This window comes from Malania oleifera, chromosome 5, assembly GCF_029873635.1.
Source record: "Malania oleifera isolate guangnan ecotype guangnan chromosome 5, ASM2987363v1, whole genome shotgun sequence".
Classification (NCBI taxonomy): Eukaryota; Viridiplantae; Streptophyta; class Magnoliopsida; order Santalales; family Ximeniaceae; genus Malania; species Malania oleifera.
The window spans coordinates 84632728-84704816 of record NC_080421.1 but is presented as its reverse complement, the minus strand read 5'-3'; the positions used below and the strand labels follow the sequence as shown (position 1 = coordinate 84704816).

The following is a 72089-nucleotide window of genomic DNA, read 5'->3' as shown; positions in this document are numbered from 1 at the left end:
GTGACCTATAATTTTTAAAATTCCAATTCACCCCCCTCTTAGGAATACACCATAACTCACATGAGGTGTTAATGAATTATGTTACTTTACAGTTTATCACGTGAATTTTGTCTACTTGCATACTTGTTTACTGCTTTTTCTTAACTTTGTATTTGGTGGTTAAGAATTTGTTCACATGGTGAAATCGCAGTATACTTTTGGCTAACTAGTGAAGTAAGTACTATAACTACTATTGCACGACCCTTCACAATGCATGAAGTGTTTGATTTTTGGCACTTGGAGTTAAAGCTCTTATTTGAATGTAGAGATGCTATAACTCTAAAGTTGTTCTAGTACATATGCTTCAAAAATATTCGTATAAGTCATTTGGATTCATGCTCATAAATTAAGGGGTAAAAGTGTTTGGGTTGTTCATCTTTCCTTAAACAAGACATGAGCTTGGAGAAAAATTATTAATGCTAGATAATAAGCTTACCCATTTCAAAGTTAAATTTGGGAATGTCAATACCTTTTTATTTTGCGATAATTAGCTTCCTATATCTCCTTTGTTTAACACTTATAACCCTCGTCTTCTTGCTTAGTTAGGGATTAAGATTAACGTTAATGATGATGACTTCATTATTAACAATTCTTGGAATTGGCCTTTGTTGTTTAAAGTGTGGCTCTTATACTTAGAGTTTTATAAACAAAGGAAGGAAAAGGGGATGCACAGTAGGGACTCATCGACGAGTGCCCTGTGCTCATTGACGAGTAGATCGAGCAACAAAAAGAAAACTCGGAGATCCTGAGATATCGAAAGTAGAAAATGGGCTCGTCGACGAATGCCATGTTCTCGTCGATGAATCCCCTGTTCTCGTCAACAAGTCTTTCTGGGCTGCGAGCAGATTTTTAAATTTTGAATTTGAACGTTGGGGTGGTTGGGTAATTGGAGGGAAACCTCTGAGGGACTGTTATATATGTCATTCTGGGCATCTATTGAAAGTGTATTGTGCATTTTGAGATTTCCTTAATGAAATTCTCATGCCATTGTTTTTGTGGATGTAGGCTTTGTCGAACCACGTAAATCTTGTTGGTGTTCTTGTTGTTTATCATTTTCTAGTTGTGTTTCATTTACTTGTTGTATTTATTCCGTTGTGTTTCGTATTTATCCAAACCATATCACAACAAATTAGTATCAGAGCGATTGTTGTTATGGCATCGAGATTGTCTTTAACAAGATTTGACATCGTCAAATTTAATGGAACCGGGAACTTTGGTTTATGGTAGAGGAGAGTGAAGGACATTCTTATGCAACAAGGAATGAGAAAAGTATTACTTGGTGTTCAACCGGATTGAATGGATGAGGCAACATGGGGAGAATTGCAAGCAAAGACCGCTTCTACAATATGCTTGTGTTTGGCCGATGAAGTACTCCATCGAGTGATGGAGAAGGATTCTTCAGCAGCTATATGGTGAAAGTTAAAGAGCTGGTACATGTCCAAATCTCTCAATAATAAACTTTCTCTTCAATCAAATTATTAGTGATTTGATAAGAGTTGATCTTAAGTTTGATGAGGATGACAAAACTTTGATGTTGTTAAACTCTTTGCCTTCGACTCATACCAATGAAAATCTTGTGACCACTCTTACGTGGGGAAAAGAAACTCTTGATCTTAAAGAGGTAACAAGTGTTTTGCTAAATTTTCATCAAAGAATGAAAATATGTGATGAAGGAGAAGAGCTTGTGGTAAAGGGTAATAATGAGTGAGGCAAAGGAAAATTCAAACATGGATTAAGTTAGAAATCCAGCAATCAATCCAAGAATAAGAAAGAAATCCGGTGTTATAAATGTGATAAAAAAGGGCATGTGAAACCGAAGTGTCCGGATTGGAAAGAGAAATTCCGAAAAACATGAGGGTACTTCAAAATCTATGAATGTTGTTCAAGAATAAGGTTCAACGTTTAGTGATGGCGATATTATATCAGTTTCAACAAGGTCGAATAATCTAACGAACTCTTGGATACTTGACTCGGCATGTTCTTATCACATGACTCCGAACAAGGAGTGGTTCAGCACTTACAGGTTAGTGAATTTTGGATCAGTTCTTATGGGTAATGATGCTTCTTGCAAGATATAGGAAATGTAAAGATAAAAATGTTTGATGGTGGTGTGAGAACGTTGTGTAATGTAAGACATATACCGGAGTTGAGGAAGAGTTTGATATCACTTGGAACTTTGGATTGTAATGGTTTTAAATACAAGTCCGAAGGTGGAGTTATGAGAGTATGGAAAGGAAATTTGACTGTAAGGAAAGGGCAGAAACTGGATGGGAATATCTACACATTGTAGGGAACTATCATTGTAAGTGGAATTGCAACCATAATGCTGAATCAGATGAGATTGTCTTGTGCCATATGCACCTTAAGCATATGGGGGAACACGACATGAAGGAACTACACAAGAGGAAACTTTTGAAGTGCTTGAAATCATGTCAGCTGAAATTTTTCAAGATTTGTGTTCTTGGAAAATAGAATAGGGCAAGGTTTAGATAAGCTATACAAAAGACAAAGGGTATTCTTGATTATGTGTATTCGATTGTTTGGGCCCCGATTAGAGTTGCATCAAAGGGTGGACATGTGTATTATGTGAGTTTTATTTATAATTATTCACGGAAGGTCTAGGTTTACTTCATGCATAACAAATCAGCTACATTTGCCAGGTTTAAGATTGGGAAGGTTGAAGTGGAAACCTGACAGGGAGGAGAATCAAATACTTAAGGTCGGATAATGGGACCGAGTACAGTGATTCTAGGTTTATGGAATTTGTATGGAGCAGGGCATCAAAAGACACTTTACAGTTCGCTAAACACCTTAACAAAATGATGTGGCAGAACGGATGAACTAGACTCTTTTTGAAAGAGTTCAGTATCTCAGGCTTAATGCAGGGCTACCAAAGAACTTATGAGCCAAGGCAATGAGTATGACTTGTCTTCTGATAAACCAATCACCAAGGGCATCACTAGAGGGTAGAGTGGCAGAAGAGGTTTGGACAAGAAATGCAGTAGACTACTCTAGATTGAAGGTATTTGGATGTCCAGTCTATGTTCACGTACCTAGTGAGGAGAGGTCTAAGTTTGACCCAAAGTCTCATCGTTGCATTTTTTTTGGGATATCCAGAGGGTGTAAATGTAGTGACCCGAAGAATAATAGTATTTTAATAATAAAGAGGGAGGAAAATGGAAATAGGAACCGAAGGAGGCAGTAAACTTCGTCGACGAATACATGAGTTCGTTGATGAGGGTTCTTCAGGACCTCGTCGACGAGGTCCCGTCTCGTCGATGAGAAAATACTGAGAAAATAGTTTGGGCTACTTTGAATTTCGTCGATAAAAGTAAGGTTCATCGATGAAATTACTTAAGGACTCGTCGACAAGATGACGTGGCTCGTCGACGAATCCTGCAGTATAAATAGCCCTAAACTGATTTTAATCATAGAAATTCGGTCGCCAACCCTCTTCTCTCTCTCTCCTACAACCCTTCCCCCTTCTCTCTTCGATTTTGGCCCTGTCAGTCACCGGATAGACAATCTGAGGCCACCACGACGCTCCCGGCGGAGTTCTCTACAAGTCTGCTGGAGCGGATCGTCGGTGGAACAAAGTTGGAATTCATCCCAAATCTAGGGTAAGGTATTTTATTTAGAATTTGACTTTTTAGTAGTTGTAAGAAATTATGCAGGCAAAGAAATATTGATATTTTGTTCTGGGATTTATGGTTTTCAGGGTATTGAGTAGAGAACCCTGCAGGTGTAGGACCTGTCTCAGTAGGGGGATTTTAGTAGGAATCAGGTAAGGGAAATATGCTATGCTAGGAAATTTTACTAAGTTTAGTATAAATTATACATTTTTATCAGATGATTATTCACGGTAGAAATTTGTACAGTTTATCATTTATGTATAATATATTTAAAATTACTGTGTGGCTTGAGAATATGGGTATAGTAAAGAAACATGTTTTATAGTATTTTCAGGATATGTTTTACAGAATAAACAGCCAATGGTTATGTTTTATAGTAATTACAAAATATCATGATTATACAGTTTTCAGTACCATGATTATATAGTTTTCAGTACCCTGATTATACAATTTCAGTACCATGACTTACAGATTATAGTTCAGTTCAGAAGTACAATTGACACAGTTACAGTTTTTCATTGTCATGGTTAATACAGTTATTTCAGAATCATGGTAAAATAGTTAGTTGTATATAAAAATATATTATATAGTATCAGACTCTGTTTGACCATACAGTTACAGAGCACGGTACCATAGCTACATACAATTTACAGAGTGCAACCACCTATTCAGATAGTACGTGGCAGTAGGTTGATCGTATAGTGCCCTGACGTGGACAGACTCCCCATCAGATATGGGTTAAGGAGGGCAGATCAGACCGAAGGAGTATAATGGTTTACCCTGGTCGGCCAGTTAGGGTAGATCCCGTCTATGGGCCGCACAACCCTATCATGAGGGTTAAATCATGACACACAGTTATTCACAGAGAAATTTTCAGTTAATATTATGTATATACAGATTTGCAGAGACAGAGAATATACTTATGTACATTAGAAGTATTTTGACTAGTAACCTAAAATTACAGATATGTTAAGCAATATGGAATTGGTAGTGGTTTTTGTTATTTGTATATTATTCATAGATCTAAGATCTAGTTATACATGATTATATAGAAACAGATTTTCATAGTATTGTAACTCATTTGCTACACACTAACAATAGCATATTTTGGCTTACTGTGCATTGGCTCATCCCAATTATTTTAATATTTTTCAGGTGATCCAGGTAGGCGAGCATATCAGGCTCGCGATAGAGGGGCCTCAGTATTGCCCTGATATTGGAGTGAGTATTTTTGGGAGTATTTTTGTATAGCCTTAGCCAATTGAGGATATTTCCAGGGAACAGTTATATATGTATATTTTGGGAAACAATTTAGCACTCTGGTATTGTATATAATTACATATGGTTATATTTATTTGATTTCTGCTTCTCGCTGCTTAGGTTGATGATTGGGTTTAATCCAGTATGGTATCAGAGCATGTTAAATGTCATAGTATAAAAAATAAAAAATAAAAACCCAGTTAAATAGCAAGTCGCGACAGTAAAGGGGTATAAGCTATGGGATCTAGTGGCAAACAAGGTGGTAGTCAGTAGGGATGTAGTCTTTGATGAGAAGGCTATGGTGAAGCATACTCAAGAGTGTGATGAATGGAAACAGGAGCCAAAAAGCTGGGGCAGTGATGAACATGTTGTGCAAGTGGAGTTGGAAGTTCAGGGCAATGACAATGATCATGGTCCTATGGTTGTAGGGTGTTCTAGCTTGGGAAACCAGCAAGTCGATGATATTCCTATACGTAGATCTAGACACATTATCATACCTCAACCAAGGTATAAATTTTAAGAGTTAGTATCTTATGCTTTCCTTACTAGTTGCAATGATCCAACTACATTTCAAGAGGCAGTGCATGGCCAGGAGAAAGATAGGTGGATGGGTGCAATGATTGAGGAGATGGAACCACTACATAAGAACCAAACTTGGGATTTGGTGGAGCTTTCAGATGGGAAGAGACTGATAGGTTGCAAATGGGTATATAGGAAGAAGGAGGCAATTTCAGAAAAGAAAGGAGAGAAATTCAAGGCACGATTGGTGGCAAAGGGATACTCACAAAAGAAGGGAATGGATTATGATGAGATCTTTTCACCTGTGGTCCCACACACTTCGATCAGGATTGTGTTGGGGTTGGTCTCCCATTATGATCTTCATTTGGAACAAATAGATGTGAAGATAGCGTTCCTTCATGGTGACTTGGAGGAACAAATCTACATGGTACAGCCGGAGGGATTCATTGAACCAGGAAAAGAAAATTTAGTTTGTAGATTGAAGAAATCTTTTTATGGGCTAAAACAGTCTCCAAGGCAATGGTATAAACGGTTTGATTCTTACATGATCAAGATTGGCTACAAAAGGTGTGAGTATAACTATTGCATATATGTGAATAAGCTCGAAGATGGTTCTCTTATTTTCTTATTATTATACGTCGATGCCATGTTGATAGTTGTAAAAGATTTAACTGAGGTGAATCAGTTAAAGGATATGTTGTATAAGGAATTTGACATGATGGATATTTGCTCGACTAAGAAAATACTTGGGATGGAGATTTGCTGTGACAAAACTACAGGGAGATTATGACTATCTCAGGGTGGTTATGTGCATAAGGTATTGGAGAGGTTTAGCATAGCTGATGCAAAACCGGTGTGTACACCTCTAGCGAGTCATTTTAAGTTGTCTACTGTAAATTGCCCAAGTACGGATGAGGATATTTGGGACATGTCAAAGGTCCCCTATGCTAGTGTTGTGGGGAGTTTAATGTATGTCATGGTGTGTACGAGGCCAGATTTGGCTTATACTGTGAGCGTGGTAAGTAAGTTTCTCTCTAATCTAGGAAGGCGGCATTAGGAGGTCATCAAATGGATACTCAGATACTTATGGGGTACATCGGGATATGACACCATGTTTGGCAAGCAACAGGGTTGTCCTTCAATTATAGGGTTTGTAAATGCTGATTATGTTGGAGATATGGATGACAGAAGGTCTACAACGGGATATGTATTTACTCTTGTGGTAGGACCGGTATGTTGGAGATCCATGGTATAATCTCTAGTAGCATTATCCACGACTGAGGCGGAAGCCTTATGACTTTTTGGTTTAGTCATAAAGCTGGGTTTACAACAAGATGGAGTGGTGCTGCATTGTGGTAGTGAGAGTGTCATTTACTTGGAGAAGAATCAGATATACCATGCTAGAACCAAGCACATTGATGTGAGGTTCCACAAGGTTAGGGAATTGAATTCTTCGAGTGAGCTTGTGTTGGAGAAAGTTCACACTTCTGAAAATGCAGTGGATATGGTGACGAAATTGGTTACTTCTAAAAAATTTAAGCATTGCTTAGACTTACTTCATGTCTCCAATTGATAGAAGTGATACAAACCCGACTGAGCATTTTTCAAATTCAACGCGAAGTAGTTAAACATGTTTTTGGGTTCTCCTAAAGGGTGTATAATCATCAAGGTGGAGATTGTTGTTTAAAGTATGACTCTTATACTTAAAGTTTTATAAACAAAGGAAGGAAAAGGGGATGCACAGTAGGGACTTGTCAACGAGTGCCCTGTGCTCATCGACGAGTAGATCCTAAGAGCAACAAAAAAAAAACTAAGAGATCTTGAGATTCCGAGAGCAGAAAATGGGCTCGTCGACAAATGCCCTATTCTCGTGGACGAGTGTCCTTCTCTAGATCATTGACGAATCCCTTGTTCTCGTTTGACGAGTCTTTTTGGGCTGCAGATTTTTGAATTTTGAATTTGAACGTTGGGGTAGTTGGGTAAATGGAAGGAAACTTCCGAGGGACTATTATATATGTCGTTCTAGGCATGTATTGAAAGTGAGAGTGATCATTTGAGAAGTGTGTTGACTTTTGTGTAATCCTAAGAGGGGGGTGAATTGGAAATTTAAAAGATTTCTAGGTCAATATGCCAGCAAACAGTATTTTCACAACCCAGGGTCAGTCTAAACAATTATTAAATTTTCAGATAACAATTAAGTAGACAATCACCACACGTATCTCAGTTCCAGTATTCTCCCAATTATCACAATCCAGTATCTAATAAATTAAACAGTGCATTCAACAGATTAAAATAAACAAGCAAGCACAATAAAATAAAGCAGGAAAGTAAATGTGATACCAGATGTGTTATCGAGGTTCGGCAACAGTGCCTACATGTCCGCCTCGAGCTAACAAGTAGGAGGATTTCCACTAGAACCTTTTGCTCACTTGCGGGTGGACCAACACCAATTACAATACCCTTTCCTTACTAGGCAAGGAAAACCCTAGGTCAAATTAATAGGGCTAACCCCAACCTTTACAACCTCTCCTTAAAGGGGCGGAGACCCACCTCAGCCCATGCATGTATTACAACGGATAATCAATATGATTTTTGTGTACAGTATATGTGCTTCTCCAATAAGCAAATATGTACCAATACAACCAATCAATACAACTAATTGCACTTCAGTATGATAGGAATTTATAAGCTCAATGAAGTCTCTATGCCAACTCTCAATTATGTGCAACTATAATAGTTAATATGTGAGAGTGATGTGAATGAATCTTTGAGTCTATATATATATCAATCACAAGAGCAATTTCAAAGATCTTAAGAGCACAATCAAATATCTCAAAAACAATTTTCAATTATCAAGTATAAGAGATATTTGTATTCTAGCTTTAAAAAAAATTATTGTCCAATAGCACAATACAAGCTCTTGAGTCTTGCAACAAATATGCAAAGACTCACAAGCCCAAGAGTCTTCCCAATGGAAATTTATGAATTAAATAACAAGGGAAAACTCTAGCTTACTCTCTTAAAAATCAATTTCAAATGTAAATATGCAAAGAGAGTATAAGCCTTAACAAATGAAATGGATGATCTTAAAACGCTCTTACTAGAATGATTTTGCAAGAAAGAATCAGTAAGAGTAAAAAATATATGCTTTTATGAATAAGTGTATGAAAAAATTTCTCAAAGAATTTCAGAGGATTTTTGTTAATCAAGTTTTTTTTTCTAATTAGGTGCTAATCACACCAAATGAACAGGTTTATATAGTTTTTCAACAAATTATAGTCGTTGGGGATATATGAGGTATTTTAGAAAAAGTTAAATTATGTTTAGTTAAAAATAACCTCGTTTAATCGCTGTAAAAATATATCAACTCAAGAGTTTCAGTCAAGCAAGGTCAGGGATCGGTCGACCAACCAAGAAAAAGAATTGAGATTTTAGGCAAGGCTCGGTTGACCAATCATGAGGCGATTTGAACCCTTTGTGGGTTTGGTCGACCAGGGAAAAAGGTCGGTTGACCAATCTTGAGGTTTGGTCGACCAAGGTGAATCTTAACAAATCATTCAGTCGACCAGGGCAGGTGAACACCGTCCATAACAGGGTTCGGTCGACCAAGGGTGTTCAGTTCAAAATTGAATTGCTCAACCAACACAAGTCAAACTTTTGACTTGCACCCTGTTCGAACGACCAAGGCTTTTACAAGGCCAACAGGTTAGTCGACCGAGGCCCTTTGGATATTAAAGATGATGCCTCTTTTGACCTTACAAGTTTTATCCCTGAATATATAAGTATCACATTTTAGCTTAAGGGATTCCTATGGTCATTCTATGGTCTCTTGAGCTTACGCATCCTATCATGCTTGTAGTGCAATTATTATAGACCATATAATAACAAACCAACAAATTTAAATTAAAATTACAAGAATGAAAAATGGTCTTCATTTCCTTTGCTTCTCCAAAATCCATCTTGTGGTGTGAGCATCAAGATCTTTTTGGTTTCAACTGAATCTTTGTCATTGTGTGCTAAAAACAATCCTGTTCAAAACTCAAGGCACTGGTAAGATACAAAGATATTTGTCATTATCAAAACAAGATATGACCTATAAGGTCAACAAAGTGTATTATGTATTTTGAGATTTCCTTAGTGAAATTCTTGTGTCATTGCTTCCGTGGATGTAGGCTTTGCCGAATCACGTAAATCTTATTGTTGTTCTTGTTGTTTATCATTTTCTGATTATGTTTCATTTACTTGTTGTATTTAATCTACTGTGTTTCATATTTATCCAATCCATATCACAACAGCCTTAAAGATCCTCTACTAATGTCAAAACTTTAAAATAAAACAGTGCCAAAATTCCCATTATAGCTATTGAGGACCAAATCAAAAAATTCCAAATTTTGACGAATTTATTTCAGTTTTCCTTGGGAGTGGGGGTGTACAAACATTATCAAAAAAATAAAAAAAATTGGTCCAAAATTGAACTATCTCATATTTTTGTTTGGTTTTCAATTTTGATTTTAAATTTTTGGAAAAACCAATTTTTGGTTTGGTTTAGGTATTCTAATAAAATCCAATTGAAAAACCAAAATATTAATATTAATGTTTATTTTTATCTACATATTTACTTATATTTGTTAACTTCCTTATTTTTTTATTACTATTATTGATTTTAGTTTTAGTTTTAAATCTTTAGAGTTCTAATATAAATATAATAACATCAAAGAATTGTAGGGCATTAAAATAGCAAGAGAAAGACGGAAGAGGTTTCTCTTTTTATAAAAGTTGGGAGACTTCCTTACCTTAACGTCTTGTGGCGTGGGACAAGGGGATGTTCTCCCCACTTAGCACTTGCTCCATGTCGGACAAAGAAGACAACTCTCTGCCTTCCTCCTTTTATAAATTAGCTCTAGTAGCATCACCCCACCCCCCCCCCCCCCCCAAAAAAATCTTGGGCAATGACTAGGCTTAAATTATTGGTCTCAAAAGGGCATTATTGTTCCATTCCTAGCACCCCAAATTCTAGGGCTTAATGAAGGTCATATTTACTTATATTCAAATGTAACAAAAAAATCAAAAAAAAAAAAAAAAAACAACCAGCCATTCACTATATTTTGTAACTAACTTTTCTCAATTCAGTTTTGGTCTAAAGATTTTGAAAAAAGATATTTTTAGTTTAGTTTTAGCTTTTAAGTAAAATTGAACTATGTAGAATTGATTACAATCCTACTTGGGAGCATATAGGGCCAAAAAGGCATCTATTCCTTGGAGTTGTATTGTATGGCTTAAAAAGTGCATTCTAAGCACTCCTTTATAGTTGGGCTTGCTATTTCGAATAGGCTATTTGTGACGCCTCGATTTTTATATCATTTAAAAAATAATAATAAACCAACATCAGATCGGTCACGTCAGAAACTCTGATACCATTTACACATAACCCGACCTGAAGTGAGTACCAAGCAATTAGTTCATCATATAAATACATACCTAACAGCGGAAGACCATATACACATATCATCCAGAATACAAACAACCAGAGTACCATATTCATATATATATATATATATATATACATTCTAACACATCCCCAAAAATTAATCAAAAACACTTCGGGAATTACACATACCTAGGTAAAAACATTCACCCTATTTATCAAGGTACCAGCTCCCCTCTATCTCGGAGCTCTATCTCTTGGTCTGACACAGTTTCCTGAAATATTTAGGTAATTGGATGAGACACATCTCAGTTAGATGGAATAAATTATTTACAGTGTGTGGTAGTATGAGTTTCATTATATCATAACATATATTCGTTTTGGTGATAATACCATCTGAGCAAAACATACCATTTAAACTCATAATCATATAGATATAAAACACAAGCTTTTAAAATCCATTTTTCAACCTATTCACATGCAACCTAAGTTTATCAACAATAGTTCTCGAGGATAGGGGAGATTACACGCCCACACATGTAGCTCCCCTCTGCTCTGATATAGTTTGTAACCTTACCCGATTAACTCGGGTACGGCTACAACTGATACTTATAAAAACACTCACCTTACTCAGTAAGTCCTCGGGTGGAAATTTTTACTTTGCCTTATATATCTATGTTATTAAACTCACGCTCTTTCTTTTCACTTTCAATTTCATTTCATCATCTAGCACATGAGTGTCCTCGGTAACCAATACACCAGCGTCTGTAACTCATTGTTGCCCTGAGGATATTCTTTCCACGCCATGCTTCACCACATGGTCAAGGTTAATTCTCTCCACACCATGCTTCACCCCTTGGTCGAGGTTGCGCTGCCTTGAAGATATTCTTCACGCCATGCTTCCCCCCATGGTCAAGGTTGTGCAGCCCGAAGGCTGGATCTAATCGTGGTTGGCTTACCCAGTTAGATCAAAATAGGAAATCCATCCATACGTATGTAGTACGATTGACCTGCCATAACCCTGGTCTGGACCCAGGGGGCAAAACTACCATTCTCAATGCCTCAATCGATTGCCCACACCACACTCATCATGAAACTGTGTGGTTGCACTAACACCTCACTAGCAACGGTACCATGCTCAATATTAACAGTCGTCCATCAGGGTTTTTATTTCCACATTTCATCATTTACATTTCACATTCACATTTCAGTATTCATATTGCAACATTCACATTGCAATATTCACATTTTCATATTCTCATTTCAATATTCACATTGTAGTATTCTCATTACAATATTCACATTCCTAGTATTCACATTTTAGTATTCACAATGCAGAATTCTCATTGCAATTTTTACATTTCCAGCATTCACATTTCAACTTTCACATTACAGTATTCACATTTTCATATTCATATTCTAGTATTCACATTTCAGCATTCATATTCCCATATTCACATTCTCATGTTCATATTCCAATATTCACATTTTAACATTCTCATTACAGTAATTACTTTGCAATATTCACAATTTCATATTCACTTTTCAATATTCATATCTCATCTCGTAATGGTATATATCACTTTTAATGTATTTCAACATTTCTCAATAAAACAGTTATGCATTCCACTTTTCAACATTTTCCATATTTCCAATCTCATATTATCCCAATTTAGTTTATAAAACATAATTGGTTTCTGTTATCGACATTTCTGCATAAAGCTTTTCAGTAAATATATATCATAGGCTTATCATTTTCGATGCAAAACACACACCCAATTTCAAACACATTTCCAAAACAAATCATATGCCACACAATTTTATCTGATATTCATATCATAATAATTTCAGGCAAAATACCATACCCACATTTTCATGTGTTAATTCAACAATTAATTCTCAAAATAACTGTTATAATTTATTCCTCTTACCTGGCTTACTAAGAGGTCTGTTAACACCCTAAACCCTACACTCCATGGTGTTTGTAGTTCAAAAGCTTAAAAATCACATTTCCCCAAATTAGTCATCTCAATTCCCAGAACAATTTTCTTAGGTTTCGAATACTCCAAATAGCTTATAAAAAATTAAAATACTTCACTTGCCCTGATTTTGGGATGGTGTCTCAGAACTCCAAATTGAAAATCTAGTCCGACTAAGTTGTAGAGAATCTCCCCACGAACCTCGTAGCGGTTCCCAATCGTCAATTTGGGTTATAACAAAGCTGGAATCGAAGAGAGAGAGAGAGAGGGAAAACTGTAGGTTTAGAGAGAGAGAGCGAGAGGAGAGAGAAAATGACGTTGAAAATGAGGGTTTCACTATTTATAAGCCGGCGTTCTTTGACGAGTTCAAGTGATTCGTCAACGAATCCATGAAAACACTTCATCGACGAAGAGGCTAGTTCATTGACGAACCTGAAATTCCTTGAAATTTCCTGATTCTTGGTATCTTCTCGTCGACGAGACACGTGTACTTCGTCGATGAGACTTATAGGGACATTTGTCGACAAAGACCCTGAGTTCGTCGACGAATCCTTACTGTTTCCCCCTTCTAAGATTTCTTTTCCTTTCTCTCTCTATTATTATTATTATTATTATTATTATTATTATTCATGAATAAATTTTTCGAGTCTCTACACTATCTACTTTGAAAAAGCTTCACTTTTGGGGAACTATTATTGATCATTTCCTCCATGTTAACTAGGATCCAATTTTTTTTTTTTTTTTTCATTGTCTTGTCGTAAAAGGAAATTTATGAGAAGGCTCCTATTTCACTCTATATGTTGAGACTATCTCACCTCCATGGGTATTGGTGAGAAAGATTGTGTTTATAATGGTTCTCCATAGTATATCATGTTTGCAAGGCGTATTAGGAAAATGATAGTGCATGGTTCCACAACCTCTCATTTACTCTCATAAGCTGCTACATGGGCTCCTAGCATTACTCATGGTATTAGCAATACAGAGAGTTATTTGAATTTTTGAAGGTCTAATGGGTATCATTTCTATTTTCTATTTTCTATTTTTTTTATATATATAGTGAAAAAATATATTGTAATTGTGTTTGTTAGTTTTTTTTTTTTTTGTTTTTTGTGTTTTGACTTATTTTTTAGTTGTTTTTGAAAAAATTGAAAATTAGAAATTTTAATTTTCAATTATTTTGCCAATTTGCTATCAGAATATTTTAGTATGCAGAATTATTATTTTTGAATTAAATCATTCAATTTATAGATAAATTTTAATTACATTTAAAATAAAATAATATGTCAATTTTAAATATAATTAAAATAAAAATATCCATAAAATTTTTAAAAATTATAGAGAAATAATGACCTATTTAAAAAATATTTTTACTATTTTTCAATTTTCATGTACAATAAGATTACTTCTGTAACACTAAAAAAGCGAGTTTCGGCATATAATAATGAAGTAAAATAATTATAATTATAATAATTATAATTTATATATTTTAAATATTTTATTATTAAAATCATATGTATATATATATATTAATTGTTATTTGATTTAATGACAAAAATTATTAACTAAACAGTTTTATTTTATAATTTTTAATAAATTACAAAGTTTTCGAATTTAAATTTATATTGAATTTGAATAAAATATAATATAATTTTAAATTTAAATTTAAAATTTGAAATTCATGCCCCCCAAACCCAAATAGCCGTTTTCAGACCGTGGCGTGGATTTCCAGTGTTTTCAAAATGGTCTCACGCAGTTTACATTTTGGAGTTTTTTCCCGTTTTAACTTTTTTTTAAAAAAATATATTAAATAATACCTCATTCTGGGAAGTGTTTCCCAAAATGACCCTGATGTAATCTCGCTACTCCAAGTAGCGATATTTAACCAAATCTCGCTACTTGGAGTAGCGAGATTTACTACGTGTCAACTGGAAAATTATTTTTCTAAAAACAAATCTCGCTACTTAGAGTAGCGATTTTTTACCAAATCTCGCTACTTGGAGTAGGGAGATTTTCCACGTGTCAATTTAAGAATTAGTTTTACAAAAAAATATTATTTAATATCTATATTTTAAAAAATGATAAATAGGGAAAAAACTCGGTTCCTTGTGCTGTGGTGTTTTTTGGTTCGTTGGATGGATCGTCTCGGCTGGACAGCCCCAAAAATGATAAATAAAGATGCAGTCATTGATTCTCCCGAGAGGCCGCAATTATTGCGAGCAAGCATATTAATGACGAAGGACACATTTTTTATACTAATACTTGTACTTGCTCCGCTATTCAGCCCCAGCCTGGCTGAGGAAGAGTTATGAGGCGTAAAACAAAGGCCCATGTATACTATATTGAATATAATGATTCCATGATTCACGATAAGATCAATAATAAGATAAATAAGAAATCAAAAGAAAAAAAGTAAGGCCATTCCATTTCCCATTTCGACAAAAGACCCATACCCAAGTTCCATAGCTTCGGGTCCGCTATCCCGATCATGATTTTCCTACCCCCAGAGGGAAAGGTCCTTCCCCTTTAAGCTGGTTGTGGGTGAGGAGGGATTCAAACCCCCGACACCGTGGTTCGTAGCCACCGTGGAGTAGCGAGATTTTCTACGTGTCAATTTAAGAATTAGTTTTGTAAAAAAATATTATTTAATATCTATATTTTAAAAAATGATAAATAAGGAAAAAACTCGGTTCCTTGTGCTGTGGTGTTTTTTGGTTCGTTGGATGAATCGTCTCGGGTGGACAGCCCCAAAATGTGCAGAGTTGAATGGCTCACGTCAGCCCAAATTTGTCAGTATCTAATTGGACAATATCAAATGGTTGACAGAGAGCTTAGTCTCTTTGGACGGCAGCAAATCCGAAGATGGGATTTAAAATTTTTTATAGAAATAATTACTAAATATGTTTATATACATTATATTATTTTTATTGCTTATTAGTATTTGTAGTTGATGGATGCTAGCAAAAATAGGATGGTAGGAAATAATGGCTATATGCAGGCTACTGTGCATGCTCTGCAGCAACTGTTCAGAATTCTGACCTGCAGATCACATCCATTATACTGACATGCACAATAAAAATGTAATTCACCTTTTTAGTAATTCATTTCTTAAAAAAAAAAAAAGTTTCTTTAATAGGGATGCCTAAGGGTGGTTATCGCTTGAGAATAATTAAGAAAGAGGAGGTCATCTGTAACACAATTCCTTAGTCCCAATTTTAAGTCTTAGTTACTTTTAAAAATAAAAATAAAAAAATTAAATCTAATGTTGTTGATTTTAGCCTATTTTTTAAAAATATCTTTAGTCATATTAATATTTAAATTAGAAGGATCCGACAGTTTCATTTATTAAGTCAAATAACAAAAATACTTATCATAGATAGTGCTGGATCTTGGGGATAATAATAATAATAATAATAATAATAATAATAATAATAATAATAATAATAATGCAATTATAATTTTACAAAAAATTCATTAATATTGCTGCCCCCTTATGTTTTTGGATCCATTTAAATGTTTATTAAGATCAGGTAAGACAACAAAATTAAGAAGTGTATCCTCATTTCAAAATTGTTTCATATACTATTCAAAATTTTGAATTTAATATTTTTCATATCAAATTTGTATGATATCCCCCCCATAGTACAAGCATGAAGTTATCTTTTACTTTACAAGCATGAAGTTAGACTTGAGTTCATGGACATATTAAACTATATAGAATGTTGAATTCAAGACCATTCAGTGTCAACCTGAAATCTTTAAGAGTTCAGACTTTAGACTAGACCAATGACTTAATAAAAAGGATAAATGGCATGAAGTCTTGCATGCATGCCTTTCAGAGATAGCCCCATCACATATCATGATAAAATCAAGAATAAGCCTGCAACCTATAATCCCCAAGACTTCCAGCTTCTAAGCACCAGTCCCATGCATGATGATTAATGGCGCTAAATTATTGAGATTGATCTGCTCTTACCTTCCACATTTAAATTTACCAACAAATGTTGTAAACTTCAATTATAATTTCAGAATGGAGGAAATTTCCCCAACAAATGAGAACCAAGAAGCTCCCCAAACCCCCAGTGAAAAGATAATATATCCATTGTTAGATTACCACTTATAGGAAATACAATAGTTTTAAAAACCACACAATAAACGCAAGCAACAAGACTAGACCCCAAGACCTCCTGGTAACCAGCTCGAATATCATGTTACATTATCACTTTACCTAAAAGCTTAAGCTATTATGTTTTGGGACAACAATGTATATCAAGCTTTAACATCCATATCCCTCAATATAAGAGCCATTAAATTATAAACATTCCATATGTACTTATGGTTTGCTTGTAATATTGTGAATGACTAGTGAGAAGCTTCAAAATATAATGAGATGAAACACGAAGAGAAGTTGTATAAACAGATGAAAAAAAAAACATGATCTAAAAAAAGCAAGAAGATTGGGGAAACATATGTCTCTAAGGCCCCATGTATTTACACTACCTTGGCTCTTACTCGTTTTAAGATAAATGGATTGTGTTTCCTCCAACCAGCAACTTGGGTCAAGGCACTCTAGCTTAATCATTAAACAATATTCATAACAAAAAATGCCAAATCTAATCTATCTTACTAACAGTTCTTACCCCAAAATTTCTCACCTATACTTCTTTCCGTCAATTCAAGAAAGCTAGTTAGGTCCTTCTTGACGGCATATGGACACGGAATATGTTTCCGACCTTCCCGAGCATCCATCTCGTTATGTATACGTGAGCTCCTAGGCCGACCTTTATGTCTAGTGTATGCAGGATTTGCCTGCAAGTTTGGCAACGAGCAAGTTGGCCAATATGCCTCATGCATGATTGGATAAAATTCTACAGCATATGTTGCATAGTGCTCGGCAGTGCTCCAATATGGCTCAACAAACTGGCTCGCATTTAGCCGTATCTCGGCACAGGCTGCAAGAAGGTGCGAGCAGGGATAGTGTAAAGATTGCCACTTCCCGTAGGAGCATTCGCGCCTCTAGATGCTCAAAGTTTGGACATTGTTTCCTTTATGGGGTCCCCGCTGCGCGGTCATGATGCTAAAAGTACCCCTAGACTGGTTGAACGTCGTGACTCATTGTTCGATCGCCTTCAGCTTCCTTCTTTCCATCGCTAGCAATATATGCGGAGTTAACGTATTTCCTCCAGATATTGCGTTACGAGCAGACTCTCGTCGGCTATTAAAGTAATGTGCAATACGATAAAATGTTAGTTGCACGAGAGCAGTTATGGGAAGGCTACGTGTGCCTTTTAGGACGGTGTTGAAACATTCGACCAGGTTGGTGGTCATGTTTCCATATCTCTTTCCACTATCGTGGCACTGAGTCCACATATGAGGAGGGATCTGATCGAAGAACGACTTGGCTGGCTCTCGACCCTCGTCGAATATCCTCTCCATCCAGGTGTCAAATTTTCTCACCTGATGCTCCCTTCCGGATTGCTCAGCCATTCACTTCATATTGACACTCCGCACTTTCGTATTAAAGTCGCTGACGACATGTCGAAGGCAAAATCGGTGGTGTGCACGTGGTGGTTGCCAATCAGGATTGTGTTGCACTGCAGCGATAATCCCTGGATGTCGATCTGATATGAGGCAAATGTCGTCCCTGTCGGTAATCAAACGCAGAGAACACAGAAACCAATTCCATGTGTCGAGGCTTTCCTCTTGCACAATTGCGAATACAAGGGGAAATATTTGCCTATTTGCATCGGGGCACGTCGCAATAAGGAGTTTGCCCTTGTACTTACCAAACAAGTGTGTCCCGTCCACACATATAACGGGAGGGCAGTGACGAAAACCCTGAATAGATGCTGCAAATGATCAAAATACAGATACAAAGGTTGCACTGTTAGTGCTACCTGGAACCGGAGTTGACCTCCACCTGACTGTAGTCCCAGGATTGTACGCGCGCATCGCTTCCATCCACTTCGGTAACGTTTCATACGATTTCTCCCAATCACCGAAGACTTGGGCTATTGCCTTCTGTTTGCCTAACCAAACCTTCTTATAAGATATTGAATACTCGAATCGAAAATCAATGAACTCCTTCAATGTAGCGATCGACGTCAATGCATCTCCCTTGATCATATTCACTATCTCCCCAGCAATGAGGGACGACGTGATTTGGTTATGGTCCTGCGATATAAGTTCATTCAGACACGTATGCGGACCACTATATTGGGTGATTTCGAAAAAACGGTGTATCATCCGATACATGACATGCAATCTCCGCGCGCAATCGTGGTCCTTACACCTAGCAACCCACAACTCAGGAGTAGATCGCACCACATGGAAGTCATGGTGGGTGCGAGCGTGATATATTCACACTGCGGCGATCAGCTGATCCTTCGAACCGAAGAGCATCCCCTTACTCAACTCAGAGGATTCTTCCCAATGAGTGACGCATATAGGAAGCTCATCGACCGCAGTTAAATCTGCAGCAGCTAGGTCAATATGACCGTACATCGGAAGCTCGCCGATGAATTGCGCGTCAAACATTGCGTCGTTCGTGCCATGGTGAGGTAAGTTCACATCATCGGGGACATCATTTAACCCTTCACCCATTTCCTGCTCGTGCATGTGTTCGTCTTCAATATGAACATCATTCGTAATGTTCATGCCCTTGTCCAATGCGTCGTTCGCAATGGCAAACAATGATGCTGGTACCGCACTCGGGACGTCTTCGCAACCTCCCTGCGGAAACATGTGAGGAACAGGTGCTTCGTACTCCGACGGCTGGAATGACGATCCCGGATATTCATTAAAATCGACCGTGGACATAGCACGAACCTCCCCACCAACATCGACCTGATGTGTTTGTTCGGTGTCTTCACCGACTTCACCCAACTGCTCCGCGGGCTCATCTGGTTGCCTAACTGCAATTACACCCACTTGAGGAATAGTCTCGACATACAATTGCATCGTTAAATATGTCTCACCGACACAGTGTGCGTCCAATACAATGCGCAACCCATAATCATCTGATATCGGAACAGCCTCGTAGAACGCTGTATTATTTAACTCTCGCGCAGGGTATCTTGCGGTCACCCGCAATGCATATTGATCTAGATTAATATGCAAATATTTATATATCTTCGTATATAATTTACTTAATTTACACCTACGGCCAATTCGAATAAGTCGAACTGGCCTACTACTATACCTAACACCATCTAATGCGGTTATTATGTTCCCCCCTATATATAAAAATATCGTGACTGGATCACTGCTTGAGCTTCCTGCCATTTAGATTGGCGATCGGGAAATAAAACAAACCTACGCAAGACAAAATTGTATGTATAAGTGGTGTGTAAATGAGACGAAATAACTAATAACTATAAACCAAATATATGTATACAAATTCTAATGAATGAATGAACTTAGAGTTTCGACCTAACTTTCCCACCAAGAAAATAAATAGATGAATTCAGCGTTTATGAATAAACAACATGAATATGTATTGATTTTCCCCATATGACATATACTTCGGATTTTCCCAAAATTGTAATTCAACTTAGAATCCAAAGAACTATGAAATGGTGCTCTTAAGAGTAATTTTTCCAAAATGGTACTTCGTACTTTGTCTCATTATGGGTTGGGTTGCCACTTAATTTGAAGTTCAATTTTGTTAAGTAGCCTTTTGAGGATTCATTGCTAATCCAAACAGCCATACTCAAAGGAGTTGAAGGGATCTTTTGGAAAAATGTTACTTAGGACGCATAACATCCCGATTCATGAAATGGGAATGGGATTGTCTTATGGCAAGTGCTTTAAAATGTGAACACTACATTTATATCGATATATTGGTGAAAAATACATAAATTCGGGGAGGAAAAAACTCATTACTACTCTCCTCTAATAATGTGACCTTTTAACTATCATCTCTACAGTGTTCCCAGTTAGCGTCATCGACAGTGACTAGTCGAGGCCGGCTTCGCCCTCGTACCGTTGGATCTTTAATGGTGCTCTGTCGACTGTGGCCTCCTCAGGCACCCCCCACCCTAGGATCTTATACATATGAGGCTTTTTTCATGGAATTTTTTATTTTAATTTGATTCCTAAGGAACCACATTTTTTAGAACTGCTGCACCTACCAAATAACTCGGGTAATCCAACTAATTGTCTTCTGCTACTTTAGGATTCTAATGATGGTCAGTTGTTCAAGCACCTTTCTTTTTTGGTAGTTTCTGTGCAGTGTAGCAGTTGCCTCTATTTATATATTGGTTAAAGCCATTGTTCTATTACATAGGATGGACTAATGATAGAGGATGGGTGAGATAACCTTTCGTAGCTAAAGCTGTGATTCTGTGAACATTACCTCTGTGTATGTGATTTTGGGTGAATTAGAATTGAGTAGATTGTTGGAAACCAAGTAGTAGGCTTGTGAGTATTGGTGAACAAAATACAAAAGAAATTTAGGCTATGAGCTTGGAGAACTAAGAAAACTCTTCACTCAAAGAGAACTTGTCAAACCTTGCCCACATGATCATCTAAGTCTAGGAGAGGGAGAACTCATTGATGTCCAGACAGCAAGTCACATTATAGCTGGATTCTTGAGTAGGCAGACAAAGAGGTAATAAATTTTATTTTATTTTCATAGCCTACACACACACATTCCCAAAGCAACATTTTTTTCATAGCCTACACACACACATACATATATATAAGTATGGAAAAAATCCCACCCCAAATACTAGTGTCAAAAACATGTTTTAACATTCTTCTCGAGATGGGTTAAAATTGGAGTCTCATATATGAGAGAGAGATTATTGGAATTATTGTGAAAGGTACTAATAATCAATTATTAAGTATTTGGAAAGATTTATCCTATGAGTTAGCTTTTGAAATTGAGAAGGTGTAGCATCCAACAATATATATATATGAATCATTGTGCTGTGCTGGCCCTAATTTTTTTTTTTATTAGTTTTTTGAAGAACCAATTCATAAATCTAAAAATAAAATAAAACTATTTAGTTAAAGATTAGAAAAGTGAAAAAGAAAACATATTATATAAATATGTTTCTTTATGTGGTCATTTTTTCAGTTTTTATTTTCAATTTTTAACTGTTTATGAAAAAAATTGAAATAGAATTCAAATTAAGATATATATATATATATATGTATATAATTATAAAAGCAATAATATAATATTTTTCACAATTTTTCAATTGTCATGTAAAAAAAAGATTTTATTATAAAATAAATTTGGATAGTACAACAATTAATTAAAATAATTATAATAAATTGTATTTTTATTTTTATAATATTTTTATTATATATTATTTGTAAATTTATTTTTTAATTATACATTTTAAAATATCAATTGATTTCAAAATAATACATAAATATTTTTTAATTAAAAAATTTAAGTTATATTAATTTTCATAAATATTAACCAAACATATTGTCAAATTTTAATTTTTCAAATAGCCCTAAATTAACTGGAGAAAAGAAAAAAATAAAGGGAAGAGAAAAGCTTAAGGATGTGTTCAGTGTTTAGAAAATAATTCTCAATTTTCAGATTCTTCTTTTGTAGATTATAAAAATATCACATTTTTTTTTTTTTATAGTTCTTTAGCATTAATATAAGAGTCAGAATTTTTTATTTTAAAATTTTCAATATAATTATTAATAACTCGGAAAATAAGGTATAAGATCCTAGGATCTTATACATACGACAAAACAATTTATAATTACAATGTGCACTCACATTAACTCAAAGCATCAATTAAAACCATACAATTTACATGTTATGTTCACAACTTTAGTGGATGTGCCCAATTATATTAAAAACAGTACAAGAAAATTCAAGAATTGAATAACAAAATTTCCCATTTTGAAAGTAAACCATATGATCTAATTATAATTGCACAATTATATTCAAAAAGAGTAGAAGGAAATTCAACAAATTTAGTGAGTGGAGGAAACTTCAACAATTTCTAGGGCAGGAAAGATAATGTATTTTACAATGAAACAACAATCCAAAAAAAATAAATAAATATTGAACAACAGTTTGAATGGAAAAAATAAAATATTATCAGCAAAAAATTAAATTCAAATACCCAAACAATGAAATACAAATAAAATATTATCAGCAAAAAATTAAATTTAAATACCAAAACAATGAAATACAAACCTTAAGAGTAATGTTTATCCACGAATCTTTTAACATAAATCACAAACTCTCTATCGGATTATCAAAACTTTCGATGAAATAAAAATAATGTAAAAATCTAAGCACTGAACACGGAAAACATAAGTTACCCCATCTCCTTATATAACTTTCGATTTGATGAAGCCCGCAACGGTCACCTGCTCCGGAGTCTTCCTTCAACGGTCACCTGCTCGGCTCTGCAACAGGTACTCTGTTAGCGCAAGAAAGGAGGAAGAACGGGCGAGGTTATTCTGAAGCAAATCTCGCTACTTGGAGTAGCGAGATTTGCCACGCGTCGAAAGCCGGGTGGAGGTAATTCAAAAGGCGGTTGGCAGAACATTAATTATTCTAACAAAATCTCGCTACTTGGAGTAGCGAGATTTACCACGTGTCAAATGGTGGTCGACAAAGATTCACCACGCATCGAAAGGCGGCTGGCCGAGCATTAATTCTCCCAATTAAATCTCGCTACTTGGAGTAGCAAGATTTGCCACGCGTTAGCACGAGCCCTTCAGGAAAAAGTAAATCTCGCTACTCTAAGTAGCGAGATTTGGTTAAATATCGTTACTTGGAGTAGTGAGATTATGTCAGGGTCATTCTGGGAAATACTTCCCAGAATGAGATATTATTTAATATATATTTAAAAAAAAAAGGTTAAAACGGGAAAAAAACTCTTACATTTTGTATTGACATACGCGTTTTTCTTGCCTTCTCCAAAAAGGGGAGCAAAAAAAGACACGCAAATTCTTCTCTAAAATTAAAGAATAGGAATAGCGGCTTTTATCGACGCTTCGCGGTACAGAATTGAAATACTGAAATAGAGCAGACTGGTAAAACTGGAATGGCAAGCAGCGGGGGCGGTGGCAACAGCCAGGCGCCGTCGCAGTACCGCCCCTACAGACACCACCGAACCCTAACCGGCCACCAGCGAGCGGTGTCGTGCGTCAAGTTCTCCAACGACGGTACTCTTCTAGCCTCTGCCTCCCTCGACAAAACCCTAATCATCTGGTCCTCACAAACCCTAGCTCTCCTCTCCCGCCTCGTTGGCCACTCCGAGGGCGTCTCCGACCTCGCCTGGTCCTCCGACTCCCATTACATCTGCTCCGCCTCCGATGATCGTACCCTCCGCATCTGGGACGCACGCGCCGCCGACTGCGTCAAGACCCTCCGCGGCCACACCTCCTTCGTCTTCTGCGTCAACTTCAACCCCCAGTCCAACCTCATCGTCTCCGGCTCCTTCGACGAGACCGTCCGCGTCTGGGACGTCAAGACTGGCCGCTGTGTTCACGTTATTTCCGCCCATTCGATGCCCGTCACCTGCGTTCACTTCAACCGCGACGGCTCCCTCATTGTCTCCGGCAGCCACGACGGTTCCTGCAAGATTTGGGACGCCGCCACCGGCGCCTGCTTGAAGACCCTTATAGATGATAAGGAGCCCGCCGTCTCCTTTGCCAAGTTCTCACCCAATGGCAAGTTCATTCTCGTTGCAACTCTGGACGACACTCTCGTGAGTTTTTATTCTGCCATTATGTCAATCGAAATTTTGAGTTTTTATTCTCCCTTTTCATCTTATTTGTGCCTGATTTTATCAATTAACTGTTTTGAATCTAAGATTTTAGTTTGGAAATTTATATACGAATTCACTTTTCAAAATAGAGCATTAAGAGAGGGATTAATTTTTTTAAAAAAAAAAAATTCTGATAATGGATAATTCAGTCTTAAGGGTTTATTTCTGCTATTTCTTTGGTGGTGGCAGAAGCTTTGGAATTACTCGGCTGGGAAGTTCTTGAAAATATACACAGGGCATAAGAACAGAGTATACTGCATAACATCTACATTTTCGGTGACAAATGGGAAATACATTGTTAGTGGGTCAGAGGATAGCTGTGTGTACCTTTGGGATCTACAGGGGAAGGCTATGGTTCAGAAACTTGAGGGTCATTCTGATACTGTCATCTCAGTAACATGCCACCCTGCTGAGAATAAAATTGCTTCTGCAGGCCTTGATAGAGACAGAAGTGTGAGAATCTGGGTTCAAGATAAATGAATTTTTATGCATTGAGGCCTGGGTAATTCTTTTCCCTTTAATTTATGTTTATGTTGCATCTTCTTATTGTTGAGTTTCAATTTAGGAACGCATGAACACTATCATATTGTTGCCTTTTAAATTTCTGCTAGTTCAGTGAAATAATTCTGTGAATCAACAGTTGCATGTGGTTATGAGGTGTTTGCATCTGTGTGTGTTTGAGAGAGAGAGAGAGAGAGAGAGAGAGGATATCTCCCGTACGTGGTGTTCGAAAATACTGATTCAAATTGGTTAATAGGTGCAGTATATATTCTCAACCCATTTAAATTACATAGCCCATTTTTGGATCCTTTTTGGGGGTTGGGGTCTGGGGCAGTCAAACTTAGTATTTGTTCAATGGTCTTTATCCCCTATTCATCAAGCCCCATCATTTTATAAATTACAGTGATGGTCAATCATGTTGATAGAAAGATCAAAGAGTCAAGGTGAGGCCATGCTTCAAATTCCCTAAAAAAGTCCATCTAATCTCTCATTTGATGCCTTAATTGAGCTGAATTCAGGTTTAGTGATAAGATTATTGTTCCCCAGCTGTGTGATCCTATCCACCTCGGATATACTTTGTGGCTGGTATGGAATTCTTTAGACACCCATTCTTTATGCGTTCCAACTTTCGTGTTTGCTCTGGCTGACATTGTGACTTCATTAGAAGCTTCAGCAGGGAAGTTTTTTCTATTTAACACTATTGAAACTGTCAAGTTGCTCTTCCTAGGGATGTAGTGCCTCTTGTGGGAAATTGGTATCTAATTCGGTTTTGAGTAGACATTTGGGCGGGGGATTCTTTGCTTTGCTCCTTTCCCTGTTTGTAGAGATTGTCTTCTTTGTCTAATGAATCTATTTCTTCTTCATTCTTTATTTCAAATGTGGCTGGTTTCTTTTGGAATTTCCATTTTCATAGGGCTTTTAATGATGGGGAGGCATTAGAGCTCGCTTCTGTATTAAATTAGTTGGACAGTAGGCTTCTTTCTGAAAGGAGAGATGATCTTTTCTGGATTTTAGGGAATATTCTTATAATTTTTTTTGAGCATTTAACCAGTAAACATTTGTCTTTCCTGCTTCATGGATCTATCTGGAAGGCTAAAGTCCCATATGACATTAAGGCTTTTATTTGGTTGGTTGTTCTTAATAGAGTTAATACTAACAATTTGTTGCAAACAAGGATGCCTTTCAAGGCTTTATCTCCGGATGTATGTTCTCTTTGTTTTTAAAATTTAAAAAATGTGCTCCTCAGTTGATCCCTCGTTGCGCCTTTTCTTGGAGGGTGTGGGATAATCTTTTTGGATTCTCTGGGGAGAGTTGTTGTCCAAAATCGGTGGATGATTTATTGGCTATGTATTTCAGGTTTTGGTAGGGGCAAAGATGCTTTGGCCATAAGTTCCACAAAATAGAAGCCGCAATAAGCAGCAGGGAAATTTTAAAAAAATAAAAAAATGAAAAATAAAATGCAAAAGCAGCAGCGATGCGGCACTGACTGAAGCCGGAAACTCCAGATCGCTGAAGCGGAAATGCTGAGAAAAAGAAATGCTTCCAGGAAAAAAAACAGCTCATTTTTCAAATAAAACTGAAAAAAAAAGGGAAAAAAAGGAACATTATTGAGGTGGCCCAGAGCAGCAAAGCAGTTCAGAAGAAGAGAGAGATGAAGAAAACTGAGGAGAAACAGAGCCAAAATTTCCAGAAAAGAAACAGAGATTTCAAATAAAAAAGGACATAAAAAGAAGAAAATTTTAAAAATGGGGGTCTGCAGCTTTGACTGAGAACAGTGCAGCAGGCCAAAAGAAGAAGAAGAGAAGAAGACAGAAGTCTGAGAGCAACTGAGAATGTATGTCAGGGAAAAATGGCAGAATTTCCATAAAAAGGGCAAACAATAAAGAAAAAGGAATAGAACAGCTGGGTGAGATTAAAAGATAAGAAAAGAAACAAAGTATAATCTGAACACTTGCGAGGCATGCCTCACTGCGCCTCTTAAAGGTGGCTTGCCTCAATTCCTGTGAGGCGCAAGCCTCATTGCTTCATTGTGCCTCACGCCTAGGTACGTATTTGACAACTATGATGCGTACAAAGGTAAACCAGTGTTTTTGGTGTAACTCTTACTCCTGGAACCTTCTCCTTTAGATTTTTTATGTTGATGGCATTTACATGGTTTGTTGAAGCAGACAAGGAAATCTTTATTTTCAAGATGGTCGATCTGTCGAGTGTGCTACAAACAAGGGAGAATACTGGAAGGTGTAAACCAAGTAGAAATGGGTCTCTGACCAACTCCCAACTGTTTTGGTCAGCAAAATCAATTTATTCTTGGGTTAAGACATTCAGAATTTTGAACAGGTTTATCCTTATGTGATTGTTGGAAATAGATTGGGCCATTGGGGTGATTAATATTCACAAAGAAAATCTTGGATTTTGGAAGAAAATCATCATTGAGAATTCAGGATGGAAAAGAAGCCTTGGATTGGTCATTGGTGGCTCTTTGTTAGAGCTTTGGAAGAAATCATGAATGGTCTCAATCTTGTTAATCGACAGACAACATGGGGAATCAAAGCTGAAATGCAAATGTCGTGGTTCCTTTAGTATTTGGAAAGATGATGAGAGGATGTCAGTTTTCCATAGGCTTACCCAAACCAAATTAGGGAGACATGTGAAATCTGGTTGTCATTTGGAGGGGCATGAGTGATTTTCTGTATCATTAGCTGGACTGTACAGGCTGGAGCAAAGCACTTTGTTGAAAATTACAGATTGTGCAAGAGTGACTCAATGCAAAAATAACTGTTGCAATCCCCTTTGAGTTTTGAAGGAGTGGACTGCGAGAGAGGAAGCAAAATACATGTTGATAATGGGCCAGGAAAATAGCTTGTGGTTCCTCCTTTGGGCTGGGAGGGTCTTTTATAAGGCTTGGGTCCCCAGTCACTGGGCCTTGTATTAAAAGTAATGCTTGGGTTGGCAAAGCTTGTGTTATAAAACTTAACTCCAGCTCCCTTTTGGGAAAGGGAGAGACCTGAGCGAGAGCGAAGGAGAGGCAGGCCTTGTATATGAACCTGCGAATAAGCGGCACGAGGAAGCTGTTGTTGAGAAGCTTAGAAGAGCATTGGAAATTTGGAAGTGTAGGAGTTAGGACATCATCAATGGGCAAGCATTTGCTGAAACGTTATTTTGAATGATGAGGTGGCGTGTACCCTGCAGCAGTTTGACTTTCCAGTGGCCACTGTGGCAAAATGGAAAGAATTTGCTGTTACTAAACAGAAGATTGTAAACATGCCCTTGTTAACTGTTTTATCTTTTTATTCTTTTAAATATTAAAAGGAAATATTTTAGGAAAAGAAAAGGAAGATAATACAAGCCAAGGAGGACAAGTGGTCCTCAAAAAATAAAGTAAAAACATAGATTGAAAAGCGACCCCAAAACATAACTGCCCACCAATCCAAAGACCTAACTAGCACTGTCAAAGAAAACCCCTTTCTAGACCTTTTCCGTCATTTCATTGTTAATAGAGCATTGCAAATTTGCCAGTTCCCTCTAAACCTTCTAAACCTATCCTTAGAATAGAGAATTGTTGCATGGGTTTGGTCCTGTCATGAAAGTCTTGGGGGAAGAACAAGAAGATATTATGCTAGACATTATATGTACGAAATCTGATATGACAAGGGTTGGGGGGGGGGGGATTCAGGCTTTGGTTTCACTTATAGTCAACTTTGAGGTCTTTGTAACGTCTTCTTGTTTGTAGCAAGGTATTTGTATTAGTTTGAGTTCATAACAACAAAGCCCAAATCTTGAAAAAGGAGCTTTTGCTTGCCAAACACTTTATTTGAATTGAAGGGGCTAGGATTGGAAGATTATAAGGTGATTAAGGGAAGATTTTGTAGATAGACCTTGGAGAATCCCCAGTTCAAAGCCTTGCATGCCCCATCGACGTAGGGAGGAAAGGAATCCAACACACTCAATAAAGATGTAAGTTCTCATCGATCTTTCTTTCATTGAGACTCCTGATGAATGAAAATCTTAAGAAAGAGAGCCCCCCTTTGAAAAGAAAAAAGTTGAAATTGGTGCATTATGAACTAGATGGTCTAAACAAGCTTTAATGAAGTCTGTCCTATCCAAATATCCTCCCAAAACCCAATTCTATTACTATTACCCATTTTAAGAAGAAAGGAAATAAAAGAGAAGCTACCTTCCATGGGCTTGCATGGGTAACATTGCCACTTCCTATATTACCCACCTATTATGATGATTTCTGTACTTGCTCTTAATAACTTTTTAGTAAGGGAAATGCTTTTAAAGGGTGTAGCTTTTAGTCTTATAAGGATTTTAATTGGAGTATGAGGGGTCTAGAGAATGAGAATAAGCGTTGGTTTGCCTGAAAGATTATTTTCCATTTTTGTTTGTCATGATGTTATTTTGTTGGGAGAAACTAAACATGGTTGATAGGTGCCCTGTTAGGTGGATTTGGGAGCTGACTAGGTGAGGTTTAAGCGTTGGGAGTGTCTTCCTTTGGAGCTTTTGCAGGCCAAATTGTTTTGTGGGATGGCAAATGCGTTTTTATGGGGTTGATAATCTTCTTAGTTCCTTAATTTCTCTCTTAGTTTGCAGTTCCATGGGGACAATTAGTGGTGGATTTCTTTATTGTATGTGCCTGTTATGGTTGTAGGTTCTGTTTTGGGAAGAGCTTTTATTACAACAATAACAATTAATCCAATCCTTAAGTCCCATTACATGGGGTTGGCTGCGTGAATCCTTTTCTATCAATTTATATGATCATAGGCAATTTCCTTTGACAAATTAAGGGCTATGAAATTCTTACTTGTTTCAGGGCTACCCCACCCCTTCTATTGCCACTCATAGTAACGAACCACTGGTGCACTGTTTGGCCTACATTCTAGATGCACAATCCATCTAAGACACCCTTCCATTATTTGATCTTTAACAGGTGCTATGCTTAACTTATCACGAATATTTGGATTTCTTATCTTTTAATGTTATACCACTCATCCACGTTAGTATTCTCATTTCGGAAACTTTTACTTTTTGGACATGTTGTTTCTTAGTTGCTGAACATTTTGATCGATGTAGCATAGCTATTATAGCCAATGGCAGGTCTAAAAATCATGGTCAAGGGCAGCCAAACTATATATGTATAAAAAATTTACTGAGATTGTTTAAACATGTTTATAATTATTATGAATATTATTGATTTTAAAGTAAATCATATACTCTATTGACATAAAAGAATTATTTAAGTTTTATTAATTAGAATCACGCATAAATACATCTCAACAATAGTAAAAGTACTAGAAAATATAAGCCACCATGAGCATGGCATACACAAAAAAATTATTATAAAAGTTCAAATATGAACCAATAATTTAACTTGAGTAATGACACTATAATTGTGCTCACCACTGCTTTTATAACATAAAAATTATCAATTATTGAATGCATTATCAAACTTGTAAGCAATTTATTTCTCAATGTATATAATAAAGTAATTCACAAGATACTCATCTTCCATCTTCTTGCAAGCATGGGTTTAACAAGATTTATAGCTGAACAAAAAAGCACGAATTTTAGAAATAGGAACAGTTAAAATGAGTTGAATCAATATACCAACAAGATGATGGATTACTAATTTTATTGTTTTCACCAACTATCGACATAATTTTAAAATGATTTATATTTCTTTAAAATTCTAAGCACTGATAGATATCAAGCTTATAACGTTGTGTAACTAATAACTCAAAACTTCCCTTTTTAGTAGTCCTCGATATAAAATTAATATTTTTTATGATAAATATTTACTGTTTAAGATTTTTTTTTTAGGATCAACTATTTGTTATATGAATATATATATATATTCTATATACTAGGATTAGTAATTCTTAACTTTTAACCCTTTTGATTTGGATTTTTACACCACTTGACGCTAAATTTTACCTTTTATATTTGTTTTTAGCTTGAGTTTTTAATACTTTAAATATGTTCCTGCTGTAACCTATCTTTTTATCCATACAGTTTTGTAAAATATGAGAATACAAATAAATGTAGCTATTAATTTTTAAATTATGATATAATATATTTAGGCTTATGCCATTTACCCTTTACAATAAAAATAAACATTTTTTTTGGTATAAAATAAAAGAAAAAAATATTTGTCATATCTTCATTATCTATTAGATTTAATTTTCCATATAACTTAAGTAAGTTCCTTTTTTTTTTTTTTTTTTCTTTTGGAAAAGAAATGATGGAAGCTATATATATATATATATATATTTATGTATGTATGTAGTACGTGGTGGACTTATTTAATGAAGAGGGCTTTTTGCAATGGGAGTGGATTTCTCAGAACTCATCTAGGGGCAGGAGGAATTGGAATGGGGAGCAGACTCAAAGGCCAAAGTGAGGGGAAAAAAAATGCAGAGCTTAGTGGGGCGGCTGGCCCCTCCAGGCCCCCTGATCCTCCATTGATTATAGCTGTGTCCCATAAAACTTTTCTTATTAATTCTAAGGGTAGTCTATGATCACAAAACATGACCGAAGCACTCTCCATTTTATGTGCCTTGCTTTAACTGTATATATAACATCTTCATCAATCTCTTAGCTTGCATAAAGGTCCGAGGTATCAAAATCTAATAGTGCTATTAATTTCTTAACTATCAAGTTTAATCTTTTCTCCATATCAAAATATAATAGTACTATTACTTTCTTGACTATCAAGTTTAATATTTTCTCCAATATTCCTCCTATCATGACTAAAATTACATTTCATATTTTCTGTCTTATTTCTACTTATCCTAAAATCTTTAGATTCTAAAACTTCTCTCAATAGTTTCATCAATGAAAGATAACATCATATGAAACCTCATTTTGGATGCTCCTAATAAGTTCTGTCTTCTATATTTATTGCTAAAAATAAGGGCTTAAAGCAAATCCTTGATATATGCTTATTGTGATTGGAAATTACCTACTCTCTACTTTTTACGCTAATCATTACTCTATCGTACATGTCCTTAATGGCATCATTATACCTACTACATACTCTTTTTTTCTTAAATGCCTCATCCCCACCCCCCCCGCCCCCGCGGCCCCAAAACCCAAAAAAAAAAGAACTCAGCTTTCTCCAAGTCAAAAACCATATGCTAATTTTTCCTTTAACTTTTCTGTTAACCTACTTGAAAGATGTATAGCTTTTGTAGTTGATCTCCCAAAGCATAAAACCAAATTTATTTTTTGAGACTCTTGTTTCTGACCTTAGTCTTTGTTCAGTTACCTTTTCCAATAGTTTCATTGTATGACTTACAAGTTTAATTCCACAATAGTTATTACAATTTGAAATATCTCCTTTATTTTTGTATACAAGTATTAAAGTGTTTTTCCTCCATTTCTCTAGCATTTTCTTAGTTTTTATAATTTTGTTAAATAAATTAGTTAACCATATAATTTTGTCACTACCTAGGTAGTTCCAAACTTCGATGGGAATGTCATCTAGTCCTATAGAACTTCATTAACTCTAATTTTGAGAATTTTTAGCCTTTTCCTCATTTGTCAATTCTAAGTTTATGCCTTCTATTTGGTTTTCATTAAATAGCTTATTAAAGTAACTTCACCATCTTTCTTTTATGTCTTATTCTTTAGCCAATACATTATTATCCTCATTTTTTATATATTTTTCATTATCTAAGTCCTTGCTCTATCTTTCTCTAGCTTAGAAAGTTTTAATGTCTTTTTTACAATAAGACATGTCCCATCAAAATTTTGGAAACAAAGATAGAAAAGAATCAAAAAAAAAAAAAAACTTTACAATATCATAGCAAAAAATGTCTCCACTCTCACTGAATTTCTGAAAAGCTCACTCCCTTAAAGCAACTAGAGCCAACACACCATAAAGAAGCCAAATAATAAATCTTCTCCTAAACCAGCTGCCTGCTTAATTTTATCCTTAAAAGAAATCTATGCATTCCACTCCAACCATAAACCCCTCAGCACTGCAAACATTCCACACTTCCACAGAGTAGTCCTATCCTTTCCTCTTCCGAAGCCCTGAAAAGAAATAGCCAACATTCCATCCACCTTTGCTGAACAAACCCAAGCTTCTCCCAACATGCCAAATAAATTATTCAAGATGCTCCAAGCAAAATCACAATATGAGAATAAATGAGGAACCGACTTAGAGTTCAAATAACAAAGTACACAAATATGGAGATAAGGCCTTCATATGCCTCCTAATTTGCAATTGATTATTAGTACTGATTCTCTTAAGCACAGTCAACCAAATGAAAGCCTTAATCTTTGGGGGCAGCTATGGCCTTCCAAATACATGGAAATAGAGGAAAACAAGAGTTGGAATAGGTCAAATACTCGATGAAAGATTTACAAGAATAAACTTTTGAATGGACCAAAGCCCAAGATGGAGTATATCTATCTGAAGAAAGATGACAATTATTCAATAACAGCAACAAGGAGGAAAATTCCATCATCTCTCTATCATTTATAGCTCTTCTAAAATGAAAGTTCCAAGAAACTAGAGGACTACACAAATTGTCCACAAAAACAGAAATCATACTATCTTTCCTTGAGCTCAATCAAAAGTGGCGAGGAAAAGATGTGGATAGAACATCCTTCCCCAACCATGGTGTTGGAATTGGTGTATTCCCAAGTTGGGGGGGGGGGGGGGTGAATTGGAAATTTAAAACTTTTTCCTTGGTTAAACTAGATAATAGTAGTATCTCATAACCTATGGTCTTTCTATGCAATTCCAATCACACTGATAATTAACTGAGCAAATATTTAAACAATTAAAGCAATCTCAGTATTTCCCAAGCATTCATAGAAATTGAAATATAAACAAATAAATATTGAAAATTAAATAGTGTAGGGAAATAGAATGACACAGGATATGTTATCGGGGTTCGGCCAACTGTGCCTACGTCCCCGCCTTAAGCAGCAGTTTAAGGATTCCACTAGTTGCTCACTTCATGGGTGGAGCGACATCGTTTACAACACGTTACAGGCTGGTGCACCTAGTTCTCTTAACCGGGTTTGAACCAATTCGGTGCTCTCCTAACTGGGTCTAAGCAAGTCTGAGACTTTTCATAGGGCAAGTCTCCCTCTTCCGACCACACACCGGGAATACAACAAATAATCAAATGAAATATTTTGTACAACCAGAATATGCTTCTAAGCAAGCAGATGTGTACAACAATATGCTCGAAATGCACTCCCGTATGATAGGATTTTAAGCTCAAGTGAGATCTACAGTATATTAACTCACAATAGAATGTGTATCTATATGTTTTTGTGTAAGTGAGATTTTTGATTCAAGATAATATATTCAAAATATGAACAATCAAAGAATCTTAATAACCCTAATGAAATGCCTCAACAATATTTGTCAAAAGCAAAGCACAGCAGATATTCGGGGTTTTGTTTGCCAAATTTTTTTTTTCAAATAATGCACAATACAAGCCTTTGAATCTTGCAATTGAGTGTGCAAGATTCACAAGCTAATAAGAGTTCCCCAACAAATATATATATCAAGGAAATAACTTGGGAAGGACTCAAGATTCACTCTCAAAATAATTTGTAAAAATGAACAAAGGAGTAAGTGATTTTTGATTTTGAAGATAAATGCCCAAAATGTATGCTCTCTTAAAAGAATTTTCAAAATAATAAAGATAAGAGAGTAAGATAATGAATAAAACACAAAATCTAATTGGGAGGATTTTTCTTCCTAATCTCTTGTTTAAAAATGAGTAATGGAGGGGTATATATAGAGTCTAACCAAAAATAACCATTGGGGGACAAATTAGGGATTTTAAAAATGTTTAATTGAGTTTTTAACCCTAATTACCACTGTTAAATTAAGCTACCTGAGAGGTTCGGTTGCCTGGTCCTTTGGGCTGGTCGCCCGAACAGACACAGGTCTGTTCTTGAGTTTGGGTGGCTGAGGAGAGTTCGGTTGGCTGAATGTCAGGGCGATTTCCCAAACGCTCGAGGTTCGGTCGCCCCGTTATTGGTTCGGTCTATTGAACTACATACTTTGGTCGCCCGAGGCTATTTTGAACTTAGAGTTCGGGCTCCCGGGGAAGGTAAAAAGTGACCGTTCTTATGTTCGGTCGACCGTGGACATTCAGTTCAATTTAAGTTCGGTCGCCCGGAGCTTGTTCAATTGTTGACCCTTTACACATTCGGTTGCCCGAACCATTTTTAACACTCTAGGTTCAGTCGCCCAAACCCCTATTTTTGTCTTATTTGAGATTAAAAAATTTACCCCTATTTTCATAAATATGACTTGTAAGATAGAGGGGATTTTTCAAGTGATGTGTGAGGACCTAGGGTCAGTCTACGGCCTAGGCTATTTAATTAAGCCTAAAAACTTGGCGTCTGACCGAAGTCTTTTCTGTAGTCTTGATTTCCCTATGGTCAGACGATGGCCTTTGAGCATAAACCTATCATGCATGCAGATGCATTATTATAGACTCAAGAATAATAAATGCATTTACAAATAAAGATGAACACGTTTTTTTTCTTTGCTCTTCATATTTCCATGGAATATGCTAGGAGTATGTGCTCGTTTAAGGTCTTTCTGGCTTCCACTTCACTTTCATGTGTGTGATCTGAATGATTAACCTGTTCAAGTACTTAGGCACACACATTAGTAACTTGCGGTTTGTCATTATCAAAACCGGGGATCGGACTCAAAAAGTCAACACATGGACTTGTCTAAAAACGAGTACGAGAAACCCTCCCCACAACTAAATTAATATGAGTGAATAAGGGATGAATTTGAGGACTCTCCGAAGAACATCGCAAACTAATAGTGGTATCCACCCATTCGCATCCAACCCATGCTTACTTTTGATCACCTCATGTCAAAGGGAATGATATTCTAAGGGAAAACACCACACCCATTTAGCAAGGAGAGCAATGCTTTTAGACACCAAATTTTCAAGACTCAGTCCTCCCTCCTTCTAGACTTGTAGACCTCCTCCCACCTAACTAAATGATCTTGTACACCCCTAACTTTTGACTATAAGAAATCTCTCATTATTTTCTCAATCTTATTAGCAATCCCCATTGAAATTTTAAAATTGACAAATAATATAAGGAAATGCTAGATAAACAAATTTGAATAAGGGTAATTCTACCCCTAAGGGAAAAAAGTGCCCCCTTCCAACCATCCAACCTCTTTGCCACTCTTTCCACAATTGGATTCCATAAAATCCATGGATATAGGATTGCCCCCTAAAGATACTCCTAAATATGTTAAAGGCCACTATCCCACCTTTGAAGTCTGCTTCCTAACACTCAAAAGGCCTATTAATATTGGTTAGGCCACTTTTGCCCAAATTAATTTTCATCTCCAACGCTATCTCAAAAACATGGAGGATACCCAAAATACATCTGAAAGAAGGCCTATGATCCTCTAGAAAGAAAATAGTATCATCTGTAAATAAAGATGACAAACCACCACATTCTCTCTCCCCACTTTCAAACCTTTCACCAACCCTTGATTTGTAGCTCTATCCACCATTCTATTCAACATATTAGCTACTATAACCAAGGTCTTAAATATTGATTTCGACTCAAATTTCAGAACTCCAAAAGTACAGAAATTTCAACAAAAATTTTGATTTCGATGTCAATTTTGATTTCGATTTGAAAAAATAACAGAAATGAGTAGTAAAGCATGAAATTTTTTGTGAAACTTTTGAAATGGTTCACAAACATAATAATGTAAGTTTTAGGACTAATATGTTACAAGTTAAACACATCTATGTTGTGTACGAGGTGGAAAAGTTGTAAAATTGTATGTGTGTCAAAAGTATTTGTAAGATAATGTGCATTAAACTCCGCCTGTGATGCACTTAATGTCCTAATTTTTTCACACACAGTCGATCCCAAGCTTGGGTTAAGGAGGAGGGTTGCGTTAGGTAGCTGACAGCCAGCGTAAAATTTGTCAGATCACTATGATATTGAATCCTTACCGAATATTTGCTGGGGCGTCCCCTATGAGCGACGCGTTGCACTTGAACCACCCGAGTGTAGCGAAAAGTGAGTGAGGGTGGGCTAGGTTGTCGCCTCGAAGCGACGCACCGTGTCGGCGCCCGGGTACGGTGTCGAATATGCGAGAGTTCCTGCATCATTCTGGACGTGGGCAGGTAAAGACGTTAGTTCAGGAAACTAGGATTAGATTAGCAACTTGGAATATAGGGACACTTACGGGTAAAAGCATGGAAATTGTGGATACAATGATTAGAAGAAGAATTAATATAATTTGCCTTCAAGAAACTAAGTGGGTGGGGGAGAAAGCTAGAGAAATCGATAAATCAGGATTTAAACTTTGGTACACTGGAAAAGAAAAACATAAGAATGGAGTAGGCATTATTATAGACAAAAACTTAAAAGATAGCGTTGTGGATGTAACTAGAGTAAGGGATAGAATTATAAAAATCAAAATGGTATTAGGACAAGAGATAATAAATATCATTAGTGCTTATGCTCCTCAAGTTGGCTTAGCAGAAAATCTTAAAAGACAATTTTGGGAAGATATGGATAGTATTACACAAGGCATACCAGGGACTGAGAAAATATTTATAGGAGGAGATCTGAATGGACACGTTGGAAGAGATAATAAAAATTATGAAAGGATACATAGAGGATATGGATATGGAGACAAAAATGAGTCTGGGGAGATGATCTTAGATTTTGCTATGTCATATGATTTTAGTATAAAGAATACTTGCTTTAAGAAGAGAGAAGAACACTTAATAACCTTTAAAAGTGGACAAAATAGAAGTCAAATAAATTTTTTTTTAACTAGGAGGGTAGATCGTTTATCATGCAAGGATTGTAAAGTTATTCCAGGTGAAAGTCTAACCACACAACATAGAGTCTTAGTGTTAGATATATGCATTAAAAAATGGAAGAAAAAGGATAAAATAAACCAGTGTAGGAGAACTAGATGGTGGAACCTAAAAGGAGAAAATATAATAAAATTTAAAGATAAAATGATCAAAGATGGGGATTGGACCTTAGAGGATGGGATAGATTCAAATACTCTTTGGAATAGATTAGCTAGCTCTATTAAAAAGATAGAAAAAGAGATTTTAGGCGAATCAAGGGTTCTCAAAAAGCAAAGAAAGTTGGTGGTGGGATAAAGATGTACAAAAAATCATAAAGACAAAAAGAATTTGGTATAAAACGTGGTAAAAATGTAGAAACAGAGATAACTTTGAAAAATATAAGGAGGCAAGAAAAGATGCAAAAAAGGCCGTTAGTGAAGCTAAACATAGATCATTTAATAGTCTGTATGATAGATTAGGTACAAAAGAAGGGGAAAGAGATATATTTAAACTTGCTAAAGCTAGAGAAAGGAAGAACAAGGACTTAGGAAATGTAAAATGTATAAAAAGTGAGGATGATATTGTCTTGGTTAAGGACGAAGATATTAAAGAAAGATGGGGAAGTTACTTTAGTAAGTTGTTTAATGAAAACCAAATAGAAGGCTTAAATTTAGAATTGTCAAATGAGGAAAAGACTAAAAATATAAGATTTATTCGCAAAATTAGAGTTAACGAAGTTAAGTTTGCACTAAAAAAGATGAAAAATGGGAAAGCTATGGGACCAGATAACATCCCAATTGAAGTTTGGAAATGCTTGGGTGATAACGGAATTATATGGTTAACTAATTTATTTAATACAATTATAAAAACTAAGAAAATGCCAGATGAATGGAGAAAAAGCACTTTAATACCTATATACAAAAATAAAGGAGATATTCAAAATTGTAATAACTATCGTGGAATTAAACTTATGAGTCATACGATGAAACTATGGGAAAGAGTAGTTGAACAAAGATTAAGGTTAGAAACGAAGATCTCAGAAAATCAATTTGGTTTTATGCCTGGGAGATCTACCGCAGAAGCTATTTATCTTTTAAGAAGATTAATGGAAAAGTTTAGGGAAAAGAAGAGGGACTTGCATATGATATTTATTGACCTTGAGAAAGCATATGATAGGATACCTAGGGAAGTTCTATGGTGGGTTTTAGAAAAAAAGGGTGTATGTTGTAGGTATACCGATGTCATTAAGGATATGTACGATGGAATAATGACTAGTGTAAAGACTATCGATGGAGAAACTAGAGAATTTCCAATTACCATAGGTGTACATCAAGGATCTGCTTTGAGTCCTTATCTTTTTGCTTTAGTGATGGACCAATTGACTAAAAGTATTCAAAAGGAGGTTCCATGGTGTATGTTGTTTGCAGATGATATTGTATTAATTGACAAAACTAGGGATGGAGTAGAGGCTGAGTTAGAATTATGGAGAGAAGCTTTGGAATCTAGAGGCTTTAAGATAAGTAGAAATAAAACAGAATATATGAAATGTAATTTTAGTAATGATAGGAGGAATATTGGAGACAAAGTTAAACTTAATGATGAAGAAATAAATAACACTTGTAGATTTCGATACCTTGGATCTATTATGCAAGCTGAAGGAGAAATTGAAGATGATGTAATGCATAGAGTTAAAGCAGGTTGGGTAAAATGGAGAAGTGCTTCAAGTGTTCTATGTGATCGTAGAATACCCTTAAAATTGAAAGGGAAGTTTTATAGAACAGCTATAAGACCAGCTATGCTATATGGATCAGAATGTTAGGCGACGAAGAAACATTATATCCAAAAAGTAAAAGTTGCCGAGATGAGGATGCTTAGATGGATGAGTGGTATAACATTGAAAGATAAATTAAGGAATGAATATATTCGTGGTAAGTTAGGTGTAACTCCTATAGAAGATAAGATAAGGGAGGGACGACTCAGATGGTATGGACACTTGCAACGTAGGCCTTATAGTGCACCTATGAGGAAGAGTGACTTAGTTACTGTGGGGGGCAGTAGAAGGGGTAGGGGTAGACCTAAAATAACTTGGGAGGAGATAGTGAATAAGGATTTAATATCTTTGAATCTATCAAAAGAAATGGTCCATGATCGCATAAATTGGCGGAAAAGGATTCATATGGCCGACCCCACTTAGTGGGACTAAGGCTTGGTTTTGTTGTTGTTGTGTAGTTAATACAAATGAAATTCATAAATCATTTAAATATTATTTATTATACAAATAATGACAATAATTTAGACATGAATGATTAAATAAAATGTTGTTGTTAGTTGATCTTTTCATATAATTTCGGAAGCACTTGTAATATTTTGATTCAATAAAAATAAATAAAATAAATTAAGATCGAAATTTAACTTCACCCCTAAATCTCTCATTTGAATTTCGAGGAAATTTCATTGCATAGTTAGTATTTCGACGAGTTTTGCTAAAATTTCGCTTGAAATTTCGATGGAAATTATGTAAGATGGAAATCAACTGCTATTTCGATTTCAAGGGTGGCGGAAACAGGAAATTTTGACAATTTTGTGGAAATTTAAGACCATGACTATAACAAACAAAAAAGGGGAAAGTGGGTCCGCTTGTGTAATGCCTTTAGAATCCCTAAACCAAGCCTTAGGTTCCCCATTCATAACAACGGAGAACCATACATTGGATAAACAACCCCTTAACCACTAGCACCACTGTTCACCAAAATCCTTTCTCACAAAGTTATTGTCCAAACAACCCCAACTAACTCTTGTCATAAACCTTCTCAAAATCCAATTTGAATATGAATCCCCTCTTCTTCCTCCTTCGAATATCCTCCTCCACCTCATTGGCAACCAAAATGGCATCCACTATTTGTCTACTCCTCTCAAAAGCACTCTAAGCTGTTGAAATGGTCTTATCAAGTACCACACTCAGCCTATTAGCTAGAACTTGGTGTTTATCTTATGAACACTAGAGATTAGGCTAATAGGTCTAAAGTCCTCTTATCTTAATAGACCTTAATTTCTTAGGCACTAAGGTAATGAAAGTTGATTTAATGCTTCTTACTCAGAATTCCATTACCATAAATTTCATGAAGGACATTAAGCAAATCTTCCTTAATAGTACCCCATTAGTCCTCGAAAAAGGCTAAATTAAAACCCTCTAGATTTCGGAGCCTTATCCTTACTCATCCACAAAATTACCCCCTCACCTCCTCAAAAGGTCCTCTAATCAAAGCATTTGATCTCTGGTGATGGGGTTCCATTCTAAACAATCAACCATTGGCCTACAATCCTCATTTCCCTTCTTTTGTATACAATCTAGCATATAAATTATTATACTTTATGTTTAGCTTCACTGATGGCCTTTTTTTGCATTTTTTTTGCCTATTTATACTTTCCAAAATTTTCCATGTTTATATAATTTTGCCATGTTTTATACCGAGTTCTTTTTGTCTTTACAACTTTTTGGACATCTTGATCGTATCGCTAACTTTCTTTGCTGGCTAAGAATCTTCGTTAAAATTTACCTAAAATCTTTTTTGCTATCTTTTTAATTGAGATAGCTATCCTACTCCAAAGAGTGTTTGCATCTTCACTATCTCCTATTGTGCAATTACCCTTTTCAATTATTTTATCTTTAAATTTTATTATATTTTTTCCCTTTAGGTTCCATTAATTAGTTCTCTTGCATTGATTTATGTTGTCATTTGTCTTCCATTTTTTAATAAATACATCTAACACTAGAACTCTATGTTGTGTAATTAAACTGTCACCTTATAATCTTTTTACATGATAAATGATCTACCCTCCTAGTTAAGAAAAAATATATCTATCTTCTCATCTTTTCTAGCACAAAATTGATGTAGACAAGGAATGGAAGGTAATCGTGTAAAAAAAATGGCAATAAAAAAGAAGAAGAAAGAAATGTAGTTTTTGGGGTTTCAAACTAGTCGGTTTTGTCAAGATATAATAGGTCTAGAGTTGTGTGAATTGATGGATTCGGATCAAATTGTTAGATTCATGAGGGTGAATCGATAGTTCGGCAATGATTCAATTGCTTTTTAGATTCGTTAGTAAAGAATCGATTAGGCATAGAAGTTATACGAATCGTATAAATTGAATCGTGAATCGTAATATTATAACAACTATGATCAATACATATTTTAAAATACAACCAAGTAGCACTTAAGACTTCTATTACTTTTCTAGTCCACTTATTGTTAGCACTTTTCCAGAGAAGTAGTTCTCCATAAGTGGTTTCAAACAATCCCTAAGCCTATTTGAGGAGCATAAACACTAATGGCATTATCTCGTTGTATAAGAGCATCTTCATTTTTATGATTCTATCCCCAACTTTTTTCATATCTACAACACTATCTTTTAGGTCTTTGTCTACAATGATTCCTATCTCATTTTCTCTATTTCTCTAGCTTCTCCCCTTTCCCACTTAGTTTCTTTAGTCAAACTATGTTAATTTTTCTACTAATTATTGTGTATGCTTTTACCTCTAAGCACTCCATATTCCATGTTGCTATCTCACCTTAGTCTCTTGAGTTAACTTCTTTTCTTGTCCATATCCATAATGATGTGAGAACACTAGCATATTTGGCACCGTACTCGGATGCTGACACGATGCGTCACTTTGGAGTGATGACCTAGTTCACTCTTGCCCATTTTTTGCTACACACGATTGGTATAGGTGCAATGGTTGCTCATAGGGGACACCTCAATGCATAGATTCATAATAATTGAGATCTGACAAGTTTTTTACATTGGCTATTAGCTACTTAATGCAACCCTCCTCCTTTACCTTGGCTTCAGAAGAGCCTTTTTATATTTATGGTTTTTGTACTCTTAGTTGGGTTATAGGTGGGATCTTTAATGTTGTCAGATTTTAGTTGAGAAACTAGGAGGTTGCAAGATTGTGCCTAGTCTATAGTGTTTTGATATATTTTTTAGAAGAGTGGTCTTTGTGATCTTTCTTTGTTTAATGTTATGCATACTTGGTTGGTTGGGGTGATCATTTTGTGGCTAGCCATTTAAATAGGTTTCTGTGATGTATTGATTAGGAGGATGCTTTTCCCAACATCTCGTAGGAGAGCTTGGTTAAGCTGGTCTATGATCATTTTCACCTCTTTTGGATTCTTCTAGTGTTAGGTGGGGTCCTACTCCATTTCCTTTTGAAAATATGTAGCCTTCTCCATTTCTTTTTTTTTTTTTTTTTCCTAACTTACATTTGCAGAGTAATCTTGAGGTAATTGCTCGTACGAGGTCTGGGAAGGTTCCAGATTTATGGACAAATTGAAAGCTCATCAGTTGCTTTTGAAAATTTGGAATAATGAGGTATTTGGTGATGTGCATATTAGAAAGCCTATTATTTTAAGGAAGATTAAGGAAATTGACAATTTTGACGATTTGGGTTTTAAGTTGGAGGATTTGATGCATGGGAGAATGTCTCTTAAGAACAAATTTTAGATTTGTTGTTAAAGGAGGAGATGGGTTTGAGACATATGGTTAGGTTTAAATTAAACCCATCCTGGGGACTGGGAGTGGGACTGGACTGTGATACTTAGAATGGTAAATGGCGGATGTTGGAGGAACATCATTAAAGAATCAGGATCCAATGGAGGCAGTGGTGTTAGGAATCCAGCTGCCATTTTTGAGGAAGTTAAAGGGTTTTTTTAACAAATATTTGTAAGGAGGACAACTCTTGTCAGCTTATGATTGAGGGTTGGTTTGATACCCATTTTTGGTTATAAGTCTACTTGGTTGGAAGACACCTTTTGAGTAAGCGGAGGAGGTTAAGCTGGTAGTGTTTAGCATGGATAGGGAGAAAGCTGCAAGGCTGGATGGGTTTAATCTAGCCTTATTTCAGAATTCTTGGGATGTTGTATGGTTGATTTGATGAAGGTATTTTAGGATTTCAATGCTAATGCAGCAATCTCTAAGAGTATGAATTTGACTTTTGTCTCTTTATTTGGTGTTTGGTTTGCAGAATCAACTAATGATTATCAGGAATCTTCATTGATTTCCTGATATTCCCATGTTTGGTTAATGTTTTGTGATTAGGAACGATACTTATTCCCACAAGCTGTTGATGCATTCTCATCCTTATTCCCATCTAAATAGGTGGGTATCTTGATTCCCACCCTCGTGAAATCACCCAGAAAGCATAAAATGACAAAAAGACCCTAATTATTTCTTAAAAATCCCAAAAAAAAAAAAATGCAATCACTTGACACGCAAAATGTCCGAATTGCATTTTATTATTATTTACATTTAAAAAAATAGTTGCACTGCTGAATTGGTCTATTTGAATTATGCAGAAATCTTTAATCTTATTTTGATTGTTATTTTGATAATTTGTTTTCAAGGAGTCAGGTAATTTTTTAGTATTTTATTTTTTCCTTTGAATTTTGTGCTAAAATACTATGTACAAGCAAATTTTTTTGGTGAAGAGTCACTTGTCCAACTTAAGGATATTTTTGGAATACTTAGTTATTTTATCATTATTCACATGAATAAACCAAACACGGAATACCACATGCTTAGGAATCTATTAGTAGCATACTTCTAAATCAAACATGGAAATCCTGCCCAGGAATCCTGTATCCTGGTCCTGGGGATCAAAATTCTTTGGAATCACAAAGCTGTAGGGTATCTGAGGTGCTGTGAACAAAATGCCATATTAGAAAGACTGCTCTGTTAGCGATAGTGACTTTTATTCTATTTGTTGGAGTATAGTGCTTATAAGATCATTGGCTAAGGTTTTAGCTTATAGGATTAAGGGGTGATAGCTGACAGGATCAAGTTTCCAGCCAGTTTTTGTAGGGGCTAGATTAATCATCTAGATACTGTCCCTGTGACTAGTGAGATTGTGGAGGACTTAAGGAGGAAGAAGTGAGCTTAATATTGAAGTTGAAACTGGATTTGTAAGGTGAATGAAGCGTATGATGGGATTACTTTGCCTTTTTTAGGTAGAGCTTTAGGTAGGAAGGGTTTTGGGTCTAAGCGGTGCTGCTGGATTAGGGGTTGTCTTTCTTCTGCCTCCTTTTCTATGATTACTAATGAATAACCCAAAACTTGGTTTTCAGTATTTAGGGGTGTGAGGTAAGATCTTTCATCTTCATTTCTCTTTATTTTGGTTGCTGATGTGTTGGATAGGATGATTGACGGCCATGAGTTTTGCAAAGTTTTGCTGTGGTAGGGATGGAGTGATTGTCTCTTGATTCTCTCATATGCAATTTGTTGATACTATTCTTGTCTTGTTAGGTCATCTTTTTGTAATATTGTCACTATATTGCAGATTTTTGAGCTAGTTTTAGGGTTTATGATTAATTTAGTTAAGTTTGGTTTTGCTCCTATTGACATGAGTCCAAAGGTGACAGCTAGGTATGCCACTCCGTGTTTCATAGGATCTTGCAATTGCCCTTGACTTATCTAGGAGTTCCTTCTGATGAGATTCCTCATTCTAAGATATTTTGGGAACCAATAGTTGCTTAGTTGTCTAAATGTCTAGATGGGTGGAAGGGTACCCTTTTCATTGTTAAAAGCATGCCTTGGCGGCACAAGGTGCGGACAGTTGACATGGAGGTGACCTGCCTAAGGTCTAGGGAAGGGAGTGGCAGGTGCAGTGAGGCGTGCCTCGTGAATGTTTACCTTTTTTTTTTTGACCTTCTAAAATTTTTTTGAAGTCCTTGTTTTTTTTTGGTTTTTTACTTGAAGCCCTAGGCAGAGCTCTTTGATTGTCGTGTTGAGACGCTTCTACTCTTCTTCAAACCAGCATGAGCTTTAGTCTTCTTCAAGCAGTGCTCGAACCAGTGTGTGCCTTTTTTTCAAGCAGTTAAATTGTCATCATCTTCTTCTTCTTCAACACACGTCTTGGGTATTGACCTGGTTATATTCTTCTTCTATGGTAGAAGTGCTCTTAGCAGGGACTATCGTATGGTAGACTGCTCTTGCTTGTAGGACTGATTACTTCTTCTCTTCTTCTTCTTCTTCTTCTTAGCAGGGACTTTCATATGGTAGAAGTTCTATTGCTTGTAAGTACTAAGCAGGGACTTTCGTATGGTAGAAGTGCTATTGCTGAAATCTTATTATAGAGATTGAAGTAGTGTATGTATGGAAGTAGAGTGTATATGGTGTTTTTTTCCAGCTTTTTTAATTTAGCTGTTTTTTCTTTTGTATGGTAGAAGTGCTATTGCTGAAATCTTATGATAAGAGATTGAAGTAGAGAATATATGGTGTTTTCTTTTTCCCAGATTGAAATAGAGTATATATGGTCCTTTTTTCCAGTTGTTTTAATTTAGTTGTTTTTTCTTTTTATTTTTTTTCTGTATTGTTGGAAATACAGTATGCACTTTCCTGAATTTATTTATGCTTATTTCTGGAATTTACAGCTGCTCTGGCCTACTATTAATTGTCAAATATTCCTCGTGTTTAGGGTTTAAATGGATTTTGAAGGCTTGACAAATAAGGATCCAGCATGTAAGTATGCACATTTTGGTGATAATAATACAAAAAAAAAAAAAATGTTACGTGCAATCTCTTTGGAAAATTAATGAAGATAGGAGTATTATGGGCAAAAAAGTTAATATTGTTGGCACGTTTTGAAATGTAAAAAAAAAAAATGCTCGAAGTATCCAGCTTATGTTCATGAGGAGATTAGAGAATACATGCTGAAGAAGCAGAGAAGAGGAAAATGATTTATTGCCGATGCCTGATTTTGATGATATAGATTGTTATATTGAAGATGAAGAGGCTAAAGTTCAAGAAATCGACTCTTTCGATAAGGTCCCACCAATCGAGTTGCAGGTCACCTCATCCCACCTTGAAGAAACCAAAACAAAAGGGGCTTATTAGAAAAGAAGGGAAGATGAAACAAACATCCATTAATGAAAGTAAGAAAGAAAGAACTAAGAGAGAAGGCATGTACATATTTAGCTAGGTGGATCTATGGTATTGGAAGTCTAGAATACCACTTAATGATGTGCATTTGGAGAGATTCTTAGTGGCACTTGAATTGTCTAGGCAATATGGTCTTGTAACAAAGCCACATAGCTATCTTGAAGTGAGAGTTCCTTTCTTGAAGAAGGAAGTTAGTCGAACAAAAAGAGTTGATGAAGGTCCATGAGGAATGGGCAAATATGGATGCCCAATTATGTTTGATGGTTGGAGAGATTATGTTGCCAATAGAGACATGATTAACTTCATATTGAACTCGCTACGGGGTCAGTGTTTATCAAGTCTATTGATGTTGCTAGTGTTGTCAAGAATGTAGATAGAATATATAAATTGCTTGATGAGATGGTGGATGACATTGGAGAATTAAGTGTGATTCAAGTAGTAACAAATAATGCATCAAGTTATGTTAGAGGTAAGAATTGAATCCTTAAAGTATTCAAGTAGTAACATATAATGCCTTGAGTTATGTTGCGTCATGTAAGAGCTTATTTGTAAAACTTAATTGTATAATGTATAGATTGCTTATTTTAGTATTTCAATGGCATCACTCTTGGTTTTTGTATAGGGGGAGTTGTTGGAAGCAAATAGATTGCATTTTAATATTGGACATCATGTGCTGCACATTGCCTCGATTTGACATTGGAGGATTTGGGAAGATGCCTGCAATTCATGCAATTTGGGAGAGGGCTATAGTCTATAATGGTTTTATTTATAGCTGTGATGGCGTGGTGAACTTTGAACATGATCACAAGAGGAAAGGAGCTACTTAGGCTTGCAGTGACAAAATTTGTGACAGCCTTCATCACATTTGGTTCAATGCAACATCAGAAGAACAACTTCAGGAAGAATTTTTTTTCTGATGATGGGAATGTTAATAGATGGGCCAAGGAGGTGACCGGAAAATGAGCAGCTAATATTGTTTTGATGCCTATGTTTTGGACTACTATGGTTTATGCTCTTAAATTGACAGGCCCACTTGTTCGTGTACACTCTAGTTGATTGATGGGGAAAAGAAACTTGCAATGTGTTGTATTTATGAAGCTTTGGATAGGGCTAAGGAAGCCATAGTTAAGGCTTTCAATGAGAGGAAAAATTCAAGGAAACATTTGAAATTATTGACACAAGGTGGGGATGCTGACTTCATCGGCCGCTGTGTGCAGCTGCACACTTGAACCCAAAATTTTATTATTCTAACCCTAGTGTTGAGCAGGATGAAGAAATTATGAAAAAGGAAATGCATTGGAAGGTTGGTGCCATCCATTGAATTGCAATATAAAATTTCAAACGAGTCGGCAAATTACACTACTGCTAATGACTTTTTTGGAATTTATATGGTTGAGACGAAGAAGACAAAAACACTGGGTAAAAGTGGCTTTTAACAACTTTGGTATTAGTTGTATTTATGTGCATTTTTACTCTCTCTTTAAAATGGTTTTAGCTACTTAGCCAATAGCTATTCATTTGAAATTTATTTCACTAAGAGCTGAATGGTGGAGCTTATTTGAATTGTTTGCTCCAAACTTGCAAAAGATTTCTTTAAGAATTCTTAGCCTCACATGCAGTGGTGCTAGCTGCGAGAGAAATTGAAGCATATTCCAACATACGAGTCACTAGGATAGCATGGGGTTAAAGAACATAGAACATTTGGTTTATTACTTTTTTTAAGAATCATAATGAGTATGTTATTTTTTCACTTGCTCTTTAATAGCAAAAGGACTAGGCTAGCCCAATAGTGCTTGAATGATCTGACATTTGTGAAATATAATCGAACTGTGAGGCTTTGATACAACAAGCATGGAACCCTTAATACCATCCTTCTAAAGGAAATTGATGGTAGTAATGAGTGGTTGATTGGTAGAATGGAAGGAGATTTTGATTAGGACGATAAATGTGTCTTTGAAGATGATTCTTTGACATTTGGTGGTCTTGCCAAAGCTGCTGGAGTAAATGGGGCCCCCCTGTTGCACTAGATGAAGAATAACTTTTAATATCTCTTTATCTCCGAGAGAGAGAGAGAGAGAGAGAGAGCTTTATTTAACTCAGCTATGGCTACAACATTGGAACTTATAGATGAGGATGAGATCCAATAGGCTAGTGCTGAGGACATTGAAGAGGAAGAAGATATTGGAGATGATAATTCTAATGATGATGAATAAGATGACTTCTTAGTTGAAGATGAGGACTTGGGTTTTAGACTCTGAAATATTTTATTGCACGCTTGATAATTGATATTGAACTATGTTGCCACTTGTCGATGGTTTTGGACCTTTGGTTTGGCTATTTGATTTTCTATGTAGTTTGAATTTTGAACTGTTGTGTGCTTATGTTGAACTATGCTTGCCTTGCTTGACTTGGTACTTGGCAGTCATAATTTTTATGTATTATGTTTTGGCATTGTATTCTCATGTATTTTTAGATTTAAAGTTCACTGCTAATGAGCTAATAGATCAATTCTCTGTTATATGGGGGCATACACAATTTTGAAAAATGTGCGCCTCACCTTCATGAGGCATGCACCATCACCTTGCACCTAGGCTTTGAAGTATCCCTTGTGCCTCAGTGTGCCTTGTCCCATTACTACGTATACATTCTTTGGGAGGTATCATTACTTTAATCCAAGCATGTCTTTCTTTGATTTCCTTTGTATTTTTTATCCTTGTTTAAGATTTCAGTTGAGGTTGCTAAAAGACTTGAGAGACTTGAGAATAGACTTGAATTTGAAATTAAGAATAGGCTTGAGTGATTATTGGATATTTTCTTTGGTCAAGGGTGGGTGAGAGGAGGGGCCATCTTCTGATTTGGGAGGTTGTTTGAAGGTTTAAGGAAGAGAGAGGGGGGGGGGGGGGTTGGATCTTGGTAATTTGGTCTCTAAAATCATTGATTTTATGGGTTAGTGGTTATGATGGTTTCTTTGGGAAATTGATTCTCTTTGGCTTAGTGCTATTGAAAGTGAATTTGGTTTGCAAGTGAATGGGTGGGGTGCTAATATTGCATTTAGAGTTTCTTATGAAAGCCTGTGGAATTTCATTCACTGTATTCTTCTTTCCTTGTATTAGGTATAAAGTAGGAGATGGTTGTAGGGTTCCTTTCACTTGGGGAATATGTTTTTCAGTTGCCTTTCCTTCTATTTTCCGTCTTGCTTTGCATCCCGAGGCAAATATTTCTCTTTTCTTAATTATTGATAGTACTACTATTGTTTCTTGATACTTTCAGTTTCATAGGAATCTGAATGATATGGAGACAAGAGGAGCTTTCCTCGCCTCTCAACTTTGTTGGATTCTTATCTATATTCTCTTGATGTGGATGCTAGGATTTGGTGTTTGGATTCCTCTTGGGTTTTTTATCTTTTAAATCTTTGGTTGTCATCTTAACCAGACTTCTCATTCATTTGGAAAAATAGAGCCTCTTTAGAGGTAAAGGAATTTGTGTGGATGGCTTCTTCAAATAGAGTTAATGCCAACAGTTTGCTGCATTTATAAGACCTTGGTTGGTCATTTCTCCAAATGTATAATGTATAGGTTGTGTTATGCTGGTAGAGAGCTCTTATCGAGTTAGTGGCAACAGTCTGCTGCAGATTAGAAGACTTAGATGGCCATTTCTCCAAATGTGCATGTTGCGTTACACTGGCGATCATGCTCATTTATTTCTATATTGCTCTCTGGCTTGGTGCTTCAGGTTGTTGGGTGATGATTTTTTTTTTTCGTTGATTGGTTGGTTTGACGGGGTTTAGGAGGCAAAAAACTGGAAAAGAAGAGGATTTGGTGGCAGATAGTTTTTGTTGTTACATGTTCACTTTGGAGGAGACATAGTTTTTTGTTGGATATTTAGAGTGATTGAATCTAGGTTTTCTGTTTTTTTTTGGGGGGGGGGGGGGGGTCGTGTTTAGGCAGTTTAACTTTTTATGGTATTCATTGGGGTGGGTTAGCTTCATTAGCTTAATATTGTTATCGTGTGTATTGTTTTCTTCTTTGCATTTTATTCTTTTCCTTTATTATTTTGAAGATTTATCCTTGTACAAGGATCTCTCCTAATAATAATTTCTTACTAAAAAATAAAACATTTTGCAATGCACACTGGTCATGGTGCAATAGCTTGAGCACAACTATTTGGGTGTGGACAAAGATGATGAATTTGTTCTTTGGATATTTTCTTCAGACAATCCAGCAGCTGACGTAATGTGTTGTCCATTGTCATTACTGCAGGGCGAAGGCGGTGGTATCTTGGCAAGATGGAAGGAGAAATGGAATGAGGTTGCGAAATATGGTTTTGCATGAAGAGGTTGCTGTACAGCTGTTGAAACCAAAATTTGTGCCATTCCCCCCCTCTTCGGCTTCAGAAAGGCCCTCCCATGGGTTTTATTTTTGGGGGGGCCAGGTGGGGATGAAGTAAACTATCTATAGGTAGCCGATACCTTGTTCTCGTGTTCATTTGGTTATTAGAATATTTTGTTGGGGTTGAATGTACAATTTGTTGTAAAAGCTAAAAAATTTCATCAGTCAATTTTAAAATATTTGCTTAAAAGTACGCAGGCATTGTTTTGTTTAGCAAGAGGAAGAAATTTAGAAACTGCCTCGAGACACCCTGTTTTGAGGCTATCTTAATTGTCTAATTTTACATGCATTCTATTCAATTTTAACATAATTTTTAAACAATAGAAAATGGCTTTGTAGTGCCAACATTGCTTTATAAAAATTACAATGATACGCAGGTCTGACCTGACATTATTTACCCTCTCTTTTCCTCAAAATCAAAACAAGGACTTGTGTAACTAGACAGTTCCTATTCGCTAAAATGCATTTATATTGGTCTTCAAAATGGCATGAAAGACACAATCCAATCGCTGCATCACAGATCTTTCCCTGTGAATACAACCTAATGAGACACTCACACCTTTAAGCCCTGTTGCCTTTAACAGATCCAGCAACCGCTTCTATCTCAAATCGTTGGTATTTCTTCCAAAACCAAATGTGTCTTCAACGCCATGAGTCACATTCCGCCTACGCTCAGCTATCATATCTGAATATGCCTGAAAAGAGAGCAGAATTTTCAAAATGCAGCACCCTTATTTATTTTCTTTTTGCTTTTCAATGCTACAAAAATAGACTACTGAACAGGACGTGCAGCAATATTGCTTGGAAAGAAATGTCTGGTATATGCTGTGTGCACTGAGAATGGTTCTCGTCCATTCTCGTGATCAGTTCCTCCATTTTTTTCAGAAGACTGATCATAAGTTAGATATAATTCTTACATCAACAATATCATGAACAAACTCAACTGAATTATGAAGTGCCAAAAATAAATGAAAAAGCCTGCTTATGTGATCCAACACCAAGCAAGATTACTCTCATCATTTGAACAGTCCAATGCATGAGACTTCCTAAAAAAAGAGTCCCGTGAGAAAAAACTTACAAAAAGCCAAAAAAGCCTGACCATGGTCACCAAGGCTTGACCAACAATTTTATTGAGAGAGAGAGCGTGGGCGTGTAACAAGTAATTTGAAGCTTTTATAAAACTATTGCAACGAGTACAATCTTAAGGAATAAAAACCTAATTATTACTTTCAAAGTTTCTTATCACAAAGGTTGCATAATGGGATTCAAAACAGTTCCACCATCCCTGAATCTAATCATCGCATATTCCGGATGAATTAGGAGGAGATAATTGGGGAGACAAGAATGGAAGGATCTTCTAAACATTCCAATGATCAGGTTTTGATTGTATTCTCTCATGTGTGCATTCTGCAGTTTTAATTGTGCATATGGCAGTGCCTAACCGTTGGGCCCGTGGCTTCAATTTCTGTTGTGTTAATTGCAGATAGCTATGCCTAGACTAATCCCTACCAGTAGAAACATCTGGCAGGGTGCTCAAAATTTTACTGAAAATATGCACCACCACTTCAAATGTTCTAAAAGTTGAAAAAACAACAAAAGGTAAGGTCAAACCTTGGGATAAGAATACAGAAAGATGTACCACCACGTGCAAATTAGAAAGAGAACAACAGCAGTGACCATTATTGAGTGCAAAATTAGCCAGCTACAGGCAACCACCACTACTCCAGTCAGTGTTATAGTCCACGGTTGACACCTAACAACAGAGTAAAGGGTTGAAATCGGATCAGATAATAAAGCAAAGACCCAAAACAGAAACTTTCTTAATATTAAGCTGCTATGTTGCGAGCAGAGCATCTCCTTTCTGTTCTAATACATGATCAAAACATTTCAGCTTTATTCAAAATTAGAGCAAAAGAAAATAAAACGGACAATTTTAATTTGACTTGAAGTAGAACAAATATGACTTCATCCTGCTTTCATGTATGGTCTTTCAAAAAAGTCAAAAGCTAGTTTTCATTCATAAATGATCAGTTTTCCCTTTCTCCTTTTCCCTTTGCTTTTCCTTTATGGGTGAGGAGCAGACCTTAAACATGCCTTTTAAGGTTAAGAACATTAATTAGTCAAAAGGCACTCACACTATCCAATTCATTCTTTTAGCCTTCAAATACTTGTCTGCAGTCACTGCCAAATTAAGCCCCATACCATAGTTACCAGAAAATGCTAACACCCTAATGAACCACAAATTGGTACAAATGTTCCAAAACATGGTACATTTCCATTCCGGAATGCTAAATCTAATGATATAAAGTTTTAGCATATTTCTTTATTAATTAAAGTGGGGAACCATGCATTGTAATTCTATTTTTGGTCATTACTAATCTATTTCATGAAAGAAAATCGCTTCTAGATTTAGAGACATCTCAACTTCCACTCTAAATGAGTGCCATCACACAATTTTCACCAATATGTCTATAGAAGTATACCCCTAAAGTTCCACTTGTTAGAGCATGTGCCGTACCATGATCCTGTTCCCGTTCCAAGAGCCACAATGTTCCGCATTCTAGGTAACATTGTGATGTAGGACAGTATTAGAATTTAGACAGAGAGAATTAAGAGAACTAGAACAGGAAGAAGATAAAGTGAAGTAGCAGGAGGAGGTGGAGGAGGAAGATGGAACAGATAGAAGAACGGAGAAGGGGAAGGAACAAGACAGTGATGAGAGACTGAATTAGAAGAGAGATAAGAGAAGGAAGAAGAAGAGAGGTGGAAGAAGAAGAAGAAGAAGAAGAACAAGAACAGCAGAACCTGGAGGGGGTGGGGAGGGGTGGAGAGAGAGAGAGAGGGAAACTGCAATCTGATTCAAACAATAAATGTACATCCACTAGCATGTCCAGCGCTTAAACCACTAATACAACTAACACATATTTACAAAAAGGACCCAACTAACACATAATTACAAATACTAAAATAAGTCACTAGAAAAAGTACAAAAGAGGTCCTCCATACACATTTTCAAAACCTTTTTAAGCCTACGCCTAAAATATGTGTGTAGAATGGGCAGCCTAGGGAATATAGGTGGCCCTCCATCATTCTCCCCTGGCTGAAAGGAATTTTGATCTTCAGAGTGGGGCTACAAATATGACTCCAACAAGTGAGGAGCGCTGTCACAAACATCATCCTCCGCAAGTCATGTAGCTTCTGACTCGGGACAATCTCTCCACTGAACCAAGTAGCGACAAAAACTACCATGAGGAGACGTCGCAAACTCATCATTCAAGATACTCCACTGTTTCCTCTGTTGTCAAGAAATGGAGGGAGGCTGAGGAGCTGCTGAATCTGCATGGGCATCAAATGGAAAACCAAGAGGCTCAAAAGTGCCGGGGTAAGGTATCAAATTCTTTACATTAAAAACTGGTCATATGAGTAGGTAAATCAAGTAAATATGCATTAGGTCCAAGTTTCTTAGGGATGAGCAAAGAGCCAATGGCACGAGCATGAGTTTTTTAAATGAATTTTTAGGGTAGCGTTCAGGTCTTATGCAACCCACATGACACTATCACCTGCAGTAAATTCTCTAGCTCTACGATGCACATCTGCAGCAAGTTCATAATCCATATTACTCAGCAAGTTTTTTGCCTAACCTCAGCATGCAGCTCAAGAATGTGATGGACGGAAGACTCGGCAGGCTTAGAAATATGGGCATCTGGTAGCAAAGGAACAAGATCAATGTTGCAAGGGGTTTGTAACCAAATACACACTCAAAAGGGCTCTTACCAGTGGACCTATTCACAGAATTATTATAAGCAAACTCAACAGTAGGTAGCAGGAAGTCCCAACTGCCCTGGTTTTCCTCCCACAACACACCTAAGCAGGTGACCAAGACTACAAACCACAACCTCAGCCTGCCCATCAGTTTGGGAGTAGCAAACGGAAGAAAACAGCAAGTCCCACACATTTTCCAAAGTGTCTTCCAAAAGTAGCTAGAGAGCTTGATATCCCTATTGGACACTATGGAGGTTGGCAACCCATGCTATTTGAACTAAAGAACAATTTAGCTACATGAGATGTATCATAAGTCCTATTACTTGGAATGAAATGTGGCATCATGGAAAATCTGTCAACGACACAAATACGGAATCATATCCCTAGGCTGTTTTGGGGAGTCCAAGAACAAAATCCATACTTAGCTACATGAGAAGTATCAAAAGTTATTACATGGAATGAAATGTGCCATCTTGGAGAATCCGTCAACAACACAACTATGGAATCATGTCCCTAGGTTGTTTTGGGGAGTCCAAGAACAAAATCCATACTTAGGTATCTCTGAGGCATGTGTGGCAATGGTAGAGGGGAATAAAGGCTAGTGTTGTGTCTTGTAGATTTGCTAATTGACATGTACGACATTGAGAGATTATCCTAGCAACATCCCTCTTTAAGGAAGGCCAATAAAACTTATCCTCAACTAAGGCAATGGTTTTATCCCTCCCCAAGTGACCAGTTAACTCTCCGGCATGCAATGCCTAAACTAAAAGATCTCTAAAGGAAGTATGGGAAATGCATAACCTAGAACTTTAGGCATCGCTCTCAAATGATGAAATCTACAAAACCCCTATGATGGCCTTCATTCACCACCTAAACAATAATCCCAAAATTAGGACAAGGGGAGTACTCGTCCTTCAAATGATCTAACCCAATGACCTTGGCTCTCAAGGTATGGAGAATAACTGCCACCCTACTAAGGCCATCAGCCACTTCATTCTCAACACCGCAATGATGCTTAAGAACGAAAGAGTACTCGTTGAGGAACTCTAGCCAACCAGTATGCTTTGCACTCAACTTCTTTTGCAAGCTCAGATCTCACAAAGCAAGGTGGTTAGAGAAGAGTACAAACTCTTGGGGTAATAGGTAGTATGTCCAATGTTGGAGAGATCTCACTACAGCGTAAAACTCTTTATCATATGTGCTATATCTTTGTTTGGCATTGGAGAGTTTTTCATTGAAAAATGCTATCAGATGTCCCACTTGACTCAAGACCCCACCTATACCTATCCCAAAGGTATCACAAGCCACCTTACAAACTCTACTGAAGTCCGGATGCCCAAGTATAGGTGCTTCGGTCATCTTTTGTTTGAGCTCTCTAAAAGTTTTAGAAGCTGATGGGCCTAATGAAACTCTCCTTTCTTCAAACACTGAGTGATAGGAACCATGATGGTGCCAAAATGCCGTATGAATCGCCTATAGAAAGCAGTGAGGCCACGAAAGCCACTAATACAAGTAACACATTTACAAAGACGACCCAATTGACACATAATTACAAATACCAAAAGAAGTCACTAAAAAAAGTAAGAAACAGGTCATCCATACACATATTTCCTAAAACTTTTTAATCCTATACCTAAAATACGTGTGCTGAATGGGTGGCCTAGGGGATATGGGCGGTCTTCCATCACATTTCCCTAAACCCTATGATCTTACGCATGTCTGCCACTCTTGAAGGGCTCCAGCATCAGCGAAAAACACTGGAATCGGCAGGAATTTCTGGACAACAATGCCATTTCAGAACCATAGTAATCCTTTGAGATATTAAAAAAATCAGCATCATAATTGCCCACAAACATCATTGATCTATAGCCTCCTGAAATCCAATCGCTGGAGCCCAGCCATGTGCACTCACAAAACAGATGAGACTGACAGCCCCGACTGCACACTCCAGTGCATGAAGCTTTGTTAAGGCTCGTTTATTTTTTTTTATTTGTTCCCACGTCATGTATACATTTATAAACCATGATACCAAGTTGTGGTCATAGGTTTTGTTCCAAAGACCCAGCATTTTTGTCTTCACTCACAGGCACTTCATCAATGCTGTTAGAAGCTGTTTGTGACTGATAATTGGGGCTGGCAGTGTAGTATCAGTGTGTTTGCTATATGATTGGGGCTTTATTGGTGCTGTATCACTGCTGTATCAGTGTATGTGTGTGATTGGTGTTTTTTGTGGGGGTTGGTTGGAGTCCATGAACCTCAAAAATTTGTTTCCCTCATCGGTCACCCCAGATTCCATTCCTAATTGTTCAGCCATTGGCAAACAATGTACAATGTGTCTCAAAGGAGGAATATTCAAGGTTCCTGCAGTATTAGGCACCCCAACAAGCAACTCATCACATGACATCTTTTGCTCAGAAAGGTAATCCAACAGCGTGCATGTCATCAAGTATCTCTGCCACTAGTCCTTGGGTTATTGATTCTACCACTAGTGACTATATAACAGGAATATCCAACATTCTTTTTGCTCTCCAATATTCTAAGAACCCTTGAGTTCCTTTTACTAATGTATCTAATATAGTTAAAGGGATGGGAACAGTAAATAGACACCTTTAAATTTCTTCCATTTTGTCTATTCCTAACCCCCCCCCCCCCCCCTCCCTCCCCTCAATCTCATGTCTCTTAGTAAGATTACTAAGTCAATAAGTTGTTTTGTAATGCTATTTGGGATCTAAAGACAAGGAAGACAATTGGCACAGGACATGAAGCTCGTGGAGTTTACTACTTTGAGTCGCTTTGTTCTCCTATTGCCTGCATTGCTGTTGCTACACCACTTCAAGTGCACTGTCGCCTTGGTCATCCATTGTACAAGTAAAATAGCGAGTTCCTACATTGAGTTATGTGTCTAATCTTGTTGGGAAAACACCATCATGTTCCTTTTGCCTCTTGAGTCAACAAACGAGTCATTAGCCCTTCCATTTTGGTTCATTCCGATGTTCGGGATCCTAGTTGTATGATGGCACAGTTGGGGTTTCGACCATTTGTTACATTTTTCAATGATAACTCCAGGATGACTTGGCTCTATTTAACATTCAAAGTTGTGTAACATCTTTTGCGCCTTTATTCTAAACTAAGGACTTAATTTGATGTACTGTGATACTATGCAATGAAAATGCTAAGGAGTACTTCGATACCCAAATCACTACCCACATGTCCAACTTTGGCATGATACGTTAGTCATCTTGTGCTCACACTCCTCAACAAAATGGAGTTGCAAGGAAAAACAAGAATATTCTCAAAATCACTTGTACTTTAGTGTATCAAATGAATGTCCCCAAAGTCTTTTTGGAGCCATTTCATGCTCATTGCTTGCTTTCTCATTAGTAAAATGTCATCCTTTGTCCTTGGTGGTAAAATACCATATTTTTTAATCTTCTTAAAGCTCATTTGTTGTCACTTCTTCCTTGTATATTTGGCTGTGTCCTTTCTCCATTAGTTACATCCAGGAATGGATATATTGAATCCTTTTGCTATCAAATGTATTTTTTTGGGTTACTTTTGTACTAAAAAGGATATCGATGCTATGGCCCTACTTTCCATCGATTCATTCTCTTGCCTACTGTGAGTTTGCAACATACTATTATGATTTCTTAAGTTCTACTTACGTCTTTTTATCTACCTAGCCTTCTAGATCCTAACCTATTATCATCTTTGCCCAAGCCTTTTGCACACTCATCCAGTTCGATCCTTCTCCTATCTCTTGGATCATCCTAATTTGCGCACACGACAATGACTCAAGGGAGGAGAACCTCCAGCAGCTTCTACCTCTAAGCCCCCAGTTTCCTTGTTATTTCCAAGATGTTGATCTTCCTATAGCTGTTTATAAAAAATAAATGTACCTGTATCCAACATTCAGTCTCCAATTTCATTTGCTATGATGTTTTGAAACCCTCATATTACTCTATGGTTGGCTGTAAGTGTGCACTGTGAAGGTCAATCCTCATGATTCCATGGCTTGTTTGACTGCACGCCTTGTTGCTAAAGGATATACTTAGGTGTATGATTTGTCTTATTTTGACACATTCTCCCCAATTGCCAAACTTCCATCAATTGGTTTATTCATCTCCTTAGCCATCGCCTATCATTGCATCATTTAGATGTGAAGAATGCCTTCTGATATGGTGATCTTCAGTAGGTGGCATATTTGGAGTAACCACTTGGGTTTGTTGCTTATAGGGAGTTACGAGTAGTGTGTTGACTCAATAAATCATTTCATGGTATAAAATAGTCTCCTAAAACATGGTTTGGTTGATTCATGCCATAATAATTCAGTTTCGTCTTCAGCGATGGGCAGTAGATAAAACCATTTTTTTCATACTAAATTTCATACCAAAGATTTGTGACTATTGAAATACTTATTGGGTATAAAGTATCCACATCTCATATGGGACATTTTGTAATAAAACTATATTCTATAACTATTATATGAGACTAGGCCGTTAGGATCTAAATCTGTCGATACGCCAATGAATCCTAACAGCAAATTATCACCATATGTGGTAGATTTGTTGGCTGACCTAAGATGATACCACAAATTTGTTGGAAAGTTGAACTAACTCACAACTACTCAACTAGATATATCTCTTGCTACTAGCGTTGTCAACTAGTTTCTTGATTCCCTGATAACAATTCATTAGGGTGCAGTCTTATCTTGATATGCCTTAAAAGGTGCACCTAGGAGAGGTTTACCATATTGGGATTGTGTTTACACTCATGTTTACGGATATATAGATGCATATTAGGTTGGGTCACCTTTTGACAAAAGATCTGTACTCACGTACTATGTTCTTGTTGAACTTAATACTGTGGAAGTGTATGAAACAAACTGTGGGCCATTGCCCATACTACATGTAAGCTTGTTTGACTAAAAAACATGATGGCTTGGTTTTCCACATTCTCAGCCTAGTCATATTGCCTCAAAACTAGTCTTTTGTGAGCAAATGAAACACATTAAGTTGATTGTCACTTAATTTGGGAGAAACTTGTGTAGAAGCTCATTACAACCATTCACGCGAAGTCTAAATTTCAACTTGTTGATTTATTCACTAAAGCCTGGAGTGAGTGCTCGTGTTAAATACATTATAATTTATAACAAGCTAGGGGCATATAATTGTCTAGGTTTGGATTAAGTATTTTTAAATGCTTGTAACCTTTCTCTATTGATATTAGATTAATTTTTGCACGGATTGAGGACATAGACCAAATGGAAGGGCATTATAATGCTAAATCTTGTGTGTTCTTGTATGCATGATCTAATTCGGTATGCATAATAGATTTTGTGGGTTTTGTGACAAAAAAACTAGTATTAGTGCCAACGGTGAGATCTTTGGCATTTTTTAAAGACCAAAGAAGTTGCAATTTTGCTGGAGTTTCAATTTAAGATTGTTTTATTTGGTTTCTTGTTTAGCATGGTTTTTGGTTAACTTCTTGGTAATAGTGGTTGGGAGAGATTAGTTGTTTGCCATGGCTACACTTCCCCATGGTTTGTAGTAGTAGATGTTTGGTGGCTTTTGCGGGTCTGAGCAAACAACCCTCTTGAGGGAAGGGATTGATTATCAAATAAACATATTTGCTTTTGGTGACTTGACAATTTTTGCATGGGGGTTTACCAAGGTTCCCTAGAAAAGATTTCTTTCCTAATTTCAGAGTTGGGCAATTGAACCAAGTAACTAACATGTCCAAAAGGAATGTCTTGGAGGATAGGTAGCACTTCCTATTCCATATGGCGTCACTCAAAAGATACTTGAAGGGTAAGGACTTGAAGTGCATAAATAGAAGATAGATTGAACAAAGAAGGTGTTGAGCTAATAGTGGTTCTTTGGGAATATACGCAAAGCACACTTGAGTGCGTAATTGTGTGATGTTCAGGTGTGAGGGAAGTTGGATTAAGAGTTTGTTGAGCGGTTTAAACATTTTATCCTTACTGATAGTGAATTTATTTTTTTGTGTGGATTGTAGGCATGGTCACGACATATGGTGAATCAAAATTCTATCTCATTTTTTCCCCCAGTCACTCTTTTATTAGTTTTACTGCCAGGCAGCATTGATATAAAGATGGGAGCCAAATTTAAGCTCAAACATGAATATTTTTATTGGTTCAAGGGTAGCAGTAGTAGTAGTAGTTGTTGATGTTATTATCATTTATTTCAGATACATAAATTATTGAGTAAAGAGGATCCTATTCATCATAACCAAGCATTCAGCGGAATGAAAACAGACTACAGATTACAGTTTCAAATGACAGCAAGTTTACAGTATAACTAGAAAAAATTTATGCACATCGCATTCACAAGAAATTCCATTACTAATAACCAAACATGTAGCTTGAAATCAAAGATCATTAAATTAATTAGTAATATTGAGAGAGAGAGAGAGAGAGAGATAAATCACCAGAATGGCTTGGTGTCCCAAACCGAATCATACTCAAGGGACAAGTAGTTCAGATAACCATCCATATCATCAACTCGGCCGTTTTCGTCAAAGGACAAAGCCTCATTTGCATCATTTGGATTGCTTCCAGAAATAACTGTTTTGCTGCGAAAACTTGTTGATTTGAGATTTACAAATGAAGAAAAAATGGGAGTCGAGAAATGGGTTTGCGAAGGGGAATAATGAGGTCGCAGTATACAAGAGAGGGAGACAGGGAAGAGTGAAATTGCTCCCATTTTTCGTCTCTGAAAATATCCCAAGTCTCTTTTTTCTAGCTTTGTAGAGGCCTGTGGCCTGGAAGGCCTGGAGGCCAACCCGGGAGCATCCGCAGACGAAACGAAGTCGTTTTGATCAACTTCAGACCGACGAGCCTTCAGGCTTTTATTTATTTATTTACCTATTTGATTGGCAAAATATAATGTGATATATAGGAATCAACAAAAGGATGAAAATTGTGGAGTACTAAATTTATTGGAGTTTTTTCCTGTTTTATTATTAAAAAAAAATAAAATATTAAATAATACCCTTATTGGGAAAAAATTTCTCAAACTAATACTTACATAATCTCGTAACTTGATGCTGCGAGATTTAAACTGATGAGCCATGCTGCGAGATTTAAACTGATTAGCCACTAGGAAGGTGACGCGTGGCACGGATGTGAGCGAATCTCGCAGCGAGCGGGAAGGTGATGCGTGGCAGGGGGCTCAGCAAATCTTGCAGCACCAAGCTGCAAGATTTGTCTCTAAAATGGCGCAGCGTTGTGACACGTGGAGAATCTTGTAGGTCTATCCTACGAGATTTGCTTCATCTGCCCATTTCCCTCTCGAGCGCTCAGAACCGTTTGTAAAGGGAGATTGCAGAGAGTGCAAAGAGGATCGGAGATTGCAGGTGACCGTTCGAAGGCGAGGCTATTTAAGGAAGAAAATGGGGTAGATATTTTTTATTTAGTAAAAACGTGAATCATTGAGTTTCATTGTTTTACTTACTGATTTGAATTTGTTGCACTGAGTTGGATTTGTTTCATAAGTTGGGTTTGAATTTTTTCGATTCATAGCTGCATTTGGATGAAGATTAGTTTTTATTTATTTGCTTTTTTATATTTTTTATTTCATGTTCTGCCTGTTAAATTAAGTTTCTAATTTGTTTTAATTTTGCAATATTAACTACATAAGTTGTCGGGAGAGGCAGACTCAATTAATAAAATTACTTTACATGCTTGCAAGTGAATTTTAATGGTTTCATTACTGGTTACAAAAGAAATTTTAAAAATTTCAACTTATTTTTTTAGTTGTATTAAAAAGGTGAAAAACTAAAGAGTTTGTTTAGTTAAAATATTATTTCATTTTTTATTTTTTATTTTAAAATAATTTTTAAAAAAATTTAAAAATTTGTATAAGATAATATTTGGGATCATAAATCTAGACATGTGTGGATTGGAAAGAAATTTAATACATTTTTTATTATTTTTATCAAAATTAATACAGACATGTAACATTTGAATTAAAATTGTTTTCCATATAAATTAGAAAAATGAAAAAAGTTATATTTTTATGATTATTTCAAAAATTGAAAATAGAAAATAAAATTGTTTCCGCAGTCATATAGTTTTAAAATATTTTATTGTTTTAGGTTTTCTACATACAAATGTTTTAAACTGAAAAATTAGTCATCTGTTTTTTTTTTTTTTGTAATTTTTTAACAAATACCTAAAATAAAAATAAAAATTATCTTTCACAACTAAGCAAGTATTCAAAGTTTATTATGATTATCTAATTTTGATTGCTTTGATTGCTCACTGATGGAATCGACCCTGAATTTAATCCACACCATTTAATTGAATGCTCACTTTATTTTTTTAGTTGTATCTAGGGGAGATGTGAAATTACATAAACCTCACAAACTTAGATAGAACAATCGAGACCAACCTCCTTCCTAGTGACACAAAAAATTGTTGAAGCTTAATAAGGATACTGAATGAAGAGATCTTTATTTATTTATTTATTATGTTTAATAAAATTGATCTTTTTATATAGACATGGAGAGGGAACATAATAAGGTTATGAAGTTATATAAGAGGATAGGATCATTAGTCATTGTTCGATTGTCATTTCATGAATTAGAGTTCTTCACATGAACTTTTTTTCTTCATCAGCATACATGGGCTAGAAAGAAAAGTCACTTAAAAAGCATACTATTTTGTCTTGTAGTTTACTCAAAGACTCATTATGCTTCTAAAGGCCATCTGTCATCCTTGTATTATCTAGATTATGTGTTAAACCTTCCCTAAAGTTATCATTAGCTTCATGATCACAATTCTATATTTCCTCATTAGCTTTCTTGATTCAAATTTTTAAACTTTAAATTTAAATTTAAAAGAATTTATATAAGTCATCATAAAAATATTCAATAGAGTATATCGTAAATAGCTTGATTTATTCGCAAATATGATCAAATAAAATTTTCATCAAATAGTAGTATATATTTTATATACTAAGGTGATATTTAATTTGCATAATCATTCTAAATTTAACTTGCACAATCAAATATGGTCCATCTCATTTTAAAAATTAAAGTCCAACTATTTATATTCATATAATTTACTTTTAAAAATAAATAAATGAGCCGCAACATTTATTAGAAAATTTTGAGATTTTATAGTAGTAGGATGAGAAAACAATTTAAGAAATAACCAAAACAAATTGCTTGGATATTCTATCTTATGACACAATATTAAGTTACGTATGAAGATTGTTGGTACTTAGGTGATAAAGTGAAGGGGTGAAAATTAGTTATTTAGTTTACAATAACCAAAATAATTGTATGTTATGTGTCCAATAACCAAAATAATTATATGTTATGTATCAAAATAATTGTAAATCGAGTGACATATTGATCTGAATGCCTCCTGCATGGCTGATGCAGTGATGTGAATTGCATGCTAGTAGATATTATAGGTTCTCGTATGCTCAAACTATGTTATTATATTGCTTACAAATGTTTCAGGGTCATTGTAAAAATGGGTAAATGTTCAAATTACAGACGGCATGCTGTCGAAATTTTGGTAGGACTTTTCCTAGAAAAGTCATAAGTGCATGCAAAAATAATTTTGAAGTGACAAGTGAAACATTTAGGGCAGATTGCATGTGCATGAACATAGTGAAAATAATTCTTGATTACTATTGACTTAACATATCACTTATACATACAATTGTTGTTTTGCGTAGGTCTTTTATCTTTCTTGATCGTCGATCTAAATGGCAGGAAGTTCAAGCAGTACTACGGTGAAGGTATTGTTGTACATAGGGGGTCACATTATAACTGGACAAATCGGTGTTAGTTATAGTATTCTGCCAGTTCGACCTATTCAAATTGGCCATAGGTGTAAATTAACTAAATTGTATACGAAGATATACAAGTATTTGCATATTGATCCAAATCAATATGCATTGCGGATAACCGCAAGATACCCGATTCAAGGGCATCATGATACAATCCTCTATGAGGCTATTCCCGTAACTGATGATTATGGTCTACGCATTGTGTTGGATGCACACTGCGTAGGGAAGACATATTTGACTGTGCAATTATATGTCGAAAACATTCCTTACATGGGTGTCGCCGCGGATGGGCAGACGGGAACGTCTATTGAGCATGTAGTTGAAGCGGAGGAAGAAGATGCAGAGCCATACACGAGTACAGATGTTGGTGGGATGCCTGTTGTGGATATGAATGAATGTCTGGGATCGTCGTTCGAGCTGCACACGTACGAAGGACCTATTATTGATACGGATGATCATGATGTTTGCGAAGAAGTTCCAACAGAACGACTGGGATCATTGTTCACCATTGCGAACAACGTGTTAGATGAGGGGATGAACATCACGAATGATGTTCATTTACAAGATGACACATATGAGCAGGAAATTGGTGAAGGGACGAACGAGTTCCCCGATGATGTCGACCCACCCTACTGTGAAACGAATGATGCCACGTATAACGCTGAGTTCATGGACGAACCTCCTATGTATGGTGTAATTGACGTAAATGCTGCAGATTTGTCACGTGGTGAGGAGCTTCCTATATGGATAACTCGTTGGGATGAATCGTCATAACTGAGTAAAGGGATGTTATTTGGGTCAAAAAATCAGTTGATAGCTGCTGTGCGAATATACCACGCTCAAACGCACCATGACTTCCACGTCGTGCAGTCGACCCCACTGTTATGGGTTGTTAGGTGTAAGAACTCTGATTGCAGTTGGAAAGTGCGTGCGATTTATCGTCAGAAACACCAATTTTTCAAAATAACTTAATATGGTGGTCTGCACACATGCTTGAATGAACTTCTCTCACAAGACCATAACCAAATCACGTCGTCCCTCATTGCTAGGGAGATCGTGAATATGATAAGGGGTGATGCATCGACATCAATTGCTACATTGAAGGAGTTCATAGATCGTCGTTTCGACCATTCCATCTCATATAAAAAGGTTTGGTTGGGAAAACAGAAGACAATTGCCCAAGTATTCGGCGATTGGGAGATGTCTTATCGGACTTTGCCTAGGTGGATGGAAGCAATGTGCGCGTATAATCCTGATACTGTTGTCAAGTGGAGGTGGACTCCTATACCAGGTAGCGATTAGACCGCAACATTTGTATCAGTATTTTGGGCATTCGCAACATCTATTTAGGGTTTTCCCCACTGTCCTCCTGTTATATGTGTTGATGGGACACACTTGTACGGTAAGTATAAGGGAAAACTCCTTATTGCAATGTGCCTGGATGCAAATAGGCAAATATTTCCCCTTGCATTCGCTATTGTGCAAGAGGAAAGTTTGGACACATGGAATTGGTTTCTGTGTTGTCTTCGTTCCAAACCGACAGGGATGACATTTGCCTTATATCATATAGGCATCCAGGGATCCTCGATGCAGTGCATTGCAATCCCGATTGGCAACCACCACGTGCCCACCACTGATTCTGCTTTCGACACGTGGTTAGCAACTTTAGCACGAAAGTGCACAGTGTCAATCTTAAGCGACTGGCTGAGCGAGCAAGAATGGAGTATCAGGTAAGAAAGTTTAACATGTGGATGGAGAGGATATTCGATGAGGGTGGGGAACCCGCAAAGACGTTTTTTGATCAGATCCCTTCTCATATATGGACTCAGTGCCACGACGGTGGTAAAAGGTATGAGAACATGACGACTAACCTCATCGAATGTTTCAACGCCATCCTGAAGGGCGCTCATAGCCTCCCAATCATTACCCTTATGCAACTGACATTTTATTGCGTTGCACATTATTTCAACAACCGACAGGAGGCTGCTCGTAATGCAATATTGGGAGAAAATGTATTCATTCATCATATATTGCTAGCGATGGAAAGAAGGAAGTTGAAGGTGACCGGACATCGCGTGATGACGTTCAACCGGTTTAGGGGTACTTTTAGCGTCACGACTGCGCAATTGGGACCTCATAAAGGAAACAATGTGCAAACCCTGCGCATTCAGGATATGCACGAATGCTCGTGTAGGAAGTGGTAAGCGTTACACTTTCCATGCTCCCACCTTCTCGCTGCATGCGCGGAGACACGACTGAACGCTATGCAGTACGTTGAGTCATGTTGGAGCACCGCCGAACACTATGCGACATATGTGGCGGATTTTCATCCGATTATGCACGAGGTGTACTGGCCAGCATCATCGTTGTCGACTATACAAGCAAATCCAGCGTATGCTCAACATAAAGGTCAGCCTAGGAGCTCCCGTATACACAATGAGATGGACGCAATGGAAGGTAGGAAGAGGAGCACGTGCAGTATATGTCATCAAGAAGGACATAATCGTACAAGGTGTCTGAGAAGGATCCAACCCGGGGATGTAGCTGGACCGTCACATTGATTTCGTAGGCAGTTTGGGACTCATTTAGACCCTTCTTCTTTTGTATATACTTATTCTAATGCGATGATGCATTTTACAGGATTGATCTAGGGCTGTCTGATCCAAGCGTAGTGATGATGGGAGATGATCACAGGGCCAGCCGAGCGTGGGCTGATGGGCATGCCGACCCCTTGTTCTGCCGAGGGGGCACGCAGTTTGCGGAGCGTTGATTGGAGGCAGACCCCTGCATTGTCTACCTTATACGCGATGCGGGATTTTATGGCATTTATCGGATTGCCCATATCCAGCTCGATTGGCATCTTGTCACAGCTTTGGTGGAGCAATGGAGACCTGAGACGCACACGTTCCACCTACCTCATGGTGAGGTGACCGTCACATTATAGGACGTCATTGTTTTGTTCAGGTTTCCGATTGATGGGCGAGCTGTGACCGGTCGCACTGCCGAACCAGTGGAGGGACCTACAGACCGTCAGGGACGACTCGCCCTGCGTACTATGTGCGAGCGTTTGTTAGGGGCGGTTTCACCTAACAGCGAGTTGGTTGGTGCACGCATCTGTATGCGGTTCCTTGAGGGGGATGTGTTTCGTCAGCTCTCGGAAGATGCAGATGAACGAATGATAGCATGCCACGCACGAGCCCACTTGTTGCGTTTGATCTGTGGGGTGATATTTTCTGATGTTTCGGGCAGCTATGCGCATCTAATGTTCCTTCCACTCCTTGAGGACTTCGGAGCGTGTCACTCGTACAGTTGGGGGTCAGCTACTTTGATGTGGCTGTACAGGGAAATGTGTCGCACTGCTCACCACTCGAAGACACAGATTGCAAGCCCCCTTCGCCTACTCTAGGTTTGGGCCTAGGAGAGATTTCCTTCCTTCGGGCCTACGCAGCGAGGTTTCCTGCAGATTCAGAGGGGTCAGGATGGTCGTCCGGTTGATCCACTCCCACTCCCATACCGGTTAGTACCAACTTCATCTATCCCTCCTCATTCACTCTATAAGTACTACGAATACTAATTTGTAATACTTACTAGGCGTTGCATTTGGAAACTTACGTTTCATCTTATACAGATAGAGGGGGGATTTGAGGGCACCGATGGTTGCGCTTCACACATTGCCATGGTACAGGTTCGAGTTAGACATGCACTGAGAGCATGAGGTATAAACCAAGTAAAGTATAGCACATGGTATTCTTTTTTTCTTTCAGTTATTTATAGTTCGCTTAACTTTTGTTTATGTCTAAGTGCAGTTTCTATGGATGCCCTACACGACTGAGATTCTAGCCGACCTGCCGCCTGACTATGCAGACGGGAGTGACTTGTGGGTAGCCTGAGTGCCACTCATATGCTTTCATATTATTGAGTGGTATCTCCCCGATCGAGTCATGCGACAGTTTGGGTATCGACAGGGCATTCCCGCCCGATTTTTGACGTTAGGGGTAGATATAGTTGGGGATGACCTCCACGGCATAGATGGGCACGGTCGAGGGGTCACATACTGGTCGACTATGTACGCGATATTCGTCACTACGTGGGAGCATTGGCGGGACTACATCATACCAAGAGTGGCGGAGGACGGTCCAATGCGTCTAGATGACCCATACTTCACTTGGTATAGGTCTATCACACGCCGCTTCATCGATAGGACCGCTGCTGTATATTTGAGCCTTGAAAGAAGACTTTAACCCACAACTCATTTTGTTATGTATACGTTACGATTTGCATGCGTTAATCAAATATTTTCATATCTTGTAGGTTGACATAGTCATTGAGGCAGACCAGATCTCATCCGATCCTGCGATCCACTGATTGATGAGTGCTGCATTGGACCTAATGTACCATCATGAGGAGGTCGACCAGCTCCAGTACGAGGAGGACGACATGGCTCCTCTAGTCATCCAGTGACTCCCATCTCCTCGCCCTCGGTCGTACAGGTAGAGTACGTGGTCGGCCCGTCAGCGCCTTATGCACCTTCCACTGCAGCTGATATTGCCGGACCGTCGAGTAGACCGACTGATGCCCCATCCGACCTTGCTGCTATCCTATCGATGTCATTTTTATTGGACGATCTTTTCGATGGGGAGGAGGTCGATGCACCCGCTATGCCGCCTCGTTCTCGTCCCGAGACATCATATCAGTTCTCACTGCGTGCGCTTTGCATGGATGATGATTATGCAGTATCTCTTGGAGGAGAGGATCCACATCCAGGACGATGGGACAGGACACCTGATGTTACTGACCAGTAGGAAGAGGGCAGACACAGACGGCAGCCACCACGACCCCGGAGACTACCTCGCTGTGGCACGGAGTAGTTTAGCATTATTTTCTTTGCATTTGATTTGTATGTATATCATTGATTGTTTTGATTCCATTTGTATAGTATTGATTATTTTTTTTTCTTTTGTATATATTATTGATTATTTTCATTTCACTTGTATAATATTTGATTATTTTAATTTCATTTATATAGTCATGTGTCTTATGCACACTTCATACTCTTGAAATTTATTTATATAATTTTTCAAATTAAATTGAGATGAATAAAATAACTTTTATTTAACTAAACAGTGAAAGATTCGACCTTTACTCCAAAGAATTAAATACCGCCAAATATAAAAAATGACACATAACAGTTATATATATATTGCAACATGCAAAGTGCGGAAGCCTTCACCCAAAATGACAATGGATAACAAATTTTTGTTATTTTAAGTTTGAATGGTATCACAACATCTACAAGTGTCTGAGATTGCTGGAGGTCATAATAATCACTTTAATTTCATAGAATCGGTACCACCCTATTATTTTACTAAGTGTATTTAGATCACTTAGTTACTACTTGTTGATTGGTTTGTATACTAATTATAAATTCAGTTTTAATTTATCTTGACAATATAAAACAAATAATAATGTGATCTTTTTATGAGTTTATGACAAATAATATATAAAAAATTATTTTCAAAATAATAGGAGTATGAGTTCTGAAATTACTTACGATTATTTTTTTTGAAAATTTTTATAATGAACTCAACATTTCTAAATTTGATTAACTAGTTTATTCTGGCATGAATTTGAACCTAGAAATTTTAATTTGAATACTGAACAAAAAATTGAATATTGAAGATAGGATTTCCTAGTTAAATTCATTCCTGAAATTGAATAATCTTTTAGTGCAAAATTCGCATCGCTAAAATTTGCATGGTATTTGGTTAATGGATTTTACTCTAGGTGATGTATTTAGTGTCGTGGGCAGTCAAAGCAAGATTACTTGTGTATTAAAAAAAAACTAGAAAGATGCAATGAGAGAGAGATTATAGGTTGAATTTTTGAGCTACTTGAAGTTTTATGGGTTTATGAACAAAAGGTTGGGAATGACAATAGTTTGTGAGCTTGTACATCAGCGAGAGGGAAAGAGTAAAATGCGAAGGAACTGCAACATGTCTGTTTCGTATACATACATAACCTTTACTTATGTGCTTGTGAATCTGTATGTGTTTACATAGTGTTTTTGTTGTTGTGGTTGCTTGAGGTGTTGTAGTAGTGATTTTGTTGAATCCTTCACCCTAATATTGATCAAGAAATGCACGATGTATACAAGCATGAAACTTGCTAGCATCTTGCTTAGCGTGCACTTTGTTTTATTTTGTGAGTGTATGAATATGAGGGGTCTATTGTGTCGGTACAAATGCAACAGTATGATTCAAAATTTTGGGTTCATTTTGGGGAAAAACTTGTTTTGATATAAAGTTTGATTTTATGATTTTGTTACTAAAATTTAGTTGTGTAATTTATAGTACATGTAATAGACTGTAATAGCTTTATTTTGATTACAGGATTTATTTTCTACCTGTTATAGTTGATAATCATATTTATTCCACAATTACTTCCTTGCATGCATAGCAGATGCTATTCTAGGCGTTCATGATAGAATAAATTATATAAAAAATTTATGAAAATTTTTGAAAAATAAATTTGTAATTGCCTTTATGTATGTGTTCCCATCCACACCTTCAACAAACTAGCATAACTAAATCTGGTCCCAAAAATGGGAGATCATATCGTGAACCTATTCCAGATGAATCTAATTAAAAAAAAAAGAAAAAGGGGCGGCCTCAAGACATTACAGCAGGCAATGTCACTCTAAGCTAGCTAACCAAACCAATCTTCTCTCCTCAGACATTGCCATAAACATCTCCCTCCAATCTACATCTTTGAACATCTTAATTGCCTTAATGTATGTGTACCCATCCACACCTTCAATAGATTCCAAACACTTGACACAATTGGTTATTGAGAATGTGCTGGACTGGGGAGATGCCTCAAGGATGCTCAAGGTTGGGGTCCTCGTGTTTGTAACTTCAGCCCATTCCTTCAAAGTTTCACTTGTCTCTATTGTCCTCGCTTCCCTCTTTCCCCGAACATAGCTTGTCGTAGTGGGAGATCATTCCCGCCGTCTCCGCACACTTTGTGAGGGATAATCTTTAGCATCGCTGCTCTTACACGGGAAAGCAGATGGGGTAGCATTTGTTGATGCATCTTCCATTTCTAATTTGTCTTTGTCATCCATGGAATACGGAGCTATTGGGGATGCATATTTGAATTTTACTGCAGGGTCACCAAATATGATTCCCAACTCAATGTACATGGGGCATCCTTTCTTGTGAAATCT

At 36.8% G+C, this 72089-nt stretch overlaps 2 protein-coding genes across 3 annotated transcripts; one reads left to right on the top strand and one right to left on the bottom strand.

The window, feature by feature from the left end:
* Nucleotides 1-23721: 23721 nt before the first annotated feature.
* LOC131155044 (COMPASS-like H3K4 histone methylase component WDR5B) lies at nucleotides 23722-51468 on the top strand. Of its 2 annotated transcripts, XR_009136743.1 has the most exons (4): nucleotides 23727-24550; nucleotides 24800-25112; nucleotides 29925-30041; nucleotides 51150-51468. XR_009136743.1 is itself a non-coding variant. In XM_058107941.1 (3 exons), the coding sequence occupies exons 1-2, from the start codon at nucleotides 23885-23887 to the stop codon at nucleotides 25088-25090; spliced, it is 957 nt and encodes a 318-aa protein (XP_057963924.1). In that variant the 5' UTR covers nucleotides 23722-23884; the 3' UTR covers nucleotides 25091-25112; nucleotides 51150-51468. The 2 variants fall into 2 exon arrangements, 1 of the variants encoding a protein (XP_057963924.1); XM_058107941.1 differs by lacking the exon at nucleotides 29925-30041 and having other exon boundaries at nucleotides 23722-24550.
* A 120-nt stretch (nucleotides 51469-51588) lies between these two features.
* On the bottom strand, nucleotides 51589-61884 carry LOC131155045 (uncharacterized). Its single transcript, XM_058107942.1, has 3 exons — nucleotides 61488-61884; nucleotides 52890-53031; nucleotides 51589-51973 (listed from the first exon to the last, which is right to left on the bottom strand). The coding sequence occupies exons 1-3, from the start codon at nucleotides 61760-61762 to the stop codon at nucleotides 51878-51880; spliced, it is 513 nt and encodes a 170-aa protein (XP_057963925.1). The 5' UTR covers nucleotides 61763-61884; the 3' UTR covers nucleotides 51589-51877.
* Nucleotides 61885-72089: the final 10205 nt, after the last annotated feature.

Excerpts from the sequence above, each read along its gene's own strand:
- LOC131155045 (XM_058107942.1), bottom strand. The coding sequence starts at position 61,762 with ATGGGAGCAATTTCACTCTTCCCTGTCTCCCTCTCTTGTATACTGCGA. Across the intron at positions 53,032-61,487 it reads TGGGACACCAAGCCATTCTG|GTGTCAACCGTGGACTATAA; the intron begins GTGATTTATCTC and ends CTCTGTTGTTAG. Across the intron at positions 51,974-52,889 it reads TTCTGTATTCTTATCCCAAG|GCATATTCAGATATGATAGC; the intron begins GTTTGACCTTAC and ends CTCTCTTTTCAG.
- LOC131155044 (XM_058107941.1), top strand. The coding sequence starts at position 23,885 with ATGGCAAGCAGCGGGGGCGGTGGCAACAGCCAGGCGCCGTCGCAGTAC. Across the intron at positions 24,551-24,799 it reads CAACTCTGGACGACACTCTC|AAGCTTTGGAATTACTCGGC; the intron begins GTGAGTTTTTAT and ends TGGTGGTGGCAG.